Below are 54,029 nucleotides of genomic sequence, written 5' to 3'. Positions count from 1 at the left end.
CAGATTCGTGATCGGCAATTCTTTTACTATCTTTGTGTCGATCCTTAAAGGACCCTTTGGCTAGGGTTTTTCGTGCCTCCCGCCGGTGCCATCGCCGGTTTACCTCGTCTCCTATGATCTTAGGACCATGGATGTGTGGTGGATCCCGGCCCTTGTTAGCGGGAGGGATCCGTTTTTTCATACTCTTGAGTTTTGTTGGAGTTTGGAATAAGGTTTCCCCGTCTAGTCCCCTCCCTGGTGGTGTTTGTAGCATCGTTGGAGGGCGGAGGTTTGTCTCCGACGAATCTCACAGGATTTGGCTGGCGTTTGCCTTCGGTGGATCATGTCTTTGTTCGTTTGTTTTCGTGTGTCTACAAGTTGGATCCTTCTGATCTACGCTTCTCTTCATCGGCGGCAGTTCCTGTTCTGGTGCGCTAGTCTCATGGGGTCTTAGCACGATGACTTCTCAGCTGTCTACTACAACAAGGTCTGCCCGCCTTCAATGAGGGAGGGGCAAAGAAGGTGACGCGCCTTCGGCTTGCTCCAGTGCTAATAGTCATCGCTAGGTGGTCTACGGGCCTAGATGTATTTTTTTTTCTGGTGTTCTTTGTACTACCTTGATAATAGATAATAAATAAATCAAAAGTTATCCTTGCAAAAAAAAATCTTCATTTTCGTCCATGTGCATATTTACCGCTGATCCGGTAACAATGGGGAAGACAGCGGTGAGTCCAGCCTCCCTCAACAACAACGATGGCAGTGGGATGAAACTAATAACCCAGTAGATCGATCAGTTTGCTGAGATGGCAAGCAGGTTGAATCAGAGAAAGAGATAGCGGCGAAAGAATGGTTAGAACATACTCCCTTTATCCTATAATGTAAAACGATTTTTGATATTACATTAGTGTAAAAAAATGTCTCACAGTATAAGACAGGAAGAGTAGAATGCAGGAAGAGCAAAGTCAGACTAAGGAACATAAGAGCATCTCTAACAGGCGCGCAACGTGCGGCGCGCTAAAAAAACGTTTACAACACCTCCGCAACCAGTTTTTACGCGCCGCGGAGCGCTGGCTCTAGCAGCCGCTGCGAACAATTACGCGCACGCCGCTCCAACAGACACGGTATATTTCTTCTTCTACTACTCCAACTCGATATATATTCGGCTCCGACTTGTGATACAATAGGCATAGATAGATAATTGTAGTGTCCCGTAACATAGATTTATGCAACACCAAGATACAGCAGGAATTTGGGGGATGAGAGGAGGGTACAGGTGAGGAGGAAGAACCGAGGTGAGTAGAATACAGATAAAGGATGAGAAGTTGCATAGACTAATCAACACTACTCTCCTACACGGCATGACCAGCCTATATACCGGACACACACCCACACGCTTACAGATGGTCCCAGGACCCACCCGCCAGCTCACAGAGCTCTCTCGCCTGGATCTTCTGAGCCAGGCGACTCGTTGTCCGCCAACGCAGGCGTAGGCGTGACACTTGCCGCCGCTTGAGATTGAGCTTCATCCCACAATGAAGAAGACGGGAAACGATGCTTGACCACCTCATAGTTCTCCCATGTGGCGGAATCATCTGGCAGATCACCCCATTTGATAAGCACTTGAGTTGTGGCCCTGTTGCCATCACGGACCATGCGGCGTTGCAGGATTGCTGACGGAAGCTTATCACAGAGCACCAGGTCCGGCGGCGGAAGCTCGCTGAAAACCGGCGAGTAATCGGCCGAGAAAGGCTTTAGCTGTGAAATGTGGAAGACTGGATGTACTTGGGCAGCAACCGGCAATTTCAGGCGGTACGCGACCTCTCCAATTCGTTCCAGAATGGTGTATGGTCCAAAGTATTTGTATGAAAGCTTGTGACAGGGACGATTGACCACTGAGTGTTGTGCATACGGCTGCAGCTTCAAGAGGACCTGCTCACCGACGACAAATTGACGCTCGGTGCGGCGACGATCTGCCTGTGACTTCATGCGTTGCTGGGCTCGCAGAAGATGCACCCTTAGCAACTCCGTGTGCTCTTGATAATCCGCTGCGGTGTCCGCAACTGGCGAGGCCGAATCAACAGTGATGTTTGGCATGCCACCAAAGTTGGGTTCTCTTTTGTACAGTGCATGGAAGGGAGAGCACCCAAGAGAGGAATGGTGGCTGGTATTGTACCAGAATTCTGCCATTGCCAACCATCGCCGCCAAGTCTTGGGACGATCCTGAACAGCACAACGCAGATATTGCTCAACACACTGATTAACCCGCTCGCTCTGCCTGTCAGTTTGTGGATGATGCGCCGTGCTGTAATGTAGTTTGGTGCCCACTGCCTTGAACATGTCCTTCCATATATGACTGGTGAAGATCTTGTCACGGTCCGAAATGATTGACAATGGTACTCCATGTAAACGAACAATCTGATCCACAAACAGCTTGGAAACAGTAGTCGCTATGTAAGGATGATGTAAGGGCAGAAAATGTGCATACTTGGTCAGACGGTCAACGACGACCAAAATCACATTGGCACCATCAGACATTGGCAAACCTTCCACAAAATCCATTGTGATTTCCTGCCATGGAGCTTGGGGAGGTGGCAAAGGCTGCAGAAGCCCAGCAGGTCTAGTGTGTGGATGCTTAGCGTGTTGACAGATTGGGCATTGCTTAACAAATAGCTCCACAGCCAATTTCATGCCTGGCCAGTAATAGAGTTTCTTAGCACGCTGATACGTTGCTTGAATACCGGAATGTCCGCCCACAGCACTGTCATGCAGAGAAGCTACCAATTTAGTTTGTAGTGCCAAATTTTCACCAATAACCAACCTGCCCTTGTACTTGATTAACCCGTGTTCTAGTGCATAGCCCTTGTCATCAGGAGAATGAATGGCTAGTTGCTGCAACAGTGTCATCATTTCAGTATCAGTGTGGTACGAATTCAGAACCTCTTGTACCCAGTCTGGCCGGCAAACTGAAAGGGTTTGGGTTTCAAACCGATTAGCGACACGGGACAGAGAATCTGCAGCCCCATTATCCACGCCACGCTTGTATTTGAACTGAAATTGCAAACCAATTAATTTTGCCATAGCTTTGCGTTGCAAATCGGACGTGAGTTGCTGATCAGTGAGATTGCAAAGGCTCTTATGGTCTGTCAAGATGGTGAATGGACCTCGCTGTAGGTACTGACGCCATTTGTCGATCGCCATGATCACTGCGAGGAATTCTTTCTCGTAGATTGATAACTTGCGATTCATAACACCCAAGGCTTTGCTCATGTATGCAATAGGGTGACCCCGTTGCATCAGTACTGCCCCCACACCTGTGTCACAGGCATCTGTCTCGACGGTGAAAGGCACAGAGAAATCCGGAAGGGCGAGAACAGGGGTATGAGCCATCACAGATTTCAATGTCATAAAGGCCTCAGTCGCTTGATCATTCCACTCAAAACCCTTTTTGGTGAGTAACTGGGTCAGCGGCTTGGAAATTAAGCCATAATTCTGCACGAATTTTCGATAGTATCCTGTCAGGCCGAGGAAACCACGCAGTTCAGTCGCTGTTGTTGGTAATGGCCATTGTTCCATTGTTGTTGTCTTCTCAGGATCAGTAGCCACACCCTCAGAAGAGATAATATGGCCGAGGTACTGAATGCTTTGTTGGCCGAAGGAACATTTGGTCAATTTGGCAAAGAATTGTGAGTTCCGCAGTGTTTCCAGCACAAGGCGCAGGTGTTGCAAATGCAGGGTCCATGAAGCACTGTAGACCAGTATGTCGTCCAAAAACACTATCACAAACTTGCGTAGGAATGGAGCAAATATTGAGTTCATGACACACTGAAAGGTAGCCGGTGCGTTGGTGAGGCCGAAAGGCATTACCCGAAACTGAAAATGGCCATGATGTGTTTTGAACATTGTCTTTGCTTCATCAGCTGGGCGCATTCGGATTTGATGGTAGCCTGCCCGTAAGTCCAGCTTTGAGAAGAATTGGGTTCCCGCAAGCTCGTCCAGTAATTCATCAACAATTGGAAGTGGGGATTTGTTTTTGACAGTAAGATCGTTGAGACGGCGATAATCGATGCAAAAGCGCCATGTATTATCTTTCTTCTTCACAAGTAAGACCGGGGAGGCGAAGGGACTCATGCTGGGAATGATCACACCGGCTTGTAGCATTTCCATAACTTGTCGCTCGATCTCATCTTTTTGCAAGGGAGAGTATCGATAGGGTCTGGAATTTACTGGTTGTGCATCCTGTTGCAGAGTGATGGCATGGTCCAAAGATCTCCGAGGTGGCACAAAATTTGGCTCGGAAAACACATCTGAAAATTCGGTTAGCAATGCCTGAAGATCAGGTGCTAGAGGAGACTGCTGCTTGTCCACCGTCGAGAAATTCTCAACTACAGCCAGGGCCCATACTTCATTGTCATCCAACCATTTCACTAGTTGTTCTGCATGCAATTCCTGTAACACCCCTTGCTCTGCAACTACAATTCCTTGTAGGGTAATCAGTTGGTCGTGATACTGAAATTGCATGGTCTTCTCTCCCCAGTGACAGTTCATAGGACTGAAACAAGTGAGCCAATCCATTCCAAGAATGGCATCATATGCCCCCAGCTCAAGGATGCGCATGTCAGTAGAAAATTCATGGCCCTGTGTGCACCACTTCAGTCCTTGTACTTGAGAGTCTGAATGCAGAAACTGACCATTGGCAACTCTAACCGGCACTGCTGGAGCTGCTGTAACAATGCAGTTGGCACGCTCAGCAAAAGATTGGGTCACAAATGTATGTGAGCTGCCTGAATCGACCAAAAGCAACATTGCCTGGCCATCAACAGTAGCCTGCAAACGAATCGTGTGTAACGATTCAGTACCCGCGAGAGCATGTACAGATAACTGACAACATTCCCCAGTTGTGGTTGTTGTTGTTGTTTCATCGAGAAGACTCAGGGCATGAACAACTTCATCAGAAATAACTTCCCCATAGTCCCTTACTTCGATGGTCAACAATTGCCCCGTTCGACGACACTGATGCTCTTTGTTGTATTTGTCCCCACACTTGAAACAAAGACCATTAGCACGACGAAAATCACGAAGCTGACGTTCACGGTTGAAATCATCATTACCAGTGCGACGCGGCCAATCTGTGCGTGGTGTTGTTGTCATAGTTGGCTGCACTGTTGAGGTAGGTGGGTGCTTGGTTGGAGCAGGAGGACACCCACGAGGCCTGTGTGTCTCTCCTTCTTCTTCCTGGATCCTGGCCAAAGACGCCGCACGCGTGACACTGGAGGGCGCCTGCAACCGTACGGCACACCTGATGTCATCCCTCAGTCCAAGCATGAACTGGGTGACAAACCACCATGAGTTCAGAGAAGGATCGAGAGCTGTCAGATGGTACATGACAGTCTCAAATTGTTGCTTGTACTCGGCAACAGATCCTGTTTGTTTGAGTTGCAGTAACTTGGACAACTGACTGTCATACTCATCTGCACCAAATTCCTCCAAAATAGCTGCTAAAAAATTATCCCATGAGACCGGGTGCTGCCGGCGTTTAAACGCCTGGAACCACATTGCAGCATGCCCCTCCAAGTGCAGACTGGCATGGCTCACCCAATGATGCGCTGGTGTCTTATAGAGCTCAAAATATGTCAAGCACATGTCAATCCACAACTGTGGTGCCTCCCCTTGAAATTTAGGAAAATCCATGCGAGGAGGACGAGCAGTGTATCCACTGTATCCATCATACTCTGGCATCTCCTGGTGTTGTAGTGAGGGCGGTGCAGCGACATATGCACGCGACTGTTGTGGTGTATTCAGTAGCGGAGCGCCGCCGCTGTTGGCCAGTAACGGAGTCTTGCTAGTGGTGGGGATGACGAGCGGAGGTCCCGAGGCATGCGCCGCGAGCGACGGCATAGACTTGGTCGATTCGCCGAGGCGGCGCTTGACGCCGTCCAAATCCTCGCTGAAGTCGTTGATCTGCTGGCGCAAATCACTGACGTCCTTCCCAATCGCCTTCACCTCGGTCGTCATCACATCAAATTTCGCCAAAATCCCCTCCACCGATTTTTGAAGGCCCTCCATTCGATCCAAAATCAAACCGGTCTGGGCAGAGGGCTTCGACGGCGCCGTCGCGGCTCTTCCTAAATCAACTCAACCCCACTCAGGATTTTGGGCCGATTCGCCGAAGCAAATCAAGGCACCTTTCGCGATGGAATTTTACGAGTCGATTTTGGATTCGCGAGCGGAGCGATCTAGGCTCTGATTACCATATTGTAGTGTCCCGTAACATAGATTTATGCAACACCAAGATACAGCAGGAATTTGGGGGATGAGAGGAGGGTACAGGTGAGGAGGAAGAACCGAGGTGAGTAGAATACAGAGAAAGGATGAGAAGTTGCATAGACTAATCAACACTACTCTCCTACACGGCATGACCAGCCTATATACCGGACACACACCCACACGCTTACAGATGGTCCCAGGACCCACCCGCCAGCTCACAGAGCTCTCTCGCCTGGATCTTCTGAGCCAGGCGACTCGTTGTCCGCCAACGCAGGCGTAGGCGTGACAATAATATAGATAAAAAGATAAATAGATAGTACATAGATAGATGAATGATAGATAAAATGATACATAGATAGTTCATGGCCTCCTTCTACGATAAATAATAAAGCGATAGATGAAAAACTACTCCTCGTCGTCTTCCTCCTCCGACTCCGACGCCGACTCCGCCTCGGTGATATCCTCCTCCGACGTCTCAATGAAGGCGTCAAGGTACTGATCGTCGTTGGAGTCCCAGGACGATGCTACTCCTAGGTCGATGTTGAATTGAGGGGCCGCCTTCCGCGTACGCGTGTCATTGCGATAGGCAGCTCGCTCCGCCCTCCTCTCCCCCCTCTCCGCCTTCCTTTGCACGAACAACTGGCGATCATTGATGACGTCCTGCGGGAAGCCTTGGCACCGCAGTTTCATGGCTTCCTCGTCCATCTCGGCGGGGCTGAGACGGCGTTGGCGCCTCCGATTCTCGCGACGATCCTCGTCAGTGATAAGTCGCGGGGGAGGCGCCAGCTCCTGCGTCGGCACCTCCAGGAAGTTCATGTCCCTACGGGATCGCCAAAGGCACCACGCCGTCGAGTCGTACGCGCGAGTGACCTCGTGGGCGGTGTCGAAGGTGCCGAGGCCGAGGCGCATGTCGCCGGACCAAATCTCGGCGGAGAAGACGCTGGAGGGGCGCGCTAGGACGCCGCGGTACCCGAAACTCCCGGCGGCGCGACAACATAGTGGCGCCGTGGTGGCGAGGCGAGAAAGCGGCAGAGGGAGCAGAAAGAGAGCGACAGAGGACGCATGGCGAGGTGGAGAGCGATGGGAGGGCGTGTGGCAGACGCTGCATTTTATAAGCGCGCCAAAATTAGCGCGCGCCCGACCGCTTTTTTGCGCGCTTCCCGCACGCCTGAATTTCCCGCCGCCGCTGGAGCGCACGAAACCTCCCCACGCACATTAAAATCGTCTTTTACCCCACGCGCGAGCCACTGTTGAAGATGCTCTAATAAAGGAGTACAAATTGGAGAGACGATGGTGGCCCTTTGAGAGATTGGAGGAGGAAGCAGTATGTCAGTCGGACGCGCCATCTAGAAATCTAACCATGATCAAATATAGAAATAGCCAAATGTATTTTCAAACTAGATGTTGTCTTAATTTTTACTACTCAAAGAAAATGAAAAAAATCTAAGGGGTTGTTTGGTTTGTGACTTTTTTTTGAAGCAAGGCAAAAGATTTGCCATTTTCATTGATTAAGATAGAAGTTTTAACAGGAACCCGCCAGGCGGGGGAAAGAAGTCTACTCTCGCGGCATTACATTACAGAGGTGCCTAGCGCCTGCAAGCGCCCAAATACGAGCCTCCTCCTTTATCCTAGCAGTGATCATGGTCACCGTGGTAGCGACATTCCTAAAAACTCTTGCATCGCGCTCATTCCAGAGTTCCCAGGAAACAAGCATGAGCATGAAGGCCAGAGCCTTCCTCGGGGGGCCCCTATCTAGGATAGTCTTGAACCACCATTCCTTTACAGAAATTTCGTGACGCCAGCCTGCAACTACAGCACTGTTTATGCCGATCCATGAAGCCACATTAGCCCAAACACGTTGGGAAAATCTGCATTGGAATAGGAGGTGTGATGCAAATTCAGCAACTTGCTTGCATAAAGGGCAAAGCCCACAATTGGGCCAGCCCCGACGCTGCAGCCTGTCCGCAGTCCAAACACGATTTTGGATGACGAACCAAGCAAAAAACTTGCACTTGGGAGGAGCCCAGGCTTTCCAAACGGACATGTTCATGTTGCTCCTGAGATGGCCCTCAAGCTGCGCCATGTAGGCCGAAGAAGCGGAATACTCGCCACTTGTAGTGAGCTTCCATATGATAGTATCACGGACATCCGCAACCAGGTTGATCCCAGACACCCTTTCCCAAAGAAGGGCGAACTCCTGGATGTGCCCCAAGGATAGGCCATGTTGGGTGTTTATTTGGCTGACCCACAAATTGTTCAGGAGTGCCTTTTAAACTGTGCACGTCTTTTTCTTAGAGATGTCGTAGAGAGCGGGTGCAATGTCTTTCGGCCTGATTCCATCCAGCCAAGGGGAGTTCCAGAAGCTCGCAATGCAACCGTCTTTGATGCGAACCATGGTGGCAGCCGCAAAAATGTCTCTGTCCTTGTCAGTACATGGTGTTCCAGTGCCTAGCCAAAGCTTAGGAGGGTCTGCCAACTTCGTCAAAGATTGCCACACCTAAGGTTAGGCAAGTTTGACCAACTTAGGTGAGTGTTTGGTTCAAGCTACACTTTAGGCAAGCCACACTTAGGCCTCACATGGCATACACACAAAAAGTGTTGAGGGGCTGTTTGGTTCTAGGACTAGCATTGCCATACTTTGCCACACATTTTTGCCAAACTTGCCTTAAGTTAGTTCATCAAAATGAGAGCCACAAGTTGGCAAGCCTAAGGGAATCTTGCCACATTTTTTGTGTGTATGTCATGTGGGGCCCAAGTGTGGCTTGCATAAGGTGTGGCTTGAACCAAACACTCACCTAAGTTGGTCAAACTTGCCTAACCTTAGTTGTGGCAATCTTTGGCGAAGTTAGTCACAAACCAAACTGCCCCCCATTTTGATTAACTAACCTAAGACAAATTTGGTAAAAATGTATGATAAAATATGACAATGCTAGTCGTAAAATCAAACAGCCTCTAAATACCACACAATGCACCATTGTCTTGTGGTGCTACGTCCTGCCAGTGGGGTGACATCACAGTGGATCGGCGCTTCTAATCGGGATCCGGCCATTTGGGTGGTGGGGTGACGTTGGAGTGGATGTGGGCGCATGTTGGTGGGGATGCATTGTGCTTGGGTGGCAGCGGAATTGCTGAGGTCGAGCGGTGGAAGGAGATTTTTTTTACTACAGCAGTGGGTGGCGGAATGGATGAGGTCAAGTGTGGGAGGGGAATTTTTTTACTCTATCTGTGGGCGACCGAGTATATTTAAGAGTCGGGTGAATGTGGAGTAATTTTTTTTACTCCTCTAACGAGTGCTCCTATAAGGAATCGGCTAGGTGCGGTTTAAAGGAGAAAACTTTTTTTTCCTCTAAAGCTTTATAGGGTACGGGTTAGAGATGCTCTTATATCTAGCAGCATAGGAGCTCAGCTGTCAAATGTATCCATCAACTGCCCGTGCCGAAAGGACAGAAGGCATACATCCGGCGCCAGCGGGTGGACACGTTCGGTAACCATGCTACTTTTAGCAGGCGGCAGCGAACCATCAATCAGTTCCACCCTGCACCCCATATAACACACTAACGTCGTTGACTTCCTCCTCCGTCCATCCATTTGCGCCCATCAGTAATCACAAGCTTACACTTGCTCCATCCATTCAGAAAGCTAGCGAGCTAGCTAGCTAGCTCGGACGTTCCGCCGGAGTAGTCGTACAATATGTTGAGGCCACCGCACCGACTCGTGAGCCACCGCCGGCTGCTGGGCACGTCAGCGTCCGCGCCGCTGGCGGGCGACGAGGCAGGTGAGTTGACAAACACTCTGTCCTCGTTTTTTCACTTGAACATGCGTGCGTGCTACTAGGTGACGAACGACGAAGAGCCGAAGACTGAGCTGTTGTGCTGCACGATGTCGTGTTGTTGGCTTGTTGCAGCTGCGGCGCATGGCTCCAGCCCGAACTCGGTGAAGATCATGGTGTCCGTTCTGGTGGTGGTCATCTTCTGCACGCTCCTCTACTGCGTCTACTGCTGGCGCTGGCGGAAGCGCAACGGTACGTGATCGACCCAGCACTTCCATTGTTAACTACTGACGTAGAGCGAAGCCAAGCCTGTGCTGATCCGAGGAATTCGCTTCAGCCGTCAGGAGAACGCAGAACGAGAACATGACGCCGCTGTCTAGGTCGATCTCGGAGCTGCCGCTCATGGACCTGGCCTCCATCGACGCCGCCACCGGCAACTTCGCCAGGGCCAACAAGCTCGGCGAGGGCGGCTTCGGCCCGGTATACAGAGTAAGATCAAGCACTCCACTACTGATTAGTAATATATTATGAATACCTTGCGTTCCTCATCGGCGTTCCTCCACTAATCCGAACTTCTGCCGGATCGAAGGGCGTCATGGCGTGCGGCGCGGAGATCGCAGTGAAGCGGCTGTCGGCGCGGTCGCGGCAGGGCGCGGCGGAGTTCCGGAACGAGGTGGAACTGATCGCCAAGCTGCAGCACCGCAACCTGGTGCGGCTGCTAGGCTGGTGCGCCGAGCGCGACGAGAAGCTGCTCGTCTACGAGTACTTGCCCAACGGCAGCCTCGACGCCTTCCTCTTTGGTGCGTTCTACCTCTCATCTCACCGGACATTCGATTCAGTTTAGGCATGTGTCAGGAGCGATGTGGTTGCGTCAGTGGCCACCTAGATGCCACGTCACCTCCGACGTGTGGCCATGCATATGTTTCACTCTTCCCACGTCTCCACGCTGATCCATCTCTCGCACCTTCCTCTCATCCCTTGCTTTCCCATCAAGCCTCCTCCTTTGATTTGCACAAATACGCTAGTATGAAAAACGATACTCCCTTTGTCACATAAAAAAAAGACGTTCTTTGACACTAATGAAACTGAAAGAGTATTATATTAGGTTGGTTGTAATGGGAAGTATCATATACTAGTATCATGCATATGATACTAGTGTATGATACTACATCTGTAATGCATGATATCATATGTTGGTATCATATAGGACTACATTTATTGTCATGCATGACACAAAGTAGCACATCATTTAATATGATACGGTATCATGATATGATACTTAAGCCTCTCTTTCTTCATTTAATTCTATGTCACCTCATTAAAATTTCTTAGTTGACGTGCATAATACTACCTATGATACTCTCATTACGACCAGCCTTATACGACGAAGTGCAGTACACATCATTTGTTGCGTGAAAGTTGCAAAGCAAGCTAGGGTCGCAACAGATAGGACGTAGAGGATACAGGTAGGGGCAAGAGTTGTGGAGTGTCTTATTTTTTATTGCAAAAGAGTGATAACCTTATCACACAATAATTCTTTATTAAAATATAGTAGTAGCAGCCATTCAATAAAAAACACAAGGAAGGTGAAAGTCCAACCATAGTCCACCGATAACTTATTACAGGATCCTTATCCAAAGGGACGATTAGCTTCAACCGGCTGATAACCACGCCGCTTCCGCCTCCTTCAGCGATTGACACGCATCACGTGGTCCTTCACTCCACTGATATCCTTATCATGAGCGAAACACCTCCACATTTTTCTCGCCCGTAGCCAAAACTCACTTTGAGTTAACAACCTGGCCAGCACCGTCCGCCCGCGCGCGCTTCGCAGGCGAGCTGCACCCCTTGTCGCCGCTCGGCGTCCCTCCGCATCTGGCTAACCCCTGCGTCGTGGTGGCCACTAGAGGAGCACATCAAGAAAAGCAACAGCTCGTCCAGGCTTGTCTGCGACGACGACTGTTCGGCGGCGGCATTGAGGAAGATGGCCAAGGAGCGGTCCTTGGTGACGCAGCTGCTCGTTGTCTTGCTTCTGGCGATCCAGCTAGCTGGTGGCGAGATCGCCGAGGTCGTCGCCAAGATGTTTGAGAGCATATTGGACTGCTCGTCCAAGGCCGAACCGTGCTGAAGCTTTTTGGCTCGATCGGCTGACACAAAGCTTCTACCACAACATCACCTTGGCTGCAATTTTTTTTGCAACAAGAGGAATACAAAGAAGAGACCGGAGATGTTGTTGAAATTTTTGCAACAAGGGTCTTGTTGCGGGAATACAGAGAAGAGGTCGAAGATGGTCTTGCAACAAAGGTTATCTTGAAATGTAAGTTTTGTAACAAGGGTCTTGTTACAGGAATACAGAGAAGAGGCCGGAGATGTTGCTGAAATTCTTGCAACAAGGGTCTTGTTGCAGGAATATAGAGAAGAGGTCGGAGATGGTCTTGCAACAAAGGTTATCTTGAAATGCAAGTTTTGCAACATGGGTCTTGTTACAGGAACATGGGCGGGTTGGGGTGGCGCCGTGCTGGGCGCAGCTCTGTCGGGGCAAGGGGCAAGGTTGTTTGTTTCTGCAACAACGCGCTTGTTGCAGGAATTAATGAGGGGGCATGCGGGGGGCGGGCACTACATCAGACGGCTAACAGCGTGAGGATCCAACGGTCATTGATGTGGCGGATATTTTAGAATCATCTGTCGGCGGACGCGTAGCAGCGCCCTTATCCAAACTAACTGGATGTTTTTTCATGATACTGTTTTCCAAAGGCTGCACCCGGAGGTCGGCGCCTCCGCACGTTGCATAGCACCAGCTTGAAAGATAAGTTGTAAAAAAAGTAGAAGTGTTGTTATGTTAAAAAAACCAATCATCATGGAAATTCCAAATTACCCATAGTATGACACACACTCTCACTTGAAAATGCACCTTAAATTTAGCATGAACCCTGACCAGTCAGTTCCTTAATTTTGAGAATTTCACTTCTCTTGGTGTCTGCACCAATCAGAGATGCACATGACGTTCTAAATATGAGTGCCCAGATTTTTATTTTGGTGGGTGCAATAGTTCACGTGTTTCATCACCACACATCAAGCCTGGTCCTTGTGAAAAAATAATGGCGGTAGGGGGGGCTATGCATAATGGTACAATTCTAGGAATTGAACGTGGGTGGGAAGACTACACGACTGCATGCCTAAGCCCCGAACTTGGGTGGAGTGCCTTGTCCATAGTGTTTTCTAGAGGAGGATAAAACCCCTGGCCTCTGCATTATTGTGATGCACACAATCTATAGTGTATGAAGATCGAGTGGTGAGTGGCGACTAAATGTAGGAAATATGGACATTCTTCTAGGTAGAAAACAGACATTGCAGCAGGTCATTTTGAGAACTTGAGATAAGGATCACCTTTGTCTCAAAGGTTAGTGGGATGGGCCAAAGAAATTGTTGTTGAGAGGCTGGGTAGAGAGAGATGTGGTGGCTTGGGAAGGTGATTTAGAAGGAAGAATGCCGATGTATGGAATGAGGAAGTAGAAGAGATAGAGGCATGCCTATCGTAATGAATGAGCTATCCCTTTCAGTTTTCCTGTATGAAGAAGATGTCTAAGTAGGATACACTTTTGTTGACGATCTTTAACTAAAGTATAGTCGTGTCAAATTATAAATTAGGCATTCATTGTCAATCATGCACACATAAAAGAGGATATATGAAATCCCCACTAAAATAATATTAATCAACAATAGTATCAAATTTTTAATTGTATCCTTGATGAGCTAATTCATCACTTGTGATATCCATGTGGTATTGAAATTTTTAGACACCAGCAAGAGCGCCGAGCTAGACTGGAATAGCAGGCACAACATCATCATCGGCATTGCCCGTGGGTTGCTCTACCTCCATGAGGACTCACTGCTCAAGGTCATTCACCGAGACCTCAAGCCAAGTAATGTTCTCCTCGACAACAAGATGAACCCCAAGATCTCCGACTTTGGCTTGGCTAGGATCTTCAAGGACGAATGCAATGGTGTCAACACGGGACACATCGTCGGGACCTAGTAACTAGCAATCACAAGCTACTATTGGTAGGTTACAACCATGAAATGCTACATTTATATGCTATTAACCCCAAGTTGAATTATTTTAATGCAGTGGGTACATGGCACCGGAATTTGTGATGGATAGTGTCTTCTCAGCAAAATCAGATGTTTTTGGCTTTGGAGTCCTCCTACTAGAGATCTTGAGTGGACAACGGAATAGCATGTCATACCTTGAGGAGCACCGACAATCCCTCATCCAAGATGTATGGACATTTAAAACTCTATTCTAGGACCATAGAATAATCTGCTAAAATGCTTCATCTCGTCAACTGAACTTCCTTTTTGGCAGGCATGGAAGTTCTGGATTGAAGATCGGGCAAATGAATTTATTGACCGTGCACTTGGGCAATCTTACTCAAGGGACGAGGCATGGCGTTGCTTCCAAGTCGGCCTCCTCTGCGTGCAAGATGACCCCGACATTCGACCAACCATGTCAAATGTCCTTCTAATGCTCGTCAGTGAACAAATGAGCCTGCCAGCACCATCTAGGCCGGTGAGAAACGTCCCATTGTTAGCGCCATCAGCCATGTTAAGGAGTGAACCGTTGGTTTCTCATAAGTCGATCAACTATGCCTCGATAACTGCTATCCAGCCGCGATGATCTTGTTATTAGGATTTTCATGTACATATTTATTACGAGTCGACTTGATTAGTATTTATTTTACCATATTCGATTATGATCATATCTTGGACTGAAATGTAGTGCAAATGTAAATCACTACATACATTTTTGTACTATAAATGTGCATATTAAGACGTGGGACTTCATGGAACTCATAATTTAGGAACACAATAGGGAAACATGAATCGAATGTGTCGACATACATAATCTTTATGGTAACTAAACGCATAATAATAATATATCCAAGATCAGCATTGACAAAACACGTGAACTTTGTTTACATACTGTGTCACGGACAAGAATTTGCCCTGCCTCTCCCTCGGCTTCTCTAGATCATTCATGGATCTGCAATGACTATTAATGGCCAAAATGAAGGAAATATGCCCTAGAGGCAATAATAAAGTTGTTATTTATATTTCCTTATATCATGATAAATGTTTATTATTCATGCTAGAATTGTACTAACCGGAAACTTAGTACATGTGTGAATACATAGACAAACAAAGTGTCCCTAGTATGCCTCTACTTGACTAGCTCGTTAATCAAAGATGGTTATGTTTCCTGACCATAGACATGTGTTGTCATTTGATGAACGGGGTAACATCATTATAGAATGATGTGATGGACAAGACTCATCTGTTAGCTTAGCACTATGATCGTTTAGTTTGTTGCTATTGCTTTCTTCATAACTTATACATGTTCCTATGACCTATGACTATGAGATTATGCAACTCCCAAATACCGGAGGAACACTTAGTGTGCTATCAAACGTCACAACGTAACTGGGTGATTATAAAGATGCTCTATAGGTGTCTCCGATGATGTTTGTTGAGTTGGCATAGATCGAGATTAGGATTTGTCACTCCGATTATCGGAGAGGTATCTCTGGGCCCTCTCAGTAATGTACATCACTACAAGCCTTGCAAGTAATGTAACTAATGAGTTAGTTACAAAATGTAGCATTAAGGAATGAGTAAAGAGACTTGCCAGTAATGAGATTGAACAAGGTATGATGATATCGACGATCGAATCTCGGGCAAGTAACATACCGATGACAAACGGAACAACGTATGTTGTTATGCGGTTTGACCGATAAAGATCTTCGTAGAATATGTAGGAACCAATATGAGCATCCAGGATCCGCTATTGGTTATTGACCAGAGATGAGTCTCGGTCATGTCTACATAGTTCTCGAACCCGTAGGGTCCGCATGCTTAACGTTCGGTGACGATTGATATTATGAGTTTATGTGTTTTGATGTAACGAAGGTAGTTCGGAGTCCCGGATATGATCACGGACATGACGAGGAGTCTCGAAATGGTCGAGACATAAAGATCGATATATTGGATGACTATGTTTGGACATCAGAATGGTTCTGGATGAGTTCGGGCATTTACCGGAGTACCGGAAGGTTCCCGGAACCCCCTCGGGAGTGTATGGGCCTTAGTGGGAGAGAGAAGGAGGCGGCCTAGGAGCCCCCCCCAAGCCCAATCCAAATTGTGAGGGGGGGGCCCTTTCCTTCCTCCCTCTCTCCTCCTTCCTTCCTGTCCTACTCCTACTTGGAAGGGGGGGAATCCTACTCCCGGTGGGAGTAGGACTCCCCTAGGGCGCGCCATAGAGGGCCGGCCCTCCCTCCTTCTCCACTCCTTTATAGACGGGGAGGGGGGCACCCCATAGATGAAGGAAATATGCCCTAGAGGCAATAATAAAGTTATTATTTATTTCCTTATTTCATGATAAATGTTTATTATTCATGCTAGAATTGTATTAACCGGAAACATAATACATGTGTCTCCAAAGGTAAATGTTGGGTTGGCGTATTTCGAGATTAGGATTTGTCACTCCGATTGTCGGAGAGGTATCTCTGGGCCCTCTCGGTAATGCACATCACATAAGCCTTGCAAGCATTGCAACTAATGAGTTAGTTGTGAGATGATGTATTACGGAACGAGTAAAGAGACTTGCCGATAACGAGATTGAACTAGGTATTAAGATACCGACGATCGATTCTCGGGCAAGTAACATACCGATGACAAAGGGAACAACGTATGTTGTTATGCGTCTGACCGATAAAGATCTTCGTAGAATATGTAGGAGCCAATATGAGCATCCAGGTTCCGCTATTGGTTATTGACTGGAGACGTGTCTCGGTCATGTCTACATTGTTCTTGAACCCGTAGGGTCCGCACGCTTAAGGTTTCGATGACAGTTATATTATGAGTTTATGAGTTTTGATGTACCGAAGGAGTTCGGAGTCCCGGATGAGATCGGGGACATGACGAGGAGTCTCGAAATGGTTGAGACATAAAGATCGATATATCGGACGACTATATTCGGACATCGGAAAGGTTCCGAGTGATTCGGGTATTTTTCAGAGTACCGGAGTGTTACGGGAATACGTATTGGGCCTTATTGGGCCATACGGGAAAGAAGAAAAAGGGCCTCAAGGGTGGCCGCACCCCTCCCCTTGGTCTGGTCCGAATTGGACTAGGGAAGGGGGGCGCCCCCTTCCTTCCTTCTCCTTTTCCCTTCCTCTTTTCCTATTCCATATGGGAGGTGGAATCCTACTAGGACTAGGGAGTCCTAGTAGGACTCCACACTTGGTGCGCCCCTCCTAGGGCCGGCCTCCTCCTCCCTTGCTCCTTTATATACAGGGGCAGGGGGGCACCTCTAGAGACACAAGTTGATCCACGTGATCATATTCTTAGCCATGTGCGGTGCCCCCTTCCACCATAATCCTCGATAATATTGTAGTGGTGCTTAGGCGAAGCCCTACGACGGTAGTACATCAAGATCGTCACCACACCGTCGTGCTGACGGAACTCTTCCCCGACACTTTGCTGGATCGGAGTCCGGGGATCGTCGCTGAACGTGTGCTAGAACTCGGAGGTGTCGTAGTTTCGGTGCTTGATCGGTCAGGCCATGAAGACGTACGACTACATCAACCGCGTTGTGCTAACGCTTCTGCTGTCGGTCTACAAGGGTACGTAGATCACACTCTTCCCTCGTTGCTATGCATCACCATGGTCTTGCGTGTGCGTAGGAATTTTTTTGAAATTACTACGTTCCCCAACAGTGGCATCCGAGCCCAGGTTTTATGTGTTGATGTTATATGCACAAGTAGAACACAAGTGAGTTGTGGGCGATATAAGTCATACTACTTACCAGCATGTCATACTTTGGTTCAGCGGTATTGTTGGACGAAGCGGCCCGGACCGACATTACGCGTACGCTTACGCGAGACCGGTTCTCCCGACATGCTTTGCACAAAGGTGGCTAGCGGGTGACAGTTTCTCCAACTTTAGTTGAATCGAGTGTGGCTACGCCCGGTCCTTGCGAAGGTTAAAACAGCACCAACTTGACAAACTATCGTTGTGGTTTTGATGCGTAGGTAAGATTGGTTCTTGCTTAAGCCCGTAGCAGCCACGTAAAACTTGCAACAACAAAGTAGAGGACGTCTAACTTGTTTTTGCAGGGCATGTTGTGATGTGATATGGTCAAGACATGATGCTAAATTTTATTGTATGAGATGTTCATGTTTTGTAACCGAGTTATCGGCAACTGGCAGGAGCCATATGGTTGTCGCTTTATTGTATGCAATGCAATCGCGCTGTAATGCTTTACTTTATCACTAAGCGGTAGCGATAGTCGTGGAAGAATAAGATTGGCGAGACGACAACGATGCTACGATGGAGATCAAGGTGTCGCGCCGGTGACGATGGTGATCACGACGGTGCTTCGAAGATGGAGATCACAAGCACAAGATGATGATGGCCATATCATATCACTTATATTGATTGCATGTGATGTTTATCTTTTATGCATCTTATTTTGCTTTGATTGACGGTAGTATTTTAAGATGATCTCTCACTAATTATCAAGAAGTGTTCTCCCTGAGTATGCACCGTTGCGAAAGTTCTTCGTGCTGAGACACCACGTGGTGCAAAACAGTTGCACACGCAGAATACTCAGGTTATACTTGACGAGCCAAGCATATACAGATATGGCCTCGGAACACGGAGACCGAAAGTTCGAGTGTGAATCATATAGTAGATATGATCAACACAGTGATGTTCACTAATGAAACTACTCCGTCTCACGTGATGATCGGACATGGTTTAGTTGATTTGGATCACGTGATCACTTAGAAGATTAGAGGGATATCTTTCAAAGTGGGAGTTCTTAAGTAATATGATTAATTGAACTTAAATTTATCATGAACTTAGTCCTGGTAGTATTTGGCAAATTATGTTGTAGATCAATAGCTCGCGTTGTTGCTTCCCTGTGTTTATTTTGATATGTTCCTAGAGAAAATTGTGTTGAAAGATGTTAGTAGAAATGATGCAGATTGGATCCGTGATCTGAGGTTTATCCTCATTGCTGCACAGAAGAATTATGTCCTTGATACACCGCTAGGTGACAGACCTATTGCAGGAGCAGATGCAGACGTTATGAACGTTTGGCTAGCTCAATATGATGACTACTTGATAGTTTAGTGCACCATGCTTAATGGCTTAGAATTGGGACTTCAAAGATGTTTTGAACGTCATGGACCATATGAGATGTTCCAAGAGTTGAAGTTAATATTTCAAGCAAGTACCCGAGTTGAGAGATATGAAGTTTTCAACAAGTTCTATAGCTAAAAGATGGAGGAGAATCGCTCAACTAGTGAGCATGTGCTCAGATTGTCTGGGTACTACAATCGCTTGAATCAAGTGGGAGTTAATCTTCCAGATAAGATAGTGATTGACAAAATTCTCTAGTCACCATCACCAAGTTAATAGAACTTCGTGATGAACTATAGTATGCAAGGGATGACGAAAACGACTCCCGAGCTTTTCATGATGACGAAATCGATGAAGGTAGAAATCAAGAAAGAGCATCAAGTGTTGATGGTTGACAAGATCACTAGTTTCAAGAAAATGGCAAAAGAAAAAAAAAAGGGGAACTTCAAGAAGAACAGCAAGCAAGTTGCTGCTCAAGTGAAGAAGCCCAAGTTTGGTCCTAAGCCTGAGACTAAGTGCTTCTACTGCAAAGGGACTGATCACTGAAAGTGGAATTGCCCCAAGTATTTGGCGAATAAGAAGGATGGCAAAGTGAACATAAGTATATTTGATATACATGTTATTGATGTGTACTTTACTAGTGTTTATAGCAACCCCTCAGTATTTGATACTAGTTCAGTTACTATGATTAGTAACTTGAATCGGGAGTTGCAGAATGAACAAAGACTAGTTAAGGGTGAGGTGACGATGTGTGTTGGAAGTAGTTCCAAGATTGATATGATCATCATCACACGCTCCCTATACTTTTGGGATTAGTGTTGAACCTGAATAAGTGTTATTTGGTGTTTGCGTTGAGCATGAATATGATTTGATCATGTTTATTGTAATACGGTTATTCATTTAAGTAAGAGAATAAATTGTTGTTCTGTTTACATGAATAAAACCTTATATGGTTACACACCCAATGAAAATAGTTCATTGGATCTCGATCGTAGTGATACACATAATCATAATATTGAAACCAAAAGATGCAAAGTTAATAATGATAGTGCAACTTATTTGTGGCACTGACGTTTAGGTCATATTGGTGTAAAGCGCATGAAGAAACTCCATGCTGATGGGTTTTTGGAATCACTTGATTATGAATCAGTTGATGCTTGCGAACCATGCCTCGTGGGCAAGATGACTAAAACGCCGTTCTCCGGAACTATGGAGCGAGCAACTGACTTATTGGAAATAATACGTACTGATGTATGAGATCCGATGAGTGTTAAGGCTCGCGGCGGGTATCATTATTTTCTGACCTTCACAGATGATTTGAGCAGATATGGGTATATCTACTTAATGAAACACAAGTCTGAAATATTTGAAAAGTTCAAAGAATTTCAGAGTGAAGTGGAGAATCATCGTAACAAGAAAATAAAAGTTTCTACGATATGATCGTGGAGGTAAAATATTTGAGTTACGAGTTTGGCCTTCAGTTAAAACAATGTGAAATAGTTTCATTACTCACGCCACCTGGAACACCACAGCATAATGGTGTGTCCGAACATCATAACCGTACTTTATTAGATATGGTGCGATCTATAATGTCTCTTATCGATCTACCACTATTGTTTTGGGGTTATGCATTAAAGACAACTGCATTCATGTTTAAAAGGGCACCATCTAAGTCCATTGAGACGACACAATCTGAACTGTGGTTTGGCAAGAAAGCAAAGTTGTCGTTTTTTAAAGTTTGGGATTATGATGCTTATATGAAAAAGTTTCATCCTGATAAGCTCAAACCCAAATCGAAGAAATATGTCTTCATAGGATACCCAAAGGAGACTGTTGGGTACACCTTCTATCACAAATCCGAAGGCAAGACTTTTGTTACTAAATTCGGAGTTTTTCTAGAGAAGGAGTTTCTCTCGAAAGAAGTGAGTGGGAGGAAAGTAGAACTTGATGAGGTAACTGTACCTGCTCCCTTATTGGAAAGTAGTTCATCACAGAAATCTGTTCCTGTGACTACTAGACCGATTAGTGAGGAAGCTAATGATGATGATCATGTAACTTCAGATCAAGTTACTACCGAACCTCGTAGGTAAAACCAGAGTGAGATCCGCACCAGTGTGGTACGGTAATCCTGTTCTGGAGGTCATGTTACTTGACCATGACGAACTTGCGAACTATGAGGAAGCGATGATGAGCCCAGATTCCGCGAAATGGTTTGAGGCCATAAAATCTGAGATATGATCCATGTATGAGAACAAAGTATGGACTTTGATGGATTTTCCCGATGATCGGCAAGCCATAGAAAATAAATGGATCTTCAAGAGGAAGACGGACGCTGATAGTAGTGTTACTATCTACAAAGCTAGAATTGTCGCAAAAGGTTTTCGACAAGTTCAATGTGTTGACTACGATGAGATTTTCTCACTCGTATATATGCTTAAGTCTATCCGAATCATGTTAGAAACTGCCGCATTTTATGAAATCTGGCAAATGGATAAACAAAACTACATTCCTTAATGGATTTCTTAAAGAAGAGTTGTACATGATGCAACCAGAAGGTTTTGTCAATCCTAAAGGTGCTAAAAAATATGCAAGCTCCAACGATCCATCTATGGACTGGTGCAAGCATCTCGGAGCTGGAATATACGCTTTGATAAGTTGATCAAAGCATATAGTTTTATACAGACTTACGGTGAAGCCTGTATTTACAAGAAAGTGAGTGGGAGCACTACAACATTTCTGATAAGTATATGTGAATGACATATTGTTGATCGGAAATAATATAGAATTATTCTACAAAGCATAAAGGACTGTTTTGAAAGAAGTTTTTCAAAGAAAGACCTCGGTAAAGCTGCTTACATATTGAGCATCAAGATCTATAGAGATAGATCAAGACGCTTGATAAGTTTTTTCAATGAGTACATACCTTGACAATATTTTGAAGTAGTTCAAAAATTGGAATGGTCAAAGAAAGAGTTCTTGGCTGTGTTACAAGGTGTGAAATTGAGTAAGACTCAAGCCCGACCACGGCAGAAGATAGAAAGAGAATGAAAGTCATTCCCTATGCCTCAGCCATAGGTTCTATAAAGTATGCCATGCTGTGTACCAGATCTATTGTATACCCTACACTGTGTTAAGCAAGGGAGTACAATAGTGATCTAAGAGTAGATCACTGGACAGCGGTCAAAATTATCCTTAGTGGAATAAGGAAATATTTCTCAATTATGGAGGTGACAAAAAGGTTCATCGTAAAAAGTTACGTCGATGCAAGTTTTGACACAGATCTGGATGACTCTAAGTCTCGATCTAGATACATATTGAAAGTGGGAGCAATTAGCTAGAGTAGCTCCGTGCAGAGCATTGTAGACATAGAATTCGCAATTACGGATCTGTATGTGACAGACCCGTTGACTAAAATTATCTCATAAGCAAAACATGATCACACCTTAGTACTCTTTGGGTGTTAATCACATAGCGATGTGAACTAGATTATTGACTCTAGTAAACCCTTTGAGTGTTGGTCACATAATGATGTGAACTATTGGTGTTAAATCACATAGCACTGTGAACTAGATTATTGACTCTAGTGCAAGTGGGAGACTGAAGGAAATATGCCCTAGAGGCAATAATAAAGTTATTATTTATTTCCTTATTTCATGATAAATGTTTATTATTCATGCTAGAATTGTATTAACCGGAAACATAATACATGTGTGAATACATAGACAAATAGAATGTCACTAATATGCCTCTACTAGACTAGCTCGTTAATCAAAGATGGTTATGTTTCCTAACCATAGACAAAGAGTTGTTATTTGATTAATGGGATCACATCATTAGGAGAATGATGTGATTGACATGACCCATTCCATTAGCTTAGCACCCGATCGTTTAGTATGTTGCTATTGCTTTCTTCATGACTTATACATGTTCCTATGACTATGAGATTATGCAACTCCCGTTTGCCGGAGGAACACTTTGTGTGCTACCAAACGTCACAACGTAACTAGGTGATTATAAAGGAGCTCTACAGGTGTCTCCAAAGGTAAATGTTGGGTTGGCGTATTTCGAGATTAGGATTTGTCACTCCGACTGTCGGAGAGGTATCTCTGGGCCCTCTCGGTAATGCACATCACATAAGCCTTGCAAGCATTGCAACTAATGAGTTAGTTGTGAGATGATGTATTACAGAACGAGTAAAGAGACTTGCCGGTAACGAGATTGAACTAGGTATTAAGATACCGACGATCGAATCTCGGGCAAGTAACATACCGATGACAAAGGGAACAATGTATGTTGTTATGCGGTCTGACCGATAAAGATCTTCGTAGAATATGTAGGAGCCAATATGAGCATCCAGGTTCCGCTATTGGTTATTGACTGGAGACGTGTCTCGGTCATGTCTACATTGTTCTCGAACCCATAGGGTCCGCACGCTTAAGGTTTCGATGACAATTATATTATGAGTTTATGAGTTTTGATGTACCGAAGGAGTTCGGAGTCTCGGATGAGATCGGGGACATGACGAGGAGTCTCGAAATGGTCGAGACATAAAGATCGATATATCGGACGACTATATTCGGACATTGGAAAGGTTCCGAGTGATTCGGGTATTTTTCAGAGTACCGGAGAGTTACGGGAATACGTATTGGGCCTTATTGGGCCATACGGGAAAGAAGAAAAAGGGCCTCAAGGGTGGCCGCACTCCTCCCCTTGGTCTGGTCCGAATTGGACTAGGGAAGGGGGGCGCCCCCTTCCTTCCTTCTCCTTTTCCCTTCCTTTTCCTATTCCATATGGGAGGTGGAATCCTACTAGGACTAGGGATTCCTAGTAGGACTCCACACTTGGTGCGCCCCCTCCTAGGGCCGGCCTCCTCCTCCCTTGCTCCTTTATATACGGGGGCAGGGGGGCACCTCTAGAGACACAAGTTGATCCACGTGATCATATTCTTAGCCGTGTGCGGTGCCCCCTTCCACCATAATCCTCGATAATATTGTAGCGGTGCTTAGGCGAAGCCCTGCGACGGTAGTACATCAAGATCATCACCACGCTGTCGTGCTGACGGAACTCTTCCCCGACACTTTGCTGGATCGGAGTCCGGGGATCGTCATCGAGCTGAACGTGTGCTAGAACTCGGAGGTGCCGTAGTTTCGGTGCTTGATCAGTCGGGCCGTGAAGACGTACGACTATATCAACCGCGTTGTGCTAACGCTCCTGCTGTCGGTCTACAACGGTACGTAGATCACACTCTTCCCTCGTTGCTATGCATCACCATGATCTTGCGTGTGCGTAGGAAATTTTTTAAAATTACTACGTTCCCCAACAATAGACACACAAGTTGATCATTGTCTTAGCCGTTGATGAGGAGCGAACCTCGAGACGAGGGTCGGTCCGTTGTTGGCCCGATCTTTCACGGCACAAACATCCATCGCAGCAAGAACAAGTCGCGGGTTTATGAAGATGTTCGCAAATCCCACGAAAACAACACGCCAACCCCTCAATCCGAAGGAATAACATGGACGAACCGTATAGGCTCAGCTTGTAATCCCCTATGCATCGCGTTGCAGGAACTCACACGCCAGTAGAGATTTTGACAAGAATTCTCTAAACTCGATAATGGCCGATGGCCGAAACACACATGGTGTCTGATTCATCACAAAATAACCTAATCATTACATGGCACACGGACTTGGCTTTTATAATACAAGCCGACCCTTCTAACTTGACTCACAAGAATTAAACTAAATATCTAATTCTATCTCTAACTCACGGCAGAAAAAGAACTGTAGAAAAAAACAATCTAAATACTAACCAACTCAGACTTTGGTCTCCAGAAAATGTGCTACGCCTGAGTTGTTTTGGTGGGCCCCATCCACTTGCACACAGGCACAAGAAATCACGTATCCTAGGATGCCTCAGATCCTTCATTGTATGTGGCAGGAGAATAAATAATAAGCAAGACATCTGCATATGCCATATATCTGTACTTTTAACTTGATCTGTTGAACATGTGTAGAAGTAGGAAACCAAATCGTGCCTCCTGTTGTTAGCATACAAGGGATCAAATCCATCCATATTCCTCACGCCCCTTTCCTCGGTCTCATGGACAAGCTGAACACCTTTGGGCCTGTTCTCATTCACGATCATGACATGCAACGCATCAGCATGGTTGGATGATTTTCCATCTAATGCATCAATTTTCAACCTCGGCGCAGCTAGTAAATTAACACGAATAATATCAGCATCAGTGGCCGCCACGTCCATATCAGCCGTGTGCGGTGCCCTCCTCCACCATAATCCACCCCAGTCATATCGTAGTGGTGCTTAGGCGAAGCCCTGTTCCGGTAGCTTCATCATCACTATCATCACGTCGTCGTGCTGACGAAACTCTCCCTCGACACTCAGCTGGATCTAGAGTTCATGGCACGTTACCGAGCTGAATGTGTGCAGATCACGGAGGTGCCGTACCTTCGGTACTAGGATCGGTCTGATCGTGAAGATGTACGACTACATCAACCGTGTTGTCATAACGCTTCCGCTTACGGTCTACGAGGGTACGTAGACAACACACTCCCTTCTCGTTGCTATGCATCACCTAGATAGAACTTGTGTGTGCGTAGGAATTTTTTTTGAAATTACTGCGTTCCCCAACAATGGCATCAGAGCCAGATCTATGCGTAGATTTTTTATGCACGAGTAGAAGACAAAGGAGTTGTGGGTGTGGGTATATACATATTGCTTGCCGTCACTAGTTGATTCTTGATTCAGCGATATTGTTGGATGAAGTGGCTCAGACCGACATTACGCGTATGCTTATGTGAGACCGATTCTACCGACGTGCTTCGCACACAGGTAGCTAGTGGGTGTCAGTTTCTCCAACTTTAGTTGAATCGGATTCAATGAACATGGTTCTTTCTGAAGATCAAAAAGCAATCACTATACCACGTTGTGGTTTTTGATGTGTAGGTAAGAACGGTTCTTGCTCAGCCCGTAGCAGCCACGTAAAACTTGCAACAACAAAGTAGAGGACGTCTAACTTGTTTTTGCAGGGCATATTGTGATGTGATATGGTCAATACATGATGCTAAATTTTATTGTATGAGATGATCATGTTTTGTAATAGAGTTATCGGCAACTGGCAAGAGCCATATGGTTGTCGCTTTATTGTATGAAATGCAATCGCCATGTAATTGCTTTAATTTATCACTAAGCGGTAGCGATAGTCGTAGAAGCAATAGTTGGCGAGCCGAAAATGATGCTTCGGTGGAGATCAAGGTGTCAAGCCAGTGACGATGGTGATCATGACGGTGCTATGGAGATGAAGATCAAAGGCACAAGATGATGATGGCCATATCATATCACTTATATTGATTGCATGTGATGTGTTATCCTTTATGCATCTTATTTTTCTTAGTTCGGCAGTAGCATTATAAGATGATCTCTCACTAAATTTCAAGGTACAAGTGTTCTCCTTGAGTATGCACCGTTGCTACAGTTCGTCGTGCCGAGACACCACGTGATGATCGGGTGTGATAAGCTCTACGTTCACATACAACGGGTGGAAGCCAGTTTTGCACACGCGGAATACTCCGGTTAAACTTGACGAGCCTAGCATATGCAGATATGGCCTTGGAACACTGAGACTGAAAGGTCGAACGTGAATCATATAGTAGATGTGATCAACATAGTGATGTTCACCATTGAAAACTACTTCATCTCACGTGATGATCAGACATGGTTTAGTTGATATGGATCACGCAATCACTTATATGATTAGAGGGATGTCTATCTAAGTGGGAGTTCTTAAGTAATATGATTAATTGAACTTAAATTTATCAAGAACTTAGTCCTGATAGTATTTGCATATCTATGTTGTAGATAAATTGCTCGCCTATAGCTTCCCTGATTTATTTTTGATATGTTCCTAGAGAAAAATAAGTTGAAGGATGATAGTAGCAATGATGCGGACTAGGTCTGTAATCCGAGGATTATCCTCATTGTTGCACAGAAGAATTATGTTCTTGATGCACCGCTAGGTGACGGACCTATTGCAGGAGCAGATGCAGACATTATGAACGTTTTGGCAAAGCTCGGTATGATGACTACTTGATAGTTTAGTGCACCATGCTTTACGGCTTAGAACCGGGACTTCAAAAACGTTTTGAACGCCACGGAACATATAAGATGTTCCAAGAGTTGAAATTAGTATTTCAGACTCATGCCCGTGTTGAGAGGTATGAGACCTCTGACAGTACTTTGCCTACAAGATGGAGGAGAATAGCTCAACCAGTGAAAATGTGCTCAGAATGTCTGAGTACTACAATCGCTTGAATCAAGTGGGAGTTAATCTTCCAGATAATATATTGATTGATAGAGTTCTCTAGTCATTATCTCTAAGTTACTGGAACTTCGTGATGAACTATAATATATAAGGGATGATGAAAACGATTCCCGAGCTCTTCGCGATGCTGAAATCAGTGAAGGTAGAAATCAAGAAAAGTATCAAGTGTTGATGGTTGTCAAGACCACTAGTTTCAAGTAAAAGGGCAAGGGAAAGAAAGGGAACTTCAAGAAGAATGGCAAGCAATTTGCCACTCCCATGAAGAAGCCCAAAGCTAGACCCAAGCCTGAAAATGAGTGCTTCTACTACAAAGGAAATGGTCACTGGAAGTGGAACTACCCTAGATACTTGGCGGATAAGAAGGATGGCAAAGTGAACAAAAGTATATTTGATATACATGTTATTGATGTGTACTTTACTAGTGTTTATAGCAACCCCTCAGTATTTGATACTGGTTCAGTTGCTAAGATTAGTAACTCGAAACAGGAGTTGCAAAATAAACAGAGACTAGTTAAGGGCGAGGTGATGATGTGAGTTGGAAGTGATTCAAAGGTTGATAAGATCACCATCGCACACTCCCTTTACCTTCGGGATTAGTGTTGAACCTAAAATAAATGTTATTTGGTGTTTGCGTTGAGCATAAATATGGTTGGATCATGTTTATTGCAATACGGCTATTCATTTAAGACAAAGAATAATTGTTGTTCTATTTACATGAATAAAACCTTCTGTGGTCATACACCCAAGGTGAATGGTTTACTGAATCTCGGTCGTAGTAATACACATATTCATAATATTGATGCCAAAAGATGCAAAGTTGATAATGATAGTGCAACATATTTGTGGCACTACCGTTTAGGTCATATTGGTGTAAAGCGCATGAAGAAACTCCATGCTGATGGGCTTTTGGAATCACTTGATGCTTGCGAATCATGCCTCATGGGAAAGATGACTAAGACTCCGTTCTTTGGAACAATGGAGCGAGCAACAGACTTGTTGGAAATAATACATACTAATGTGTGCGGTCCAATGAGTGTCGATGCTCGCGGCGGGTATCGTTATTTTCTGACCTTCACAGATGATTTGAGAAGATATGGGTATATCTACTTGATGAAACATAAGTCTGAAACATTTGAAAAGTTCAAAGAATTTTAGAGTGAAGTGGAAAATCATCGTAACAAGAAAATAAAGTTTCTATGATCTGATCGCAGAAACAAATATTTGAGTTACGAGTTTGGTCTTTGTTTGAAACAATGTGAAATAGTTTCGCAACTCACGCCACCTGGAACACCATAATGTAATGGTGTGTCCAAATGTCATAACCATACTTTATTAGATATGGTGCAAACTATGATGTCTCTTACCGAATTACCACTATCATTTTGGGGTTATGCATTAGAGACAACTGCATTCACATTAAATAGGGCACCATCTAAATCCATTGAGACGACACCGTATGAACTATGGTTTGGCAAGAAACAAAAGTTGTCGTTTCTTAAAGTTTGGGGTTGCGATGCTTATGTGAAAAGGTTTCGACCTGATAAGCTCGAACCCAAATCAGAGAAGTGTGTCTTCATAGGATACTCAAAAGAAACTGTTGGGTACACCTTCTATCACAGATCCGTAGGCAAGATATTTTTTGCTAAGAATGGATCCTTTCTAGAGAAGGAGTTTCTCTCAAAAGAAGTGAGTGGGAGGAAAGTAGAACTTGATGAGGTAATTGTACCTTCTCCTGAATTGGAAAGTAGTTCATCCCAGAAATCAGTTTCAGTGATTCCTACACCAGTGAGGAAGCTAATGATGATGATCATGAAACTTCAGATCAAGTTACTACGGAACCTCGTAGGTCAACCAGAGTATGGTCCGCATCAGAGTGGTACGGTAATCCTGTTCTGGAAGTCATGTTACTAGACCATGACGAACCTACGAACCATGAGGAAGCGATGATGAGCCCAGATTCTGCAAAATGGCTTGAGGCCATGAAGTCTGAGATGGGATCCATGTATGAGAACAAAGTATGGACTTTGATTGACTTGCCATTGATCGGTGAGGTATTGAGAATAAATGGATCTTCAAGAGGAAGACGAACGCTAATAGTAGTGTTACTATCTGCAAAGCTCGAATTGTCGCAAAAAAGGTTTTCGACAAGTTCAAGGTGTTGACTAAGATAAGATTTGCTCACTCGTAGCGATGCTTAAGTCTGTCCGAGTCATGTTAGCAATTGCCACATTTTATGAAATCTGGCAAATGGATGTCAAAACTGCATTCCTTAATGGATTTCTTAAAGAAGAGTTGTATATGATACAACAAGAAGGTTTTGTCAATCCTAAAGATGCTAACAAAGTGTGCAAGCTCCAGCGATCCATCTATGGACTGGTGCAAACATCTCAGAGTTGGAATATACGCTTTGACGAGTTGATCAAAGCATATGGTTTTATAGAGACTTGTGGTAAAGCCTGTATTTACAAGAAAGTGAGTGGGAGCACGACGACTTTTCTGATAAGTATATGTGAGTGACATATTGTTGATTGGAAATGATGTAGAATTTTCTGGACAACATAAAGGAGTGTTTGAAAAGAGTTTTTCCAAGAAAGACCTCGGTGAAGCTGCTTACACATTGAGCATTAAGATCTATAGAGATAGATCAAGATGCTTGGTAAGATTTTTCAATGAGTACATACCTTGACAAGATTTTGAAGTAGTTCAAAATGGAACAGTCAAAGAAGGAGTTATTGCCTATGTTGCAAGGTGTGAAGTTGAGTAAAGACTCAAAACCCGACCACGGCAGAAAATAGAAAGAGAATGAAAAGTCATTCCCTATGCCTTAGTCATAGGTTCTATAAAGTATGCCATGCTGTGTACCAGTCCTATTGTATACCTTAGCATGATTTTGGCAAGGGAGTACAATAGTGACCTAGTAGTAGATCACTGGACAGCGGTCAACATTATCCTTAGAGGACTAAGGAAATATTTCTCGGTTTTGAAGGTGATAAAAGAGTTCATCATAAAGAGTTACGTCGATGCAAGCTTTTGACACCGATCTAGATGACTCTAAGTCTCGATCTAGATACATATTGAAAGTGGGAGCAATTAGCTAGAGTAGCTCCGTGCAGAGTATTGTAGACATAGAAATTTGTTAAATACATACGGATCTGAATGTTGTAGACCCATAGACTAAACTTCTATCACAAGCAAAACATGATCACTCTTTGGGTGTTAATCACATAGCGATGTGAACTAGATTATTGACTCTAGTAAACCCTTTGGGTATTAGTCACATGAAGATGTGAACTAATCACATGACAATGTGAACTAGATTATTGACTCTAGTGCAAGTGGGAGACTGAAGGAAATATGCCCGAGAGGCAATAATAAAGTTGTTATTTATATTTCCTTATATCATTATAAATGTTTATTATTCATGCTAGAATTGTACTAACCGGAAACTTAGTGCCGGTGTGAATACATAGACAAATAAAGTGTCCTAGCTAGTATGCCTCTACTTGACTGGCTCGTTAATCAAAGATGGTTATGTTTCCTGACCATAGACATGTGTTGTCATTTGATGAACGGGGTCACATCATTAGAGAATGATGTGATTGACAAGACCCATCCGTTAGCTTAGCACTATGATCGTTTAGTTTGTTGCTATTGCTTTCTTCATAATTTATACATGTTCCGATGACTATGAGATTATGCAACTCCCGAATACCGGAGGAACACTTAGTGTGCTATTAAATGTCACAACATAACTGGGTGAATATAAAGATGCTCTACAGGTGTCTCCGATGGTGTTTTTTGAGTTGGCATAGATCGAGATTAGGATTTGTCACTCCGATTGTCGGAGAGGTATCTCTGGGCCCTCTCAATAATGTACATCACTACAAGCCTTGCAAGTAATGTAACTAATGAGTTAGTTACAAAATGTAGTATTACGGAACGAGTAAAGAGACTTTCCGGTAACAAGGTTGAACTAGGTATGATGATACCGACGATCGAATCTTGGGCAAGTAACATACCGATGACAAACGGAACAATGTATGTTGTTATGCGGTTTGACCGATAAAGATCTTCATAGAATATGCAAGAACCAATATGAGCATCCAGGTTCCACTATTGGTTATTGACCAGAGATGAGTCTCGGTCATGTCTACATAGTTCTCGAACCCGTAGGGTCCGCAAGCTTAACGTTCGGTGACGATCGGTATTATGAGTTTATGTGTTTTGATGTACCGAAGGTAGTTCGGAGTCCCGGATATGATCACGGGCATGACGAGGAGTCTCGAAATGGTCGATACATAAAGATCAATATATTGGATGACTATGTTTGGACATCGGAATGGTTCTGGGTGAGTTCAGGCATTTACCGGAGTACCGGGAGGTTACCGGAACCCCCTGGGGAGTGTATGGGCCTTATTGGGCCTTAGTGGGAGACAGGAGGAGGCGGCCTAGGAGGGGGCGCCCCCCAAGCCCAATCCGCATTGGGAGGGGGGTCGGCCCCCCTTTCCTTCCTCCCTCTCTCCTCCTTCCTTCCTCTCCTACTCCTACTTGGAAGGGGGGAATCCTACTCCCGGTGGGAGTAGGACTCCCCTAGGCCGCGCCATAGAGGGTCCGCCCTCCCCCCTCCTCCACTCCTTTATATACGGGGGAGGGGGCACCCCATAGACACACAAGTTGATCATTGTCTTAGCCATGTGTGGTGCCCCCCTCCACCATAATCCACCTCGGTCATACCGTAGCGGTGCTTAGGCGAAGCCCTGTTCCGGTAGCTTCATCATCACCGTCATCACACCATCGTGCTGACAAAACTCTCCCTCGACACTCAGCTGGATCTAGAGTTCATGGGACGTCACCGAGCTGAACGTGTGCAGATCGCGGAGGTGTCGTACCTTCGGTACTAGGATCGGTCGGATCGTGAAGACGTATGACTACATCAACCGCGTTGCCATAACGCTCCCGCTTACGGTCTACGAGGGTACGTAGACAACACTCTCCCCTCTCGTTGGTATGCATCACCTAGATATATCTTGCGTGTGCGTATGATTTTTTTGAAATTGCTGTGTTCCCCAACACAAAACCACTAGATTGTCGATCTGGACAAAAGTCAACGACAATTCCTTTCTCGTAGCCCTTCGAATGTGGTTCATAACTTCACATGCTCTAGACAGTGCTAGCCCTACCAGTAATTGCATACCATATAGTTTTCTATTTAGAGTCCTTGCAGGTTCAAAGCCTTGAAGGTGAGTGGGTCTGTTGGTCTCAACACCCATCTATCAACCACACTAGGCTCAGTGTTCATGAATGTCATACTTGTCATAGGTTTAAGGAAAAATTTCATAAATGCCATCAGAGTCTCTAGTGTAAGGCATACCCAAGTGATTGTTGGGCACCTCGACTCCTCATCCATCCATGAATGTTGACCAATATGGTGTGTTTCTTTAATACATTGAGCCTCCATTTCCCAAATTTAATTTGAAAGAATTTGTGTGGAATGGCACACCAATAATGGCATTGGTGCACAAAGCACAGTGCAGTAGCTATTTGGCATGGAACTTCGACGTTTTGCACTATATACTTTGTTACGAATGATCATGTAGAAGGTGGTTGGATGTATTCCTGTGAAATTGGCTTGGTATTAAATGAAGAGGCTTGATGTGCATGGAGTTTTTAGAGCGATTGTTTTGGATGGTGGTGTGGTGATGGTCCATAGAAGAGAGGGTGATAAATCAGTTTACTCATCTACACGAAGTAGGATAGACCATGTATGGATTGCACTAGTAGCTCCATGGATGACCTGCACACATTTAAAAGATTGGACATGTTAAAGACAAGGTCATTACATCAATTTCATTTTCTCACACTAAAGCACACAAACATTGACACATATGCGCCTTATGTTTGGAGTGGACTGTCCCCAACCAGTTACTGTACATATTCACCATGCTTGGAGGAGGTAAATTAAACACAACGTGTAGCACGCGCCATAGCAACATCACAAATGGGATAGATCAAAACAAAGGATATTCGTCCTGATCACAAAATGAACACTTCGTACATCCCTGCCACCTACGTTTGGCCAAGTATCTTTGATCAGGATTAAACCTTAACCTCTAAACCTTAAATCCTAAACCAGGCCAATGGGACTTTTAATTTCCACATATATTTATTTCTAAGAACCAGGCAAATGTTACTTTTGTGCTTGCATAAAAGTTTTTCATGATATTTATAACAACTGAGTCTTTCATGTATTTTTTGTTCTCTAAAAGTGCATGATCTTTTTTTAATAGTTACTGTAATCTAACATGATATTCTACGATGAGTTACATATGCATGCTTACAGTTTGTCTGGATGTACTGTATGTTTGAATTAATGTATAGTTGTTTTTTATAATTTTCTTCCTTTGCAGTAATATTTAAGGTCAGAAAATACGTGAACAAATTAGAACATACTCCATATTTGTACATTTTAAGAGAACTATTATAGTCAATATTTTAGTGAGAGAAACATGAAACTAATTTATTTATTTTTGACGAGGGAAACATGGAATTATTTCATAAAAAAATGAGGGATCATGGAACTATCTTAATTGAATGTTTTTTTAGGGGTACTATTTTAATTGAATGTCTTTTGTGTTTGCACGATCACTAGTAGCCCAAACAGAAGACATACCTGTTCCTGCTATTTCAACGGCAGGCCCAGCCCAATTCCCATGCCCTCAACCGAACTGCCTGACTCTCTCGGCCTTGGAACGGAAAAACAACTCTCTCCTCTCTCGAAAAAAAAAAAGCTGGCTCGCTCACATTTCAGGCGCGGGCGCAACGAGGGCGCCCCAAGGCGGCGGCGGCGGCGGCGGCAACCACGACCCACGCTCAGGCGGCGCATAGGCCCTGGGGTTGCTGTCCAACCGGCGGCGAGCCGGCGATTACCAGAAGATCTACGGGCAACGAACGATCTGGTGAGTTGAGATCTTCCGTTGCGTTCTCCTAATTTACGCATCCAGCAGTTTAGGAACTGGGGACTTGGGGAGCGAATCTACAACATGAAATCAGTTACCAGTCTAGAGGATTGAGCGATTAGTAAAGGAGAACCAGAATGGTACAACTTCGTTCAACCTGTATTAACGGAGAGCTAGTATTGGTGCGGTGAATCTTGTGAGAAGTGGCGGACCCAGGAATTCAAGTTAGCCGGGGCGAACATTTAACGTCTAAATTTTTTTCGGTACAAATGCAACTCTATTCAACTAGAACTCATAACATTCAACAACAAAAGCATACAAAAGGTCTTCAAAACTACCCCTCTGATCCATATTATTGTTCTAAATCGGCGACAATTAATATTTGTACCAAATCGGCGACAATTAATATGGATCGGAGGGAGTAGCAAACTACTGACATGGACTCTTGTCGCTTGAAATGCTGACTTGATGCCACAATAAGATCCCATAATTTCAAATGAGACCTACAAAATTATGAATGTATTAGCACAAGTCTGACGGTGTACTTGCATAAAGAACACGGGGATGTATATTTTGATATGATCATATGATTATGGTATACCTTTAAGTCTGGCAGCGGCGCAACACGCGAATTGGGGATATTTTTTTGTTTGAGGAGAGTTGTCGATTGGGCATTTGGGCCTGTAGTAAACGTAGCCCAGTACACTAGTCCAGCCCAAATCTATTTCTCCCTTGTAGGCTCGTATCCCTTGACGCAGTCACGTAGAACAGCGCCGCCGCCACAATGAATTGCTCGCTGCTTGCTGTCTGACGCGTGCCGCAGGAAACAGGAGGAAGGATATGTAGGGGTGCCGATTTTTCCACCGCCCGCGACCCGGGGCGGCCGCCCCAGCTCGCCCCGATGATGGGTCCGCCACTGCTTGTGAGGGACAGCTTCCCAAAAAAAATGTGAAATTTGTGTGGCCTGTCAACACATGAGCCAAGATGCATCCCTACAGACTCTGCTGTAACTGAGAAAGTACTCCCTCTGTACCAAATTATAAGATGCTGTAACTTTTTTCCAAATTGGATGTATATAGATGAGTTTTAGTGTGTTTGTTGGCTCATTTCAGTCCGTATGTAGTCCATATCGAAATATCCAAAACTTCTTATAATTCAGAACAGAGGTGATACAGTGTAATCATTCGTATAGGTGGCACGAGAAGCCGTCAGGGTGATCCTGTTGCTTGCCTAAACATTTTGCAGTCTTCTATTCGGGTATCAAACTACCCTGCTTTATCAAAGACGCTAGCTAACACACTCAACTCACAGGCTTTCTTTTCTGTGTAGGAAATGAGGAATGTGAAAGCTAGAATGGCCACGCACCAAGTGGAGCCAGGCGCTTCTCTGCGCCATGGCGGCCACAGTCGTCGCCTATCCAGACGCCTTGCTGATCCTGCCCAATCCACATGGGCATCACTGCACACAGACCTGCTCGACCTGATTGCCAGTCGGGTACTCGCCAGCGACCTGTTGGACTACGTCCGGTTCCGTGCAGTGTGCTTAGGATGGCGTGTCACGACTCCTTGCCCACGCGGTCGAGGCATGGTCGACCCGTGCTTCCACCCACGACAGTGGATGATGTTCCCAGAAGGTGGCGGTCTGTACCCAGGCCACCCTGCACTACTTGGCTATGTACGCTTCTTCAACCTTTTGACCGGCACCTTCGTTCACGTCAGACTCCCTTGCTTCAGAAACCACTCTGTGCTTGACTGCCCTGACGGCCTCCTTCTCCTGCGGCACAACAAGAGCACTGTCATCTGCCTTCTCCACCCCTTTACAGGCGACGTCGTTTTGTTCCCGCCACTTTCTCCATCTTCCCTCAGCTGGCCAAGTTAGGGTGCTTCATCAGTGACTTTAGCAAGATTCAGGACACCCGGTTTGTCTGCGCGCCCGTCTCCGTCAATCTGGTTGGTACTGTCACCATGATGCTCGCGTTGACTGGCCTTGATCGTGTGGCGTATGCATCCACCGGTGACCGGCAGTGGACTCCTACGAGCTGGAAAATGAAACACTTGTACTCGGCATTGCTCAAGGGGGAGGTAGCTCAGGTGTTCAAGGAGAGGGTATTTAAGGAGGGCCCTTGGGAGGAAGGAGGGGATGCGGACAATGTGTGGATGAAGATGGCGACTTGCATTCGTAAGGTGGCCTCGGAGGAGTTTGGAGTGTCCAGGGGAAGGAGAAGCGAAGATAAGGATACCTGGTGGTGGAATGATGATGTCCAGAAGGCGCTTAAAGAGAAGAAAGATTGCTTCAGACGCCTATACCTGGATAGGAGTGCAGACAACATAGAGAAGTACAAGATGGCGAAGAAGGCCGCAAAGCGAGCTGTTGGTGAAGCAAGGGGTCGGGCATATGAGGACCTCTACCAACGGTTAGGCACGAAGGAAGGTGAAAGGGACATCTATAAGATGGCTAAGATCCGGGAGAGGAAGACGAGGGATATTGGCCAAGTCAAATGCATCAAGGACGGAGCAGGCCAACTCTTGGTGAAGGACGAAGAGATTAAGCATAGATGGCGGGAGTACTTCGACAAGCTGTTCAATGGGGAGAATGAGAGTTCTACCATTGAACTGAATGACTCCTTTGATGAGACCAGCATGCGTTTTGTGCGGCGCATCCAGGAGTCTGAGGTGAAGGAGGCTTTAAAAAGGATGAAAGGAGGCAAGGCGATGGGCCCTGATTGTATCCCCATTGAGGTGTGAAAGGTCTCGGGGACATAGCGATAGTATGGCTAACCAAGCTTTTCAACCTCATTTTTCGGGCAAACAAGATGCCAGAAGAATGGAGACGGAGTATATTAGTACCAATCTTCAAGAACAAGGGGGATGTTCAGAGTTGTACTAATTACCGTGGAATTAAGCTGATGAGCCATACAATGAAGCTATGGGAGAGAGTCATTGAGCACCGCTTAAGAAGAATGACAAGCGTGACCAAAAATCAGTTTGGTTTCATGCCTGGGAGGTCGACCATGGAAGCCATTTTCTTGGTACGACAACTTATGGAGAGATATAGGGAGCATAAGAAGGACTTGCATATGGTGTTCATTGACTTGGAGAAGGCCTATGATAAGATACCACGGAATGTCATGTGGTGGGCCTTGGAGAAACACAAAGTCCCAGCAAAGTACATTACCCTCATCAAGGACATGTACAATAATGTTGTGACAAGTGTTCGAACAAGTGATGTCGACACCGATGACTTCCCGATTAAGATAGGACTGCATCAGGGGTCAACTTTGAGCCCTTATCTTTTTGCATTGGTGATGGATGAGGTCACAAGGGGTATACAAGGAGATATCCCATGGTGTATGCTCTTTGCAGATGATGTGGTGCTAGTTGACGATAGTCGGACGGGGGTAAATAGGAAGTTAGAGTTATGGAGACAAACCTTGGAATCGAAAGGGTTTAGGCTTAGTAGAACTAAAACCGAGTACATGATGTGCGGTTTCAGTACTACTAGCTGTGAGGAGGAGGAGGTTAGCCTTGATGGCCAGGTGGTACCTCGGAAGGACACCTTTCGGTATTTGGGGTCAATGTTGCAGGAGGATGGGGGTATTGATGAAGATGTGAACCATCGAATCAAAGCCGGATGGATGAAGTGGCGCCAAGCTTCTGGCATTCTCTGTGACAACAGAGTGCCACAAAAGCTAAAAGGCAAGTTCTACAGGACGGCGGTTCGACCAGCAATGTTGTATGGCGCGGAGTGTTGGCCGACTAAAAGGCGACATGTTCAACAGTTAGGTGTGGCGGAGATGCGTATGTTGAGATGGATGTGTGGCCACACGAGGAAGGATCGAGTCCGGAATGATGATATACGAGATAGAGTTGGGGTAGCACCAATTGAGGAGAAGCTTGTCCAACATCGTTTGAGATGGTTTGGGCATATTCAGCGCAGGCCTCCAGAAGCTCCAGTGCATAGCGGACGGCTAAAGCGTGCGGAGAATGTCAAGAGAGGGCGGGGTCGACCGATTTTGACATGGGAGGAGTCCGTTAAGAGAGACCTGAAGGATTGGAGTATCGACAAAGAGCTAGCTATGGACAGGGGTGCGTGGAAGCTTGCTATCCATGTGCCAGAGCCATGAGTTGGTTGCGAGATCTTATGGGTTTCACCTCTAGCCTACCCCAACTTGTTTGGGACTAAAGGCTTTGTTGTTGTTGTTGTTGTTGTTGTTGTTGTACTCGGCATTGCCATTCGGTGGCAGCCTCTATGTGGTGGATGGAGGGTGGGGTCTCGAACCATCGCGCATCCTGCGCATCAATCCTCCAGAAGATTCCAACCTCTCCTCATGGTCAGTGATACCACCACAAATGGTCACCCAGTGTCCAGTGAAACTGTTGAGGATGCTTCAACTGGTAGAGTGCAACTCCGAGCTGCTTTTGGTTGGCTGTGACAGTGGACACTCAAGGATTGTGCTTTTCCGGGTTGCTGACCTTCTAAATGGAGTCACCACCATGCAGCTGACAAGCATCGGTGATCAAGCCGTCTTCATCGGCGGATGGAACATGGCTGTTAACTCCAAGAGCCTGCCATCCGTCCAGGGGAACTCCATCGCCGTTGTCAATGAAATAGGTGGTGGTCTTTCAGGCAGGGGAACTCTACCGCTATACGATCTTGGCAGCGGTACCTGGTCACAGGTGTTTGACGGACACTTCCTCGATGGACCCGTGCCTAGGCCGTACAGCCTTGTCCTCCACGTCGCAACCTGCTGCCAGCGCCTTTACTGGAACAGTGGGAAAATCTTGTGTTTCAACACAGACGTACGACTAGGAGCCGAGGAGTGAAGTGTGGAGGGGAGCACACGTAAGTGTAAATAGAATCTGCACTGATCAACGAGATGTTTCTTTGATTTTCTAGTGGTTACACCTGCTGAAAGAGTCTTTGTTATGCATGTTATCCCGTAGCTTTACCAGCATCCAGCACAAAGAGCAGTGGGTTCAGTCCATATCTATCTATTTATAGTATATCTACTCAATATTGTGTTATCGGTCCAGGATGTATAATTGTCCTAAAATTGTTGTGCACCCTTCAGCTCGGAGACCATGTTTTTGTCATATATGCACTTTGAGAAATTAATTGTGCTTCTTTTTTGTTATATCAGATTATAATCTAGCTTGATTCAGTGGTATGCATACATTATCTGTAATGATGTGTTAGCATTCTCGCTATTTTGTTCTTTTGGAAGACAAAAGTTGATCTTTCAGGTTCGGGCTCTGAATCTGAACCGAGTCCACACCTTCATTGCCTCATTCTCGTTCCTCCTCGTTGCAATCATTCTCTCTGCTTGGTGATGCCCGAACAAGGAGACCACACCTATTTGATCTCATGTACTTTTGCTTTGTTTAGTTCTCTTTGTATGTATTGTCTGCTTATTTAATCTTTTCTTCTAGCTTATTCTGCATCAAGCTTGAAACAGTTCATGATAACACCCCTGCTATGTAGAATGTAGCAATTGTTTTTTCTTTTTTTCTTGAAACTTGCTGATTAACTAGAGATGGTTCTGCACTTTTCTAATGGTCACACCTGGAAGAGTCTTTGCTATGCAGGTTATTTGCATGAAGCACAAAGAGCAGATCCATATCCATGGTGTGTGTCTTCTCAATCTTGTGTTATTTCATTTCAGCATGTATAACTGTCCCAAAACTGTTGTGCGTCTTTCGTCTTGGAAACCATGTTTTTATTTAGCTAAAGTGATGTGACCCGCGGTACCATGAACATATTATCATATGTGCACTTGGGAAACTGAGTGTGCTTCTTTTTTGTTAGATAAGACTAGAATCTAGCTGTCAGTGGTATGGATACATTATCTATAATGATGTGTTAGCATTCTCGCTATTTGTTTTTTTGGAAGGCAAAAGTTGTTGTTTCCGATTTGGGCCTCAAATCACTGATTGATACATTATCTCATGTGCTTTTGTACTGTTTAGTTCTCTTTGTTATGTAATGTGCGCTTATAATATACCGTTTTCATCTAGCCTATTTTCTGACAAGCTTGAAATAGTTCACGCTAACACCCCTGCTATGTACTAGAATGTAGCAATCCCTTGCTTTTTTCTTCTTGAAACTCGTCAATTCTAGGCACACATTTTTTGTACCAATATTGCAAATTTTATGTAGAATGTAGCGATTGCTTGTTTCTTTCTTAAAACTTGTGGATTGTAGATGCACATTTGTTTGTACTACAACAGCACAAACTGAAAGTTTAAGGTTCCATTTTTAGGGCTTCATTTTAGACCATGCACCACAGTCCAGGGTCTAAATAGGATTTATTTTCCCTTTGAAACAATACACTTTACTTATCGTTCACCAGCTCTGATAGCATTCGTATGTATATTTTTGTAAAAACAAATTTGGTTTTGTTTTACACGACATGGTTAAGAACAACTCACCTATGGCTGGTAACCCCATCCCAAGATCAAAGCCAGGTTTGACGCACTCTCGTGTCCCTATAAAAGTGGATTAGTTTTTCAGTAGGAGGCGACGTTCTTGTCGATAGCAGGCGCTATTGGGGACTTTGTCAATCTTGAACATCTGTAAATGCAGTCATCAGTAGACACTGTGTCAGTGTGTTTGTGTGTGAGCGCACACCTCTACGTTTTAGTTGGTATTTCTTAAAAATAAAGCATCCATTACGACATTGATTATGAGAAAACCAATCACTTCAAAAAGGATCATGAGATAACCAACCATTCGAAGCAATGTCCCTTCAAGATTTTTTTTGAGAGGTGATTCTTTGTATTTTTGGTAACTGTGGAATTTGTGATCTGTTTATAACAAGGCATGGTGGAGTAGTAAATAGCTGGATACTTAACCTCTCAACATCCCACTAAGACCTAACTGACTTAATGAAGGCTCATCAGTGGCTTAATTGGGACAGGTAGACTAATCTATCGTGAGCATGACTGGTTTTACCCACACTTGTTTACTTGCATGGTACTACTATACTAGTTCAGGAACCTCCTAAGATTTTTACTGCCAACTCATGGAACCTCATCCTATGGTTTTTACCTTGTGGAGGTATGCAAAAAGAAGAGGATAATGAAACTTTCCACTGCAAATGCGCCCTTTAGAAGCCAGGATAAATAACTGCGCTGTTGCCGGGCCAGGCGCTGTGCCGACTGCCGGTGCCGGAAGAAGGAAAAACAAAGATCCGGTAGGTGGACATTTGGCAACTGCTGCTGCTGCTACTAGTAGAACCTTTCAGCCGGCCGCAGCCACCATCGTCTCACTCACTCCCACTCCCCGTCCCCGCCATTCTCACGTCTTTCTCCTCCCCCTCCTCCTCCCTTTTCACCACTTCAAGGTTCGTCAGGCAATCACCGGCAGGGACCTTCCTCCGCTGGAGCAGCGCATGGCGTCGCGGCGCGCCGCGCACCGCCGGCTCATGGGCACGTCGTCGTCGTCGTCCCCGGCGCCGTCGGGCGACGGCGAGGCGGCTGCGGGGCGCGGGTCGAGCCAGGAGGCGATGAAGATAATGGTGTCCGTGCTGGTGGTGGTCATCTTCTGCACGCTCTTCTACTGCATCTACTGCTGGCGCTGGCGGAAGCGCAACGGTACGTGCATCCTCCGCCGTCTCTGACTGGACCGGCTTGCTTCTTCTTGGTTACTTTACGTACTGGGAGTGAAGTAGGAATGCGAATCTTATTTATGTTGGTCGTCTTCAGCCGTGAGGAGATCGCTGCTCCAGAGCCTGCGGCCGATGTCGAGCTCCGACCTGCCGCTCATGGACCTCGCCTCCATCCACGCCGCCACCGACAACTTCTCCAAGGCCAACAAGCTCGGCGAGGGCGGCTTCGGCCCTGTCTACAGAGTACGTGCTTTACCTACCACAGTTGATTAGTAGTATTAATCAAGAATCATCTGCTCTGCAATTTAGCAGTAGTCTCTTACTAGCTAGTCCCTAGTGTACTTAACATTTGTGTAGAGAGCTCAGCCTCTCCCGCCATTTCTGTCTATGCTGAACCGAGCTTTGATTGTCATGTGAACCAACCAACCAAAGGGCGTGCTGACGGGCGGGTCGGAGATCGCGGTGAAGCGGCTGTCGGCGCGGTCGCGGCAGGGCGCGGCGGAGTTCCGGAACGAGGTGGAGCTGATCGCCAAGCTGCAGCACCGCAACCTGGTGCGGCTGCTGGGCTGGTGCGCCGAGCGCGACGAGAAGCTGCTCGTCTACGAGTACCTCCCCAACCGCAGCCTCGACGCCTTCCTCTTCGGTGCGTCCCTTTCCCTGCCCCTTTCACCCGTCTCATCCATTCCGGTTGGTAGCTAAGCTCGGAAAGAAAAGAGCTCGAGGAGGAGGGGCGGTGGTTGAAACCTGCGGCGTCGCGCCATTAACTCCCTCCCTCGTTTGGTTAATGGGGGCCAGCCGGTGCCGTGCCTGCCTACTGCCCGGCGATCCATGGACCGCGCAATTAAATCGAGCAATCTGTCATTGATGAACCGACTGGCGACGTACTACGTACTGATCGCAACCTGTAAGTGGCCGGATAATTATCGCGTGACGCGCACTGCGAGCGACCTGCACGCCACATGGTACTAACTACGCCCCAAGTTTTTCGGCCGGACAACGAGATCCTTAATTAATCGGTTGCTGGTGATCTCTACGTGATGTAGGTAGTACGTTTGCTGTGTTGGTCGATCCCTGATCACTCAGAGTTTTGACTAATTAACTGTTACTGTTACCACTTTGCTGATTAGACGCAAGCAAGAGCGCGCAGCTGGACTGGAAAACCCGGCACAGCATCATCCTGGGCATCGCGCGCGGGCTGCTCTACCTGCACGAGGACTCGCTGCTCAAGGTCGTCCACCGGGACCTCAAGGCCAGCAACGTGCTCCTCGACAACAAGATGAGGCCCAAGATCTCCGACTTCGGCATGGCCAAGATCTTCGAGGACGAGTGCATCGAGGTTAACACCGGCCGCGTCGTCGGAACCTAGTAAGCGATCCGACCACCTCCATTACTGTGCAGTGTTGGCCGGCCGTACTGCATGCATGCTTACTCACCTGAATCCCGGTCACCATGCAATGCAGCGGGTACATGGCGCCGGAGTTCGTGATGGAGGGCGTGTTCTCGGTGAAGTCGGACGTGTTCAGCTTCGGGGTCCTTCTCATCGAGATCCTCGGCGGCAAGCGGAACGGCGCGCTCTACCTCGAGGAGCACGAGCAGACCCTCATCCAAGACGTACGTACATAATAGTCTCTCAAGAACTCTACTGGTATCACTGCCATTATCTACTGGTAAGTTTCAGCACTGAGCTGCTGCTCTGTGTTGGTGCAGGCATGGAAGAGCTGGACGGAGGAGAAGGCGGCCGAGTTCATGGACCCGGCGCTGGGGCGGGCCTACTCCAAGGAGGAGGCGTGGCGGTGCTTCCACGTGGGGCTCCTCTGCGTGCAGGACGACCCGGAGCTCCGGCCGACCATGTCCAGCGTACTGCTCATGCTCATCAGCGACCACATGGACCTGCCCGCGCCGGCCAGGCCGCCCATGTTCACCCGGCTGAGGACCTTCCCGGCGGCGATGATCCCCTTCTCCACCAAGACCGAGTCCACCTTCTCGCCCCAGTCCATCAACGACGTCTCCATCACCGTCGTCGAGCCGCGATGAGGTTGATGGCGCCCTTTTGTTGTTGTGTACATACTGCTAGCAGCTGAAATGTTCTTCCAGAAGGCCGGCCGCCGTTGGATTTTTGTAGTTATGGTGAAAGTGCGTACACACCGCGGCACAAAGCTTCGTGCAGACGGTGACAGAGTGAGATCCATGGCGAATTGGGTACACATGATTGGGTTGTTTTTCCCGTTGATTAATTCCTGTGTCAAGAAAAGAAAAGAACCCATTGGCATAGAAACAGTTCTTTTTTCCCTTCTGTTTTGAGCATTTTCCGTGACAATTTGGGTAGTGTATCAGGGAAACTCAGGGTTTGGTGTCCAGAAGCTTCAGAAAGTGGAGTGTGACGCTGAAAGTGTTGCAGTGTGGACAGAAGGTCCGCTGAACTTTTGTCTGGGCGATTGACCCAGCTGGGAAAGAGGAGCGACCGAACGAGATTCCCCATTTCTTTCACCCTCGTAGTGACCGGAGCGAGTAGGACTTTAAGACTTGCTGTGCCACTTTGTTGGTCCACTGCTCACACCAAGCGAAAGGTGCTGTTGTTAACTTTGTTAGATTCAGACCAACGCTTTGTTGGCTCAGGTTTCGTGGACCTTGTGCTGGAGAAATGGGCTTTGGCTTGCAGCCATCCTTTTGGTCCCTTGACAGATGCAATGAATCCATGGCAGCATTGTATTAGGAGGCTGAGACACCACCCTAGATGGTGGGCGGGGCTAACCTTGGTGGTGCCCTTGAGTCCAAAAAGACCGCCTTAGTTGGTAAGATCCAGGAATTCGATTTGTTAGACGATGGCCTTGGGTTATCCGAGGCGGAGTGGGCTCTTAGATATAGCATTGAGGATGATACGGTTTTCATCATGCACTGTGAAGAAATATACTCGCAGCATTGAGGATCCCAAACTTGAATGGGAAAGGGAGACCTCAATACCGCGTACTTTCAGGCAATGGCCAACGGCAAGCGTACAAGATGCAGTATCGTTGCGCTTAGGGATGGTCCCAATAATGTTACTGAACATGAGGCGTTACAAAAGGCACATGTATTCCTTTTATAGGGAGTTGCTCGCCTCGGGTGAACGTGGCGGCCCTAAGTTAAGGAGGGGTCTGCTAGTGCCATCGAAAATGATACATTAACTGCCCCTTTGTTGGCCAAGGAGTTAGAGGTGGCTCTTACGGGCACACGTACTAATACTGCACCAAGACCAAATGGTTCTCAATGTCTTTTTATTAAAAAAATTGGCCCATGGTTGGACTACAAATGTTTGAGTTGCTTCATGACTTTACCAAAGGTAGGATTGACATCATCTAAACTATGCTATTATCACTTTGCTTCCCAAGGTCCCAGGAGCATACTTTATTAAGCAATTTCGACCCATTGCTTTGATCAATGCAACATTTAGTCTACTCGTCAAAGGGTTTGCAACGCGGTTATCACCGGTTGCCAACCAGGTCACAGATTCGAGCCAATCTGCCCTTATTTAAGGTAGACGTATCCTTGAAGGCATTTTGGTTCTCCATGAAGTGCTACAATCTGCACACAAGTCAAGAAGGAAAACGTCTTTATCCTCAAACTAGACTTCGAGAAAACGTATGATCATGTCAGTTGGGAGTTCTTGGAAGGAGTTATCCATCGAAAAGGTTCTGGCCCATTATGGGTTAGCTGGATTATGCAGCTTCTCATTTGCGAGCAAACCACCATTAACATTAATGGGGAGCCCGGTCCCTTTTTCCGAAACTTGAGGGGTGTTCGGCAAGGTGACCCGATACCCTTCTCCTTGTCAACCTAGTAGTTGACGCCTTGGCTATCATCTTAGAGGGTGCTAAGACAGTCGAGCATATTCATGGAGTGTTCCCTGAAGTCCACGAGGGCGGAAACTTGCAATATCTAGACGATACCCCCATCATGCTCAAGAAAAACCAAGTCAGTTTGATCAATCTTAAGTTTTATTGATGTGTTTTTAGTCCATGTCGAAACTCAAAATCAACTTCGATAAAAGCGAGGCTTTTGTTACTAGAGGTAGCTTGGAGGACAAGCTTTGGGTAGCGCCAGAGGCGGAGGACGAAAAAAATTTAAGGTGTGACGAATTCTTAAGTCATTGTTTTTTATGCACACGCTTGCTCGACGGCGACGCCTTAGCCCATGGCCGTTGTCGGCCATCCGCCTCATCCTAGCCAGCCGCCGCCGTGCTTTCTAGGATTGCAGTTGTGTGCGAGTGTAGTTTTTGTTTTGAGAACCGCCCTCTAGGCAGTTTATTTAAGTGTTAGGCGGATTTGCATCTGATTGTACAAATATCAATCAGACAAGCAGGGATTACATCAAGAGACAAAGAGCTAACATCAATATTAAGCGCGTGCATAAGCAGCTCCATTCGCTCCTCTCTTGACCCATTTTGGAGATAGATTTTCATCTGCCTAAAACCTTGCTTCGTGCGTGTGTACTTGGTTAGTGGCTTCGTGCGTCAACGCTCTGGCTGGTTCATGGATCGTGTGCACCACATGCGCCGCACAAGGCTCTATGTGTTTTTCTTTGCATCCTGTTGAATGCTTTGTGGTTTCGGATTTGAGGAGTTGCATACTGCACTACCTTCTCAGCGACTACAGTCAACAGAGTGGTTTTCCAGTCTGGTACCGTGTGTATATGACAGCTAAATCCCTGCTATATTTACATTGCCGTAGAGGAAGCTGGGATTGAAAGTTTTTTCCGTTTAATATCCCAGCTATTTAAGAGTATTGGCTTGGTTTGTTCATGGGCTGCACCTGCGTGGCCCAGTTATTAGCGAACGGCCTCTCGCTCTCGTATATCCATCGATAGAAGTAGATGCATACCTATAAAATTTTCATTCCACCCAATCAAGGTATGGCGGCCACCATGCCTTGCCTACTGGGGTGCTCCGCCAGTGATAGCGCACATGATGAATTGTAAGCTTGGATCCTTGCCTATCAATCACCTTGGCCTCCCTCCAACCAACAAGAATTTGACTATCGAAGACTTTTTGTTTATCATAGACATGGTTTCCGACAAAACAGAGGCTTGGGTAGGGAGATGCCAATCAATTGGCAGCAAATCAACCCTTATCAACGCATCTCTTCCTAGTTTGCTGATGTTTGTCATGGGGTTCTTTTTACTCCAAGATGGGGTTCATGCAAAGTTTGACTTAGCGAGGTCTCGTTTTCTTTGGAACAAGGAATTGGGCAAGCAGAAATACCACATGATACATTGGAGTACCATTTTCTCCTCAAGGAAGTGGGGGCCTTTGGGATTATCAACACCAAGCATACGAACTGGTGCTTGATGGCTAAATGGCCATGGAAGATCCTCACCAGTGAGGGTGGCCTTTGGCTTGATATTATTAAGCATAAATACCTTCAGCATGCACCTATAGCTACTGCTTCTGCTCAACAGGGATCCCAATTCTGGAAAACCATCATCAAGATCTGTCATTTGCTATGCATCGAGACAATCCATACCGTCGAAAATGTCAAATCGACAGTCTTTTGGTTAGACGTGTGGATTGGCATAAGCCTGCTGGCAACTAAGTTCCCAGGCTTGTTTGCGATAGCCCGTTTTCCAAATGCTCTGGTTAGTGACACTTGGAGACACGACTAGTGGCGACCACTGTTTCGGCGAACTCTAGGAGCCGAGGAGGAGAGGATTGGTGTCGCCTAGCAACTATCCTTAGGGATATCATGCTAACCCCAAGCGCGGACTCCTTTCATTGGAAGCTTGAGCAATCTGGACAATTCTCTATCAGCTCATTATATCGCGGCTGGTTATGGAATCAATTCCTATAATTATGAAACCCATGAATCGCGCATTGCATAATGGGGCTGGACAATTTCAAGCTATGGATATATGGAAGGCCAAACTGCCAAGATATTTTTTCCCTTTGGCAGCTAGTGCGTGAGAGACTCGCATCAGGGGTGGAAGTGTAGAAGAGGCATGGAACTGGTGGTGGTCTATGCCCTCTTTGTGGAGCGACGGAAGATAATAACCATATTTTTTCTTGCATCATGGCACAGTTTCTTTGGGGATGTATTAGGGACGTCACTCGATGTAGTTGGGAACTGTCATCTTTCACCGATTTGCACACCCTTAGTGGAAGTCTCTCAGGCCTCCCTTGAAGGTTTGCCTGGATAAGTTTCTCAGCACTTTCATGGACTCCTTAGCAAATTCGTAATAAAGCTCTTATTGAAGGAGTTTTTTTATTAATAATCCTGTTGATGGCCTTTATAATTGATTATCTCTTACAGTTATGGAAGCTGCTCAGCAAGACCCAAGAATCATCGACCATTGAGGCGCTATGCGTCAAGCTTCGACAATATATCATTGTTCTCAGGGAAGAGGGCAACAATAACTGTGACTTCTTTCAGAACCTCCGACGACACTTGGAGTGTTTGAGCATTGTTTTTCCTTTTTGGCTTATGAGCCAAGGACCCTCTTGGGTTTGTATCGAACTTTGGTAGTTCTTGTCTTATGTTTTCTTTTTCGTTTATTTGTCGAACCAAGTGTTGTAAAATCTTGAGGGCTTCAGTTCGCTAAAGCTGGACAAACATATCTTATATATAAAAAAAGATCAACACTTTACATATGAATTTGGACCATATTACTATTTGTTGTTTAATTACAATATCCTTTGTTTTTTTACTGTAGTATGCTTTCATATACTAAATTAATGGACGATGGCTATGTTGTTTTGGAGTACATTTTATACTCACTTTGCACAAATTTTGGTTTCAAAAGGAAATTGACGCCTTTGGTGTTTCTAAAGAAACATGCATGATAACTATGCAAAAATTCTGATGTCATGAACACTTGATGAAGCTCTAAAGAAACATGCAAGATAACTAGGAAAAAATTCTGATGTCATGAACACTTGATGAAGCTCTAATGGCCCTGCAAATACGATGAACAAAACCAAAGGAGAGAGAATAAGAGCACTGTACCGAGGAGTGCCATTATCACCATCGAGGGGCATCACAAAATACATAGATTCGACATACAAAAACAATGTCTACCTGCTTGACGACAATCCAATAGAGTGTCGTCGGCCTAGACAAACATGAACCTTGACTAAAAGCTTAGCCATAGGGATCACCCCGTGCATTTCGGAGATGAGATTGGCCGCCGACATCATGGAAGAGTACCGTTGAACTGAGATTGTACCAAGAACACTAAGCTCACACACTACTAGGTCCCATCAGTACCAGACTTAGTTGAAGGTGGCAGACAACAGAGAGTCAAAGTCGAAGACACCAAAAGGATGGCAGCTATGTGGCATGATATCCCCCTAGTATAAGTGATCACATGAACCTTTGTGGGGAATATTTCAATCTTAATTTATATTCAATATGGTGGGAGAGAAAGAATATTGATAAGAATTTAGTAGTTGGGCAGTCAATTTAACTACACAAGTGACAAATACTTGCTCAAGAGAATTTATCAGCAGTGATGACGATGTAGTAATTTGATTATTGTAGGTTGCAGAAAACTAAATGAGAGCAACAATTACCTAGCAATTTCCAGGTAATGGTTATTAAAGAAAGCAAAACGTGTTTTAAAACTTACACACGGAAATGCATATTTGGGATGTTGCATGGATGGCATCAATCATAACATAGTGCAAATACCAAATAATATAATTCCTAGCATATATTTTATTACTTTGTAGACATGTATTTTGTATGTGACTAAACCTGCTTATTATAAATCATAAGAATTTTGTTTGGTATGATTTTTCTGCGAAACAAAGAAATATGCAAAAAATAAGAACTGACACTGGACACTAAGTTAATAGTTTAGTTCACAAAAATAATATAACATGGCATATAAACATACAAGAATGATAATTTAATGGCATGAAACAATCAAAAATTATAGATACGTTGGAGATGTATCAGGGGTGCATGACATTGAGGCTGGATCTAGCTTGACCATGGGACAAATCGGGCCCCTTAAGAGCAGTGGCATCTAGGCAATACATCTGGTGGCGGCGGCTGCTAGGTGTTGTCACCATGTGCACAACAACCATTAAGGAGACGGCAGTGGGAAGTGATCGAAAGCAATGCGATGGTGTCTCCCCTGCTGGCTATTTCTTCTTTGGTCGGCTAATTATGTGTGAGCTGGTCGGTAGACCCTTTGATCTCGACAATGGTAGCTAACATCCTAGCTACTTTTTCTCCGATTGAAAACTCATGATCTACCTTTGTGGGCAGATCCGGCAGTGTTGATATCCGTGTCTGTTTCCTTGTTGAAGGTGTTAGCTTAGAAGATATGCTCCGAGATGATTGCCCTAGGCGTATGTTAAACCAACCAACATTAACATGGGAGTGGTGGTTCTCTTTTGAAGGCGTTGTTCTAGTATTGCGCCCTTTTGTAGCTTCTATGTCGCTCGATTCATAGATTAGTTTACATGGTAAGACTTTAGAGAAGTTGCGAGGCAAATTCTATGTGGATAGTCTTGAGTTTTTAAAGTTGATTTGTTCAACATTAGTACTCCCTCCGTTTCTTTTTAGTCCGCACGTAAGGTTTGGTCAAAGTCAAGTTTTATAAAGTTTGACTAACTTTATATTAAAAATATAAGCATTAACAATATGAAATCAATATTATCAGATGCACCATGAAACGTATTTTCATAATATATAATTTTAGTATTGTAGATGTTCATATTTTTTATATAAATTTAGTCAAACTTTGTTTAGTTTGACTTTGATTAAATTTTATATGCAGAGTAAAAAGAAATAAAGGGAGTACTAGCTTTACTTGACACCTTTTTATCACTGCGTGCAAAGGCCAGAACAGAACCCATTAAAAATATTTTTTGTCAATACAAAGGTTGAGATAATCCTGTTTTAAGAAAAAGAAGGTAGAGTACATCTATCTACCGTAACAAAGCTCCCCTCGTGGTCGAGGCCTCTTCTTCTTCCTTTTTTGGCAAATTTCAAACCTATTCATTTTCAATCGTGGTAGTACAATGAGGATTAAAAATAATAAAAATTACATTTAAATTCATAGACCATCTAGCGATGACTATAAGCACTAAAGCGAGTCAAAGACGTGCCACTGTCATCACCCTCCCTCACGGGAATCAGACAAAACTTGTTGTAGTAGACAGTCGAGAATTCATTATGCTAAGGCCCCTATAGGACCAACACACAAAAATAGCAACCGTTGCGGATAAAGAGTAGCGTAGATCAGAAGGATCCTACCTAAAGGACGAACAACGATCAGATCCGAGCACATCCACCGAAGATATATCCATCGGAGACACACCTCCACACATCCACCGGCAATGCTAGACACACCATCAGAATAGTGCTAGGCGAGAAGAATCTTATTCCATCTTCAGAAAGCCGTCTGCCTTCACGAGTAGGACACAAACCCTAATAAAACCTGAGAAAAGGTCTAAAACGGAGTCCTCCCACCAGGAAGGACCAGGATCCACTCTGCCCCCATGGCCCTAAGGCCACCGCAGACGAGGTGGACCGGCAACGGCGCCGGCGGGAGGCAGAAAAACTCTAACTCTTTGGACCTGATAAGTGACACACGTGTGGCACAAAGCAATTTCGCCCTGATGTTTTTTTATGGCAACTTTAGTTACCCAGGGATTGAAACTTTAGTTGTGAAGCATGGCAACTTTCTGTTTGGATGGCAAACTTCAATTTTTTGGGTTCCATTTTTTTGATGACAATTTTAATTGTAAAAAATATCAAGACAATGTTACTTCATGCCACACGTGTGATACTTGTCATTTGAGAACTATTTTGGGGAGGCGGCGTGGTCGAGGCCTCTTGTTGGCACGAATTTCTTCACCAAACACATGAAAAGTACTTCTAAAAGAAAAGGAGAAGCACGTCCGTATCTCCAACGCGAACGGCTCAGATCGACTCCTCTTTTTGGCGAACGGCTCAGATCAACTCAGTTACAGCCCAGAATGAACCTGAAGTTGAGATCCCAACAGTAGCAGTTTGTGCACGAGCTTTTCATGCGGGCTTTATCTACTTAGCTCATCAACGTACTACCATTTGCATTTAAAGATGAATCGACCAGAAGCAATGTCCGGCAGCAGATTACAGGCAGGTGGTCCTGCCATCGCCAAGCTGTTGGAGCTAGTTAATCAACGGTGGAGTCCGTGATGTAGGGACGAAGGCGAGACGTGTTCGATTTGGAGCATTGTCTCGTCGGCACCGCCGCAGGCCGGCAGCGTACGAAGGCGGCAAGCAACCGACGGCGGCCAGGCCATCGACGTCATCGCCTAGAGCAAGAGCAGTACTAGATCGTAACACTGATCGGTGGATCAATCAATGCACACGCCAGCCACGTCGCCTCGCCCTCAATGCGTACGTCGTCGTCGTCATCATCAACATCTAACGCACGGCCTTAATGAAGGCGCACAGATTGTTACAGAGGACGGCACGTTTGACACTGACAGCAGCGAGATGGTACCTGTACTCGTACAGGGGCGCGAGACGCCGCTCCTGCTTCCAGTGGCGTGGCATCTACCTGTTCATTTTCTAGAGGTGTAAATCCAGAGAAGACAGATCCGAGCAAATCCATTGGAGACAGATCCATCAAAGATACACCTTCAAACGCGCACCGACGATACTAGATACATCACCAGAACAGGGACTAGGCGGGGAGACCTTTATTCCATCTTCAGGGAGCCATCGCCGTCTCGCTTTTCTGAGTAGGATACAAACCTTAATAAAACTCGAAGAAATATCTCAAAGCAGAGTCCTCCCACCGGCAAGGACCGGGATCCACTCCGCCCTCATGACCCTAAGGCCACTAGAGACGAGGCGGACCAGTCCCGGTGTCCACGAGAGGCGCAGGAACCCTAGCTTTTTTTGGAAGACGGTGGCTACAGCGTCTTGACAATCCTTTATTTTTATTTTTTATTTGACATGTGATATGTTGAAACCAGACAAATACAAAACTCGATATCCGATATTTTGAGCTTGCATTTAAGTGCAGAATTTCTCGGTAAATTACTAAAAATAGCTCACCTAGTTATTCCGGGCCGCCGATGGCCCTCGCGGTCGCCAGTCTTGTGCTGCTTTGCTGCCTCATGATTCGGGAACTCCTGCTCCACGCCTTTAGCACCGTGAAAGGGAACCGGCTCATACCAGCGCCTGGTAGGCCGGGCCACGAATGCGCAATGCATCGAATTGTATTTATAACGTGGAAAAACTTTAGCACCCACCCCCCCAAAAAAAGTGGCTCTCCTCGAGTAATCGAACTCGCACAAAATTTGAAAGATCATAAATTTCAAAAAGTTCACAAACATGGGGAAAAAAGTTTGCCTATTCAAAAAAAGTTCATGTATTAAAAAAGTTTATGAAATTGAAAAAACACTAATTTTAGAAAAAATTAATGAAATAGAAAAAATATTGCAAGTTAAAAAAAAGTTTGTTGACTTGAAAAAGTTCGCATATTTTGAGAATCTTTATAAAATTAAAAAAGTTCACTAATTTGAGAAAAGTTCAGTCATTTGGGAAATACTTGCGAATTTCAAAACAGCTCAGGAGTTTGGAAAAAATTGATGGATTTTTAAAAGTTCATGAAATTTGGATAAAAGTCACGAATTTGAAAAAAACAGAGCTAAAGTTTATGAAATTTGATAAAAAAATCACCTATTTGAACAATGAGCTCATCAAATTTGGAAAAAGGTTCATGGAGTTTGAAATTGTTCGTATTTTTTTTAAAAAAAATCAGAGCTAAAATTCATGCTTTAAACAAAATTCACAGGCAAAAAAAATTCACGAATTTTGACAAACAAGAAAAAAAAGATAAAACGAAAGGAATGCCGAATTTAAAAGGCAGAAGAAGAAAAATGGACCCCACCAGCGATTAACGAACGTCGCACACGCTTGCTTGTGCTAGAAG

The 54,029-nt window shown here is 45.4% G+C and overlaps 2 protein-coding genes and 1 pseudogene across 4 annotated transcripts; all 3 read left to right on the top strand.

Annotated features, from left to right (window-relative positions):
* The first annotated feature begins 9,803 nt into the window (after positions 1-9,803).
* Positions 9,804-14,857, top strand: LOC119327588 (cysteine-rich receptor-like protein kinase 10). The gene is made up of 7 exons (XM_037600686.1): positions 9,804-10,018; positions 10,148-10,264; positions 10,350-10,501; positions 10,602-10,812; positions 13,810-14,047; positions 14,142-14,292; positions 14,379-14,857. Exons 1-7 carry the CDS (start codon positions 9,934-9,936, stop codon positions 14,688-14,690), a joined length of 1,266 nt encoding a protein of 421 aa, XP_037456583.1. The 5' UTR covers positions 9,804-9,933; the 3' UTR covers positions 14,691-14,857.
* A 19,663-nt stretch (positions 14,858-34,520) lies between these two features.
* On the top strand, positions 34,521-40,140 carry LOC119328782 (annotated as a pseudogene).
* On the top strand, positions 39,355-44,594 carry LOC119328781 (putative receptor-like protein kinase At4g00960). Of its 3 annotated transcripts, none has more exons than XM_037601764.1 (7): positions 39,355-40,135; positions 41,567-42,102; positions 42,214-42,359; positions 42,549-42,759; positions 43,244-43,481; positions 43,577-43,727; positions 43,824-44,594. In XM_037601764.1, the coding sequence occupies exons 2-7, from the start codon at positions 41,607-41,609 to the stop codon at positions 44,148-44,150; spliced, it is 1,569 nt and encodes a 522-aa protein (XP_037457661.1). In that variant the 5' UTR covers positions 39,355-40,135; positions 41,567-41,606; the 3' UTR covers positions 44,151-44,594. The 3 variants fall into 3 exon arrangements, with proteins under 3 accessions (XP_037457661.1, XP_037457662.1, XP_037457660.1); XM_037601765.1 differs by having other exon boundaries at positions 39,355-41,702; positions 41,853-42,102; XM_037601763.1 differs by having other exon boundaries at positions 39,355-42,102.
* Positions 44,595-54,029: the final 9,435 nt, after the last annotated feature.

This window comes from Triticum dicoccoides, chromosome 7A (genome assembly GCF_002162155.2).
Source record: "Triticum dicoccoides isolate Atlit2015 ecotype Zavitan chromosome 7A, WEW_v2.0, whole genome shotgun sequence".
Classification (NCBI taxonomy): domain Eukaryota; kingdom Viridiplantae; phylum Streptophyta; class Magnoliopsida; order Poales; family Poaceae; genus Triticum; species Triticum dicoccoides.
The sequence above is the reverse complement of the archived record's forward strand: the minus strand, read 5'-3'. Positions and strand labels throughout refer to the sequence as shown.

Excerpts from the sequence above, each read along its gene's own strand:
- LOC119327588 (XM_037600686.1), top strand. The coding sequence starts at position 9,934 with ATGTTGAGGCCACCGCACCGACTCGTGAGCCACCGCCGGCTGCTGGGC. Across the intron at positions 10,019-10,147 it reads GCTGGCGGGCGACGAGGCAG|CTGCGGCGCATGGCTCCAGC; the intron begins GTGAGTTGACAA and ends GGCTTGTTGCAG. Across the intron at positions 10,265-10,349 it reads GCGCTGGCGGAAGCGCAACG|CCGTCAGGAGAACGCAGAAC; the intron begins GTACGTGATCGA and ends AATTCGCTTCAG.
- LOC119328781 (XM_037601764.1), top strand. The coding sequence starts at position 41,607 with ATGCGCCCTTTAGAAGCCAGGATAAATAACTGCGCTGTTGCCGGGCCA. Across the intron at positions 42,103-42,213 it reads GCGCTGGCGGAAGCGCAACG|CCGTGAGGAGATCGCTGCTC; the intron begins GTACGTGCATCC and ends GGTCGTCTTCAG. Across the intron at positions 42,760-43,243 it reads CCTCGACGCCTTCCTCTTCG|ACGCAAGCAAGAGCGCGCAG; the intron begins GTGCGTCCCTTT and ends TTTGCTGATTAG.